Consider the following 72,089-nt stretch of genomic DNA (forward strand, 5'->3'; position numbering starts at 1 on the left):
GCTGATTGGTTGACAGCCTTGGTATAATAAAGCAATAAGGCCGAGGGGGTGTGGTATATATGCCAATATACCACCAAGTTTATAATTTTTCACAAATTTGAGGATAGAATTGTCAAAGCCCGTTCAAAAAAGATGGGGACAGGGACCCCGGGAGCATGAAGCAGGACGACGCCACCTGCATCTGGCATTACAAACTGATTACCGCTGTAGCGAATCGGAACGCAAGCTCACGAGACCTCTGGATGGTTGTTCCAGGCTAGATCCTCTCCACTAAAACCAGAAACCACATATGTTGAAGAGGTGTCGTAATAGTGGCATGCCGTAGTGTAAATGTCATCAACAACAACATGTCCCGACTCCAGACAATGAAAGGACTAGCACATTCACCATCTATACTTTTATTTCCATTGTTCACGTAACACGATTATGACATCACGTAACATGATTATGACATCACATCCATATCAATATTCCACAAACACCTCATTCTGAAATGATTGTCCACACACACACACACACACACACACACACACACACACACACACACACACACACACACGCTTCTTTCAGCAATATCCTACTTTCTAAAACAACTAACATCGTTTGCTAAGATTATGAACATTGATATTAAAAGACAAGTTATTGTAAAGTGTTAAGAACAGGGAAGAAGAGCTACTCTATGGACTACAAACCTAATATTTGGATTGTTGCATAATTAGCATATTAATCACATGAATTAAACCATAATAAAATAGAAAGAACAATGATCGCTTTATTAAAATGTTGATAGATACCACCGACTTGTTTGCCCATGTCATTTCTCACGTTGGATTGACTGATGTGTGATAGTAATGTTGTTTATCTGCTTTATACTGTTCCGTCTGCTGTCTTTATGCACCTTTTCATGCTTTTCTCTTTTTTATAGTTTAAATGTATTTGATACAAATTGGCTTAATCTTGAAACCATTAACCTTTCACAAAAACATTGCTCACTTAAAATAAAAATACAATCCTTGGAAACATGCATCAGTGTGCAGATATATATATTTTTACATTATGAGGTCATCATTGTTCATCATTCTCAGTCTAAACCGGCACCTCGTTAGGAGACCAACGGTCATCAAGTGGCACTCATTCAATCATCACGATTATCCACCCTACTAGCATCCACTAACTATAGAGGCTCCTCCTCTTCCTCTTCACCCTACTAGCATCCACTGACTGTAGAGGCTCTCTTCCTCTTCACCCTACTAGCATCCACTAACTGTAGAGGCTCCTCCTCTTCCTCTTCACCCTACTAGCATCCACTAACTGTAGAGGCTCCTCCTCTTCACCCTACTAGCATCCACTAACTGTAGAGGCTCCTCCTCTTCACCCTACTAGCATCCACTAACTGTAGAGGCTCCTCCTCTTCACCCTACTAGCATCCACTAACTGTAGAGGCTCCTCCTCTTCACCCTACTAGCATCCACTAACTGTAGAGGCTCCTCCTCTTCTTCATCATCATCAATACTCATGGAATACTCTTCACATCTTTCGTCAGAACCTCTTCAGTTTTTGTGTTCTGATGGATCTTCTTGTGTCGTCCCAGCTTCATAGAACTGGTGAATGTCTTACCACATTCAGCACAGCTGTACGGTCTCTCTCCTGTATGCGATCTGTTGTGTATCGTGAGTTCAGAAGCTTTTCTGAAGGTTTTCTCGCAGACAGAGCAGGAGAAAGGTCTCTCTCCCGAGTGCGTCTGTAGGTGTTCTTTCAGGCGCCCTGCTTGAGAGAAACTATTCCCACACACAAAGCAGCAGTGGGGTTTTTCTCCTGTGTGTAACTGCTGGTGTCTTTTCAAGGCGGAGGAGAAGCTGAACCGCTTGTCACAGTGGGGGCAGGGGTACGGTTTCTCTCCAGTGTGTACTTTCTGGTGGTCTTGCAGATGTCTTTTCTGAGTGAACTGCTTCTCGCACACAGAGCAACTGAAGGGCTTCTCTCCTGTGTGGATCCTCATGTGTAACTTGAATGCGGACAACTTCTGGCAATCTCTCCTACATATGTTACAGGTATAAGGACTCTCCCCCAGGTGGACTTTGCTGTGCGTTTTGAGGTACGACGCAGTAGTGAAGCGCTTCCCACACACAGAGCAGCAGTGCGGTTTCTCTCCAGAGTGCGTCGGGTAGTGTTCCTTCAAACGTGACAGTTGAACAAAACCTTTCCCACACACTGTGCAAATGTGAGGTTTCTCTTCTCTGTGTAACTTCTTGTGTCTATTCAGAGCTATGGTGGAACCGAACATCTTGTCGCAGTCTGAGCAACCATAAGGTTTTTCAACTGAATGTACACTCTCGTGTCTTCGCAGATGTCCTTTGTGGTTGAACTGCTTCCCACACACAGAGCAGCTGTACCTCAGAGCTGTATTGTGGTTCACCTGGTGTTGTTCAGTTTCTCCTGATGTTGACGGACTCTCCTCTTCCTCAGAACTCAGAGGAGGATTGAGACGAGGAGGATCCAAGTCCAATCCAACTTCTTCTCCATCAGAATTGATCAGAACACCAAATTCCTCCTCCTCCTCATCTTCCTCCTTCAGTCCTTCGTTTTCAGCATTCATCTCTGGTGTTTGGTTGTGGTCGTCAAACTCAACAGGTTGTGGTAGTCCAGGTGGTAGATGGCTCTTCTGATGTTTCCATAGGTTGTGGGAACTGGTAAAGCTCTGGCCACATTCAGTGCAGCTGTAAGGTTTCTCCCCTGTGTGATCTCTGTGGTGGACTTTAAGGTCTGCTGGTCTTGCAAAACTCTTCCTGCATACAGAGCAGGAGTAAGGTTTCTCTCCTGTGTGCGTCCGGAAATGCTGCTTCAAACGCGATGACTGGGTAAAACTCTTCCCACACACAGAACAGGGGTAAGGTTTCTCTCCAGTGTGTGTCAGCAGGTGTATTTTCATGGCTCCCAAATGGGCGAACTTCATCCCACAGGTGGGGCAGTGGTAAGGTTTCTCTCCAGTGTGAGTTTTCAGATGTGCTTTCAGGTGTCCCTTCTCACGGAATTGGTTTCCACACAAAGTACAGGGGTAAGGCTTCTCTCCTGTGTGAATTCTCATGTGTTTTTGTAGCGCCGATAATTTTTGGCAGTCTTTTCCACACACTGAACAGCAGTGAGAGCTCTTAGCGTTGTGATTCTCCTGGTGATGTTCAGGTTCTCCTGATGTAGAGGGACTCTCTTCAATGTCAGAACTCTGACTGGGATTATATCCTGTGTGAAAAAAATTGGAACAGGTTAAACAAAGCAGCAGGCAAGTCAAGAGAAAATCCCCAGGTTTTACTGAAATCCTGGCAGGAATATTGCGGATTTCCTGTTTATTCCCTCCTGATTCCGGGAATCTTCCAAACAGGATTTCTGAAAAACCTGGGCATTTTGGGAAAGTTTACCTGACTCACAAACTCATCTCAACATACCAAGAAGAGAAGGATCCCAGTCCATTTCTTCTCCATCAGAATTAATCAGCCCAACAACTTCCTCCTCCTCTTCCTCCTCCTCTTCTTCTTCCTCCTCCTCCTCCTCCAGTTCTTCAGTTTTAATCTTCAGTCCAAGTGTTTTCTCCTCCTCTTTCACGTCAACAGTCACCCCAGCAGTTTGAGTGGAGGCTTCACTCTGGCTCTGGTCAGAAGGCAGAGACTCTGTGGGTTTGTGCCCAGCCTGGTGAGAAAATAAACGTTTATTTAGGATGGAGAATAACAAGCAAAATGGTTCAAATGGCCGTAACATGTTATTTTTGGTCCACCAGCCACTAAAATGTCTTACCAGCTAAACTATTAATATCCTGCTTAAATGACACCAACAAAACACAAAAAAACAGATGCTTTGTAATGTTTCAAAAAACAATACATGTGTTACTAGTAAAAAGAAATCTCATAATTCAAATTCAGCAAACCAATCACCTCTCATTCGCCCCCCTTCACAGTAGAAGCATCAAACAAGGTTCTAAAGACTGTTGACATCGAGTGGAAGCCTTAGGAATTGCAAGAAGACCAATATCCCACTGTATCTTCAATAGGGGATGAGTTGAAATGCCCAGCCATAAGAAGTTTTAAGGGCGGTGGGTTACCGTGGGAACGGGACTCGGGAGTCATGTTTGTGCTTGTGAGATTGAGTCTGACGAGTAGAAGTGCTACGTTCTCTTCCCTAGCGTGTTGAAGCTCAAACATTGAAAAACCAACCTAGCTTGTGAACAAAACCACGTAGATCGAAAAGAAACACAAAGTGACACTTCAGTCGACTTTTCTTTAAGTAAATTAGACAAACTTTTATACCTGTGCCCTGCGCTTCTAAAAATGAATATTTTAACTCAGCTCTTGACGTGCGCACAACCCCCCATCCAGGCAGCGTTGCAACACGAGGTGGGATAGGCTATAGGAGTCGCAGTTCTTGGACTTTGTGCGATTCATTCTCCAGTTAAGAAACAAAACCGGCAGATGGCGGATGTTAATTTTAGGCCCTGGCCACCTGAATGAAGAGACGTTGGAGTCACTTTCCCAGGATACAGATTAAACTTCTGTGTTCTCGTGACAGCGCAGGTGGTTTCACACTGTCTAGGGGGCAGAGTCAACGAGACTCAAAGGTGACAGGAGACAGGAGACAGCGTGACTGGAGACAGCGTGACAAAGTCAGACAGGTGACAGGTGACAGGCTCATCTTGATGCAAACAGACGGTCTTCTATTAAGATAAAAGGCTCATCTTGGATCTTCCAGAGCTCTACAGGGTCGCTGCAGGACAGGACTAGCCAAACGGTGCAGGACAGGACTAGCCAAACGGTGCAGGACAGGACTAGCCAAACGGTGCAGGACAGGACTAGCCAAACGCTGCAGGACAGGACTAGCCAAACCTCAAGTGACATGTGCTCTTCAGAACGCTCTTTCCCCATAGTGAGAGCTGCAGACCTTGAAGTCTATAGGGAGTCCATTAGAGGGCTGCCTCACCCTTGTTAAGGGAACCACGCTCAGCTGGTATCGAGGCTTGGCCCTGCTGCACCACAGTCCTGACTAAAATGCATGCTCAATGGAGAGTCTCCCAATGGATAATTTTTGTACATTTTTTATTTTATCTTTATTTAACTAGGCAAGTCAGTTAAAAACCAGTTATGCATTAGGGGGCGCTATTCAAAATTTTGGATGAAAAACGTTCCCGTTTTAAACAAGATATTTTATCATGAAAAGATGCTTGACTATGCATATAATTGAAGCTTTGGAAAGAAAACACTGACGTTTCCAAAACTGCAAAGATATTGTCTGTGAGTGCCACAGAACTGATGTTACAGGCGAAACCCAGATAAAAATCCAAGTGCCGCATTTTTTAAAACCGCCTCATGCCAATGACTCCTTATATGGCTGTGAATGAGCTACGAATGAGCTTACGTTTTCCATTGTGACGTCTTTTACCGCATTTCCATTGAAGAATAGCCGTAAGGGACCATATATAGCAAGTGGTCACATGGTGTCTCCCCGCAGAAAATCTTGCGTAAAATACTGAGGTAGCCATTTTTCCACCAATCGCTTCTTATGAGAAACCAATTGCCTTGACGGATATATTATCGAATAGATATGTTAAAAACACCTTCAGGATGGATCCTAAACAACGTTTGCCGTGTTTCTGTCGATATTATGGAGTTAATTTTGAAAAAAGTTTGGCGTTGTAGTGGTAGCATTTTCCGGTCGATTTCTCAGCCAAGCATGATGAACAAACGGGAGCTATTTCGCCTACAAAAATAATATTTTTGGAAAAAAGGAACATTTGCTAACTGGGAGTCTCCTGAGTGAAAGCATCCGAAGTTCTTCAAAGGTAAATGATTTAATTTGGTTGCTTTTCTTATTTTCGTGAAAATGTTGCCTGCTGCCAGCAGAGCCTAGTATAGCATTATGCCATGATAAACTTACACAAATGCTTGTCTAGCGTTGGCTGTAACGCATATTTTGAAAATCTGAGATGACAGTGTTGTTAACAAAAGGCTAAGCTTGTGTTTGAATATATTTATTTCATTTAATTTGCGATTTTCATGAATAGGAAAAGTTACTAGGGGTATTTATGTCCGCTGCGTTATGCTAATTCGTTTGAGGCTATGATTACGATCCCGGATCCGGGATTGCTCGTCGCAAGAGGTTAAGAACATATTCTTACTTAAGATGACAGCCTATCGGGGAACAGTGGGTTAACTGCCTTGTTCAGGGGCAGAACAACAGATTTTTACCTTGTAAACTCTGGGATTTGATCCAGCAACCTTTTGGTTACTGGCCCATTGCTCTAACGACTAGGCTAATGCTTAGTCCATGGCTAGTCTTAATCTGTGTCTGGGATATGGGCCTTTAGAATTAAAGGTGAAAGATTGGCCCTATATGAAGGACAAAAGTTGAGCTTTATTGAGAGGACCACAGCAACTTGGACAAAAGTTGGGTTGATAGGATAATAATTTCCACCGACCTTGACCAGTATATTCGGGAAGACAGCAGCATCTTGTAGAAGTAGAATCCCACTCCCAGTAGCCTGGTTAAGGCTCACAGCACCACAGATCCCTGAAGAGTTACGCTGGTGTCTCAGTAGGTTCTCAGAGAGCGAGAACCTCATTCCACACCCGGAGCACTGGTACGGTTTCTCTCCAGTGTGAACTCTCTGGTGTTTCAGCAGTTTTGACTCGATAGTGAAACTCTTCCCACATTCGGTGCATTGGTAGAGGTTCTCCCAGTGTGGATTCTCTGATGTTCCTTCAGCTTGGTTGAAGTGGAGAAGCTCTGGTCACAATGGAAACATTTGTAGAAGTTGACTCCAGTGTGTGATTGGGCATGTATTTTCAAGGACACCAGTTGAGCAAATCCCTTACCGCATTCTCCACATTGGTACGGCGTTTCTCCGTGTGGAGTCGTTCATGCTTCACCAGTGTCCCAGATAGAGCAAAGCGCTTGGGGCAGTAGGAGCAGCAGTAAGGTCTCTCGCCAGTGTGCACTCTCTCGTGGTTCTTCAGCTTGGCAGCAGTGGAGAAAGTCTTTTCACAATGAGCACAGAGGAAAGGTTTCTCCCCTGTGTGTGTCTGTTGGTGAGATTTCAGGTGCGCCAACTGAGAAAACTCTTCCCGCACTCGGGGCAGCTATAAGGTTTCTCACCCGAGTGCAACAACTGGTGTCTCTTCAAGTCTCCCATGTGCGTAAACCTGCTCCCGCAGTCAGAGCAGGGGTATGGCTTCTCTCCACTGTGCACTTTCTGGTGCGTCTTGAGGTTTGCGGCTTGGGAGAAGCCCTTCCCACACACCATACACTCGTAAGGCTTCTCTCCTGTGTGTGTTCTCTGGTGTAGCATTAGTTTGTAGGAGCTGGATAGTTCTTTTCCACACGTTGAGCAGATGTGAGGGCCCAGAGCTTTGTTGTTCTCCTGGTGTTGGTCAGGTCCTCCTAATGTAGAGGGACTCTCCTCACTCTCAGAGCAATGGTCAGGTCTCTCTGCTGTGGTAAAGAGGTCGTATGGATAAGTAAGCACCTTAAATATGTTAAGATTTGAGACAGTCAATAATATAGATGTTTCTTAATTTGGGTAATTGGAAATACACAATTTATTTAAATTTCCTAAAATAAAGTAAACGTGAATGTGTAGGCTAACCCATACCTTAATAAATTAATCTTTGAACTCACCAAAAGCAGGATCTTCCTCCTCTTCTTTTACTTTGACATCTAGTACTAGAGTGAGACCAGACTCCTCTACAACTGTGGGTTCAACCTGGTTGTTTTGGTCAACATAAGCCTAGGGTTAATAATCAGACAACTCATCCAGTATATAATATGTCAACAGCAGCATTAATCTTAGTTATATTGTGTTAAGGGCCTTAATGACTGGTTTAAGGGTACAAAATTCCAGTAACTTTTTAAAAAAATTCCCAGGTTTTCCAGAAATACAGGTTGGAACATTCCTGGAATCAGAAAGAAATAAACAGGAAATCTGGAATCCACCAACACAGATTTAAAAAAAAATTAACTTAAGAAAGAAAATAGATAAGAAAATAAATAATAAAGAAAATGAATACAAAATAAATACAAAATTGCACTGGATACACCATATAAACCTACCTTACTGGTACCATCCACAGAGGTGGCCTCCTGCCGCTGTGACCCACCCGGTATACCTTCATGGATCCGACGACGGTGACTGGTTCTATTCGCTGACGAGGAGAAACTCTTCCCGCAGTCGGAGCACTGGAATGGTTTCTCTCCGGTGTGAACCCTCTGGTGTCTTTTAAGGAGTGACGACGACGAGAACCTCTTCTCGCATTGAGAGCAGTGGTACGGTTTCTCTCCGGTGTGCTGGCGCATGTGTATCTTTAAGGTCCATGGCTGAGTGAATTCCTTCCCACATTCTGAGCAGCTGTACGGCTTGGCGGTACTATTCGCTTCGCTTATATGGGATTGTTCATGTCTTGTTAGAGAGCTTGGGAAAACAAAGGTCTTTTTGCAGGTGGAACACTGGTAAGGTCTCTCCCCAGTGTGCATCCTCTGGTGCATCTTGAGCTCTGCTGCAGAGTTGCAGCCCCTCTCACACTCAGAGCATGGGAAAGGTTTTTTCATGCTGAGTCTCTGCTTCTCTCCGGCGTGCGTCATCATGTGGACCTTCAAGTGCCACATACGTGAGAAACTCTTCCCACACACAGAGCAGTGGCAAGGTTTCTCTCCGGTGTGTGTCCGATGGTGCAGTTTTAACTCTCCTTGGCTGACAAACCTCTTCCAACAGTTCTTTTCCGGGCAGATGTACGGTTTCTCTCCTGTGTGCAACCTCTCATGTGTTTTGAGGGTCCCTGTATCACTGAATCTCTTTCTGCACACAGAGCAAGGATATGGTTTCTCTCCTGTGTGCGTTCTAAGATGTCTCTGTAGTTTAGATGGGTGAGGAAACTCTTTCCCACACTCCGGGCAGCGGTAAAACGTCTTCTTAGCTGTGCGATTCTCCTGGCGTCGTTCTGCTGATGCCTCATCACTAGAGCTGTGGTTTGGACTCTCTCCTGTTACAACAGTAAGGATAAAACAAGTTATGGTGCGTCCCAGATGCTACCCTATTTCCTATATAGCACACTACTTTTGAACTGGCACTATACAGGAACTAGGTATCATAATCTACTGTAGCGCTCTAGGTTCATGTATTAAACTAATAAATAATCTCCTCGAGGGGCATTAAAGTATCGTCTGTGGGATTTAAAGTATTGTCCATCTGTGGGTAGGGGACTGTGGGTAGGGACAGTGGGTAGGGGACAGTGGGTAGGGGACTGTGGGTAGGGGACAGTGGGTAGGGGACTGTGGGTAGGGGACAGTGGGTAGGGGGACAGTGGGTAGGGGACTGTGGGTAGGGGACTGTGGGTAGGGGACTGTGGGTAGGGGACAGTGGGTAGGGGACTGTGGGTAGGGGACTGTGGGTAGGGGACTGTGGGTAGGGACTGTGGGTAGGGGACTGTGGGTAGGGGACTGTGGGTAGAGGACTGTGGGTAGGGGACTGTGGGTAGGGGACAGTGGGCAGGAGGCTGTGGGTAGGGGACAGTGGGTAGGGTACAGTGGGTAGGGGACAGTGGGTAGGGGACTGTGGGCAGGAGGCTGTGGGTAGGGGACAGTGGGTAGGGGACTGTGGGTAGGGGACAGTGGGTAGGGGACAGTGGGTAGGGGACTGTGCGTAGGGGACTGTGGGTAGGAGACAGTGGGTAGGGGACTGTGGGTAGGGGACTGTGGGTAGGGGACTGTGGGTAGGGGGACAGTGGGTAGGGGACAGTGGGCAGGAGGCTGTGGGTAGGGGACAGTGGGTAGGGTACAGTGGGTAGGGGACAGTGGGTAGGGGACTGTGGGCAGGAGGCTGTGGGTAGGAGACTGTGGGTAGGGGACTGTGGGTAGGGGACTGTGGGTAGGGGACTGTGGGTAGGGGACTGTGGGTAGGGGACTGTGGGTAGGGGACTGTGGGTAGGGGACTGTGGGCAGGAGGCTGTGGGTAGGGGACAGTGGGTAGGGGACAGTGGGTAGGGGACAGTGGGCAGGAGGCTGTGGGTAGGAGGCTGTGACAGAAATAAAATAACAATAAATCTGTCTTCTGTCTCAAGACAATAAATAACCATCAAAACCATTTAAAATAGGCAAACATTTATTTTAGGGACTTAAAAAAAAGAAAGTTGGATGTGTCTGACTTTATTCCCCCCCCCAGTGGTGAAGGAGACGTGTCAATGAAAGTTTGCATCACGTGGAATTAAAATCGCCCCGGCAACAAGGAAAGCAGGTCCGGGACCAGGCTAATTAATTGCATGGGACAATAAAGCTGGAATCTTTAATGGTGAAACTAAAGACGTTACTGTAAACAACCAACACTGTTCTTTCCCCCTCAGACATCATTATAACCAACACTGTTCTTTCCCCCTCAGACATCATTACAACCAACACTGTTGGGTAGGGACATGGGTACAACCAACAGGGACAGTTTACAAGACATCATTACAACCAACACTGTTCTTTCCCCCTCAGACATCATTACAACCAACACTGTTCTTTCCCCCCTCAGACAGACATCATTACAACCAACACTGTTCTTGGGTCAGACAGACATCATTACAACCAACACTGTTCTTTCCCCCTCAGACATCATTACAACCAACACTGTTCTTTAGGGGACATCATTACAACCAACACTGGACTTTGGGCAGGAGGACATCATTACAACCAACACTGTTCTTTCCCTCAGACAGACATCATTACAACCAACACTGTTCTTTCCCCTCAAGACATCATTACAACCAACACTGTTCTTTCCCCCTCAGACATCATTTACAACCAACACTGTTCTTTCCCCCAGTGGTCAGACATCATTACAACCAACACTGTTCTTTCCCCCCTCAGACATCATTACAACCAACACTGTTCTTTCCCCCTCAGACATCATTACAACCAACACTGTTCTTTCCCCCTCAGACATCATTACAACCAACACTGTTCTTTCCCTCCTCAGACATCATTACAACCAACACTGTTCTTTCCCCCTCAGACAGACATCATTACAACCAACACTGTTCTTTCCCCCCTCAGACAGACATCATTACAACCAACACTGTTCTTTCCCCCCTCAGACAGACATCATTACAACCAACACTGTTCTTTCCCTCCTCAGACAGACATCATTACAACCAACACTGTTCTTTCCCCCTCAGACATCATTACAACCAACACTGTTCTTTCCCCCTCAGACAGACATCATTACAACCAACACTGTTCTTTCCCCCTCAGACATCATTACAACCAACACTGTTCTTTCCCCCTCAGACAGACATCATTACATCATTACAACCAACACTGTTCTTTCTTTCCCCCTCAGACATCATTACAACCAACACTGTTCTTTCCCCCTCAGACATCATTACAACCAACACTGTTCTTTCCCCCTCAGACATCATTACAACCACCACTGTTCTTTCCCCCTCAGACATCATTACAGACATCCAACACTGTTCTTTACAACCAACACTGTTCCCCCTCAGACATCATTACAACCAACACTGTTCTTTCCCCCCCCCTCAGACAGACATCATTACAACCAACACTGTTCTTTCCCCCCTCAGACATCATTACAACCAACACTGTTCTTTTCCTCCTCAGACATCATTACAACCAACACTGTTCTTTCCCCCCTCAGACATCATTACAACCAACACTGTTCTTTCCCCCTCAGACATTGCATGGGTGACAGAACAGCAGATTCTGCAACAACAAAAAATACCCCGCTGCTGACATCCGTTTCATCTACAAAACATAAAACATAACAAAGAGTCTGTCTGGGGCAAAGAGTGGCTCTGTTTCCCCTATTGAGGATTCCATCTTTAAAGACTCATCAAATTGAACTGTCCACTTGAGAGAACCATTTTATTTCTAGTTAACATTCAGTCGGCTACTTACCTGTATAATTAAAACTCCACTCCTCTAAATCTTCCTCCTCCTCTTTGACTACGATGTTAAATCTAGGTATTTCACTGAAGCTGTCAAGGCCTCCAGGGTAACCAATCTCCTGCCCCTGTGGTGTGTAGTCCCGGTCACCGTGGTTACCGTCAGGACCTAGTGACAGCGTTGGTTGGGGTTCAGTTGAGCAGGATGGTGACGGCCCACCAAAGTCCTAGAATACAGAATCAAATCCAATTGTATTTAAAGCACTTTTTTTAAATGAACAAGAAGTCCATCTTTAAACCGATGTATAACACCGATGTATATAACTGTATGTTTCATGAATTTTTATAACGAGTATTTCTGTTTTTGAATTTGGCGCTCTGCAATTTCACTGGATGTTGGCCAGGTGGGACGGGAGCGTCCCACACCCCCTAGAGAGGTTTAACTGGTATACTTCATTTTCCACAATTGTCTTTAACCAATGGTTGTGTTCATTTAAATCTGCAAGAGGGAAACTAACTTTTCATGGCCACATGGTGCCATCTTTAGTGTTAATGGTATTGTTTTAAATGTTTATGCACACAAAAAGTGCATAGTGCTGCTAATTGTATATGTTGTTTGTTGGTTTTCAGTATAAAACTTGGTGAAATGATTTACTGACACTGATAATACTGACTATCCTGACAACACTGATAACACTGATAACCCTGACAACACTGATAATCCTGACAACACTGATAACCCTGACAACACTGATAATCCTGACAACACTGATAATCCTGACAACACTGATAATCCTGACAACACTGATAATCCTGACAACACTGATAATCCTGACAACACTGATAACACTGACAACACTGATAATCCTGACAACACTGACAACACTGACAACACTGACAACACTGATAACACTGATAATCCTGACAACACTGATAACACTGATAATCCTGACAACACTGATAACACTGATAATCCTGACAACACTGATAACACTGATAATCCTGACAACACTGATAACACTGACAACACTGATAATCCTGACAACACTGATAACACTGACAACACTGATAATCCTGACAACACTGATAATCCTGACAACACTGATAATCCTGACAACACTGATAACACTGATAATCCTGACAGCACTGATAACACTGATAATCCTGACAACACCGATAACACCGATAATCCTGACAACACTGATAACACTGATAATCCTGACAACACTGACAACACTGAAAACACTGATAATCCTGACAACACTGACAACACTGATAATCCTGACAACACTGATAACCCTGACAACACTGATAATCCTGACAACACTGACAACACTGATAATCCTGACAACACTGATAATCCTGACAACACTGATAACCCTGACAACACTGATAACCCTGACAACACTGATAACCCTGACAACACTGATAACCCTGACAACACTGATAACCCTGATAATCCTGGTAACCCTGATATGAAATCTTCATACCGTTTCATCTCTAACTGCATGTGTGACATAACTCCACCAGTCCCATGTACATCATTTACAAAGATTATACCTTTTCAAAAAAATATATATATTTTATTTAACGAATTAGTATATTTCAGTTGAACCATATTATTTGTTGTGTTATTTCTGGTGGATTAAATTGAAATTGCTACTAACTTTCTATGGCTTGTTTAAAAAATAAAAAAAAGGGAGATATTTCGGAGAAGATTTCATTTTAATATAACCGGAAGTACACCAAACATCTTAGTTTTGCACGACTAAGATCTCAGCAAAAAACGTCAATTTATGACGTTTATTCTTGAGTCATCGCTGAAGTTGATTTGGACTATTTTGCGTCCAACTGTATATTGGCTACGGCGTCTCAAAATGGACAAACAGTACTATTGCCGCTTTTTTCTCGTTTTCCAAGGTCAGGTCTTTTAAAGGGAGTATGCGAGTTGTTTGGTTAGCCGAGCCGAGCTAGGCGCCAGCCGAATCGAAGCATCCTGGCGCATTTATAAGCCGCCTCGTTTTTGCAGACAAGGCCTATAGGTGATCATACCTCTCTAGGAACTGATCTGTCGTCAGTATTGTGGAGTAATTCTAATTATAAATTAAGATTTGAATGTGGAAAAAGCTGATCCGAGAGCAGCGCTGCCTTTCTTTCCATCCTATCATTATCAACACACGCCTCACTTAGCGAGGATCCTCTCTGCATGGTGTTGAGGGGAAATGCAAGTTCGTTCCATGCATCATTAAAAACACTCGTAAGACAGGGGTGTGGCCAAGAAGCCACGCAAAACGAAAATCGTAACGATATGGGCAATGACTTGATTATTTTTTGTTGTTGTCATTAGCTTTCATGTCAATTAGTCAGGTACGAGATACTACGGGATCTAAATCAGTGGTTCCGAAACGGTTGATTTATTTAAGTTGTAACAGTAAAAACGCACAAGGTGAAATGTAGAATTTGGGTAGTTCATCATGAGTTTCTAGGCCGTCATTGTAAATAGGAATTTGTTCTTAACTGACTTGCCTAGTCAAATAAAAGGTTAAATTAAAGTATATTTTTTTATTCATCAGTTCCTGTTGTCATGTTAGTCATTACAGATCTTAGAGAGATATTTATAACTGGTCTGAAATGTCCAGATTAACTAACGTTTTTTTAGCTTGTTCTTCTTTTAGCACATAGATTTTGTTTAATGTTTGAGTCACTCAGATATCACATCAAGAAACATACATTGGCAAAATGTATAGAATTGCAAGAAAACGTGCTTCAAAAATTGCTACATTTTCTCTGCAGCCCATGACAAAATGTGTAGAATTGCAGGGAATAAGTTTCAAACCTGCCAAAACAGTTTGTGTCATGAACAGTGCTTGTGCCCATAGAAATAGACCTGGGAGAACAGAAGGGTGGGCTGTTGGTCCTGCTGCTCTGATTGGATAAAGAAATAGACCTGGGAGAAATGAAGGGCGGGCTGTTGGTCCTGCTGCTCTGATTGGATAAAGAAATAGACCTGGGAGAAATGAAGGGCGGGCTGTTGGTCCTGCTGCTCTGATTGGATAAAGAAATAGACCTGGGAGAACAGAAGGGCGGGCTGTTGGTCCTGCTGCTCTGATTGGATAAAGAAATAGACCTGGGAGAACAGAAGGGCGGCTCTGATTGGATAAAGAAATAGACCTGGGAGAACAGAAGGGTGGGCTGTTGGTCCTGCTGCTCTGATTGGATAAAGAAATAGACCTGGGAGAACAGAAGGGTGGGCTGTTGGTCCTGCTGCTCTGATTGGATAAAGAAATAGACCTGGGAGAACAGAAGGGCGGGGCTGTTGGTTCTGCTGCTCTGAATGGATAAAGAAATAGACCTGGGAGAACAGAAGGGCGGGCTGTTGGTCCTGCTGCTCTGATTGGATAAAGAAATAGACCTGGGAGAACAGAAGGGCGGCTCTGATTGGATAAAGAAATAGACCTGGAAGAACAGAAGGGTGGGCTGTTGGTCCTGCTGCTCTGATTGGATAAAGAAATAGACCTGGGAGAACAGAAGGGCGGACTGTTGGTCCTGCTGCTCTGAATGGATAAAGAAATAGACCTGGGAGAACAGAAGGGCGGGCTGTTGGTCCTGCTGCTCTGATTGGATAAAGAAATAGACCTGGGAGAACAGAAGGGCGGGCTGTTGGTCCTGCTGCTCTGATTGGATAAAGATATAGACCTGGGAGAACAGAAGAGCGGCTCTGATTGGATAAAGAAATAGACCTGGGAGAACAGAAGGGCCGGGCTGTTGGTCCTGCTGCTCTGATTGGATAAAGATATAGACCTGGGAGAACAGAAGGGCGGGGCTGTTGGTCCTGCTGCTCTGATTGGATAAAGATATAGACCTGGGAGAACAGAAGGGCGGGGCTGTTGGTCCTGCTGCTCTGATTGGATAAAGATATAGACCTGGGAGAACAGAAGGGCGGCTCTGATTGGATAAAGAAATAGACCTGGGAGAACAGAAGGGCAGGCTGTTGGTCCTGCTGCTCTGATTGGATAAAGAAATAGACCTGGGAGAACAGAAGGGCGGCTCTGATTGGATAAAGAAATAGACCTGGGAGAACAGAAGGGCGGGCTGTTGGTACTGCTGCTCTGATTGGATAAAGATATAGACCTGGGAGAACAGAAGGGCGGGCTGTTGGTCCTGCTGCTCTGATTGGATAAAGATATAGACCTGGGAGAACAGAAGAGCGGCTCTGATTGGATAAAGAAATAGACCTGGGAGAACAGAAGGGCGGGGCTGTTGGTCCTGCTGCTCTGATTGGATAAAGATATAGACCTGGGAGAACAGAAGGGCGGGGCTGTTGGTCCTGCTGCTCTGATTGGATAAAGATATAGACCTGGGAGAACAGAAGGGCAGCTCTGATTGGATAAAGAAATAGACCTGGGAGAACAGAAGGGCGGGGCTGTTGGTCCTGCTGCTCTGATTGGATAAAGATATAGACCTGGGAGAACAGAAGGGCGGGGCTGTTGGTCCTGCTGCTCTGATTGGATAAAGTGAAGCTGTATTTCTCATTCATAATTTCCCCCGGTCTTTTCCTGACATGTTTGGGTCTTGTCATTCAGATTGCTGCTGCCTCCTGTTAGTCTGCTACTATGACAAATCAATAGGTAAGAACACTTGCTATGACGCTATCAATGTGCATAATATCTAACAAGCAGAGCGAAGGAAGGGAAAATTGTTACGCTAACTTATTAACGCTAACTTATTAAGGACACACACACAACCAGTCCGCACGCTGCTCCTAATCTGCAACTTTTTTTGGTCGATAAATGTGCAGGGAGATTTTGCCAACATCTACTTAGCAATATTAAAACACTTCCGTTTCCCCCCCCCCCGATCACGCCTGTCATCTGATTATCAACTGTCAATCTACGGATACGACTCCAAAGCATTGCCATGTCGGCACACTCCTCTCATAAAATGAAGTTCCCAGAGTGTTACACTACGAAGCAAAGCTAGATCTACTCAGGCTGCTACAAAGCGAGATCTACTCAGGCTGCTACAAAGCGAGATCTACTCAGGCTGCTACAAAGCGAGATCTACTCAGGCTGCTACAAAGCTAGATCTACTCAGGCTGCTACAAAAGCGAGATCTACTCAGGCTGCTACAAAGCTAGATCTACTCAGGCTGCTACAAAGCGAGATCTACTCAGGCTGCTACAAAGCGAGATCTACTCAGGCTGCTACAAAAGCTAGATCTACTCAGGCTGCTACAAAAGCTAGATCTACTCAGGCTGCTACAAAAGCTAGATCTACTCAGGCTGCTACAAAAGCTAGATCTACTCAGGCTGCTACAAAAGCGAGATCTACTCAGGCTGCTACAAAAGCTAGATCTACTCAGGCTGCTACAAAAAAGCTAGATCTACTCAGGCTGCTACAAAAGCTAGATCTACTCAGGCTGCTACAAAAGCTAGATCTACTCAGGCTGCTACAAAAGCTAGATCTACTCAGGCTGCTACAAAAGCTAGATCTACTCAGGCTGCTACAAAGCTAGATCTACTCAGGCTGCTACAAAAGCTAGATCTACTCAGGCTGCTACAAAAGCTAGATTTACTCAGGCTGCTACAAAAGCTAGATCTACTCAGGCTGCTACAAAAGCTAGATCTACTCAGGCTGCTACAAAAGCTAGATCTACTCAGGCTGCTACAAAAGCTAGATCTACTCAGGCTGCTACAAAAGCTAGATCTACTCAGGCTGCTACAAAAGCTAGATCTACTCAGGCTGCTACAAAAGCTAGATCTACTCAGGCTGCTACAAAAGCTAGATCTACTCAGGCTGCTACAAAAGCTAGATCTACTCAGGCTGCTACAAAAGCTAGATCTACTCAGGCTGCTACAAAGCTAGATCTACTCAGGCTGCTACAAAGCTAGATCTACTCAGGCTGCTACAAAAGCTAGATCTACTCAGGCTGCTACAAAGCTAGATCTACTCAGGCTGCTACAAAGCTAGATCTACTCAGGCTGCTACAAAGCTAGATCTACTCAGGCTGCTACAAAGCTAGATCTACTCAGGCTGCTACAAAGCTAGATCTACTCAGGCTGCTACAAAAGCGAGATCTACTCAGGCTGCTACAAAAGCGAGATCTACTCAGGCTGCTACAAAGCTAGATCTACTCAGGCTGCTACAAAAGCGAGATCTACTCAGGCTACTACAAAGCTAGATCTACTCAGGCTGCTACAAAGCGAGCCAGCTTCATCCGTATTACGACGGTGGATATTGCTCGTCCGCCTGCCGCTAACTCCAGCAGGCTTGTAACTGCGTGCATGTTTCGCGTCTTAATATAGATAAAGCTACTACGGCAAAAGTATAACAGCCAGAATAAAGGAAACACCAATATAAGGTCTTAATATAGATACAGCTACTACGGCAAAAGTATAACTGCCAGAATAAAGGAAACACCAATATAAGGTCTTAATATAGATACAGCTACTATAAGGTGTCTAAGTATAGATACAGCTACTACAGAGAATGTATATATGAGAAAACACCAACATGAAGTGTTTTAATAGGGTGCTGGGCCACCATGAGCCATCAGAACAGCTTCAATGTGCTTTGACATAGATGGTACAAGTGTCTGGAACTCTATCGGAGGGATGCGACACCCTTCTTCCACAAGAAATTACATCATTCGTTATTTTGTTGATGGTGGTAGAAAATGCTGGCTCTGGCCCCGCTCCAGAATCTCCCATAGTTCAATTGGGTTGAGATCTGGTGACTGAGATGGCATGTGGTTTATTTACATCGTGGTGACTGAGACGGCCATGTGGTTTACATCGTGGTGACTGAGACGGCCATGGCATGTGGTTTACATCGTGGTGACTGAGACGGCCATGTGGTTTACATCGTGGTGACTGAGACGGCCATGTGGTTTACATCGTGGTGACTGAGACGGCCATGGCATGTGGTTTACATCGTGGTGACTGAGACGGCCATGGCATGTGGTTTACATCGTGGTGACTGAGACGGCCATGTCATGTGGTTTACATCGTGGTGACAGGCGGCATGTGGTTTACATCGTGGTGACTGAGACGGCCATGTGGTTTACATCGTGGTGACTGAGACGGCCATGTGGTTTACATCGTGGTGACAGGCGGCCATGTGGTTTACATCGTGGTGACAGGCGGCATGTGGTTTACATCGTGGTGACTGAGACGGCATGTGGTTTACATCGTGGTGACTGAGACGGCCATGTGGTTTACATCATGGTGACTGAGACGGCCATGTGGTTTACATTGTGGTGACTGAGACGGCCATGTGGTTTACATTGTGGTGACTGAGACGGCACGTGGTTTACATCATGGTGACTGAGACGGCATGAGGTTTACATCGTGGTGACTGAGACGGCCATGTGGTTTACATTGTGGTGACTGAGACGGCCATGTGGTTTACATCATGGTGACTGAGACGGCCATGTGGTTTACATCGTGGTGACAGGCGGCATGTGGTTTACATCATGGTGACTGAGACGGCATGTGGTTTACATGTGGTGACTGAGACGGCCATACATTGTGGTGACTGAGACGGCCATGTGGTTTACATTGTGGTGACTGAGACGGCACGTGGTTTACATCATGGTGACTGAGACGGCATGTGGTTTACATTGTGGTGACTGAGACGGCCATGTGGTTTACATCATGGTGACTGAGACGGCCATGTGGTTTACATCGTTACATTTAGTCCTCATCTAATATAATGTATAAAACAATCCCATGTCCACATATAGAACAGAGTCCCAACAGCAGAAATAATACACTGTCATATTGACTAGATAAATACTCTCTGAACAGACAGGCTCCTTCATCTATAACACACGGTCATATTGACCAGATGAATACTCTCTGAACAGACAGGCTCCTTCATCTATAATACACTCTCATATTGACCAGATGAATACTCTCTGAACAGACAGGCTCCTTCATCTATAATACGCTCTCATATTGACCAGATAAATACTCTCTGAACAGACAGGTTCCTTCATCTATAACACACTGTCATATTGACCAGATAAATACTCTCTGAACAGACAGGCTCCTTCATCTATAATAGTCCTGCACAACCTTCACATCTTATATTTAAGTGGTTCTAAAATATTGTATGAATGTATATATTTAAAAAGGCTTCTGGTTTGTTCAGATAAATTATTCAATTTCTGAAATGTAAATGTTGTCTTTCCCCCATTTCTCCTTTCTGCCGGGATAAGATAAGATGGTGGACAATCGATCCCAGGTATTGATTGAATGTCTGTCTGCCGGGATAAGATAAGATGGTGGACAATCGCTCCCAGGTATTGATTGAATGTCTGTCTGCCGGGATAAGATAAGATGGTGGACAATCGCTCCCAGGTATTGATTGAATGTCTGTCTGCCGGGATAAGATAAGATGGTGGACAATCGCTGCCAGGTATTGATTGAATGTCTGTCTGCCGGGATAAGATAAGATGGTGGACAATCGCTCCCAGGTATTGATTGAATGTCTGTCTCTTATCAACTCAATACTGTTGTGAATGGAGTTGGGTCGTTTTAAATGGTGTAACATTGTGAAATAAAATAAGCAATGTTTCCCCCCCCCTCGTCTCTCAATTATCTTGTTGATTGATGACCACCCGAGAGCATTATGAATGACAACCCGAAGAATCACATCTCCGCCTTAAAAACAATCCTCTCTGCTTTGTTCTGTCCGATCTGCAGCCTCCTCGTGGCACTTAATGACGCGTTTCATTCAGTAGCCACTCGCGCATCGTGGATGGATTGGGGGGTGACATTGTCAGAAGAAATTATTCCTAATTGATTCAAGTGTTTCCTTTATTTTGGCAGTTATGTGTTAAGGTCTATGTGGGTTAGTGGTTCAGTGTATTTTTGGTGTTTTACCTTGTCCCTATGGGGTTGATTGGACCTAACCCATTTAGTAGCACAACATCTTGTCTCATGCTGAAACTTTCCACGGGATACTTTGTATTCCTCACAGAACTTAAGAGTACCTTTATTTTGGTAGTTACAACCCAACCAAGCCGTCACCTTAACAAGGCGCGATCCAACCCGTGATTAAAGTGTTTCCTAATGTTGGAGGAATGTGTCAGGAGGAAACACTGTGCACCTGATTAACCTTGTTAGTGCTGACTTTATTTTGGTAGTTACCAGGAGTGATTGCTGATTGAGACAAGGACATTCTTACCGACCAAGCCCTCCCTAAACCGGGTGACAGTGATTAAAGGTGATTACAATTGTCAAAAGTGTCGCCCTTGATACAGTGATTAAGAGCCTGTGGCGCAAACTCAGAGTCTTGAAGTTTTAGCAGCTTTTTGATTAAAAAGTGCCAACATTTCAGCGTCCTGCTACTAACATGTGATTTATATGCATGATTAAAGTGTGTGTGTATTAAAACACTTGAAGTCTCTAAAACTGATTAAATCGTGATTGTGGTACATAACATTAAAGTACAGTGATTAAAATGATTAAAACAGTGATTAAAAAAAATACAGTGATTAAATATTACATCCGCCAGTCAACAGTGATTGTTAAAAGAAAAGTACATGTGATTAAAGTACAGTGATTAAAGTACAGTGATTAAATTACAATGCTGTACAGTGATTAAATACAGTGATTAAAGTACAGTGATTAAAGTACAGTGATTAAATTGAGTACATTACAGTGATTAAAGTACAGATTAAAGTACAGTGATTAAAGTACAGTGATTAAACTTACAGTGCTATCAAATACAGTACAGTGATTAATTTGATTAAATTAAAGTGATTAATACAGTGATTAAAGTTGATTTAGTAAGTGATTAAAGTGATTAATTTGATTAAAGTATATAGGATTAAAGTACAGTGATTAAAAAAGTGATTAAAGGGCAGTGATTAAAGTACAGTGATTAAAGTGATTAAATACAGTGATTAAAAGTGACAGTGATTAAAGTACAGTGAAAAAGTGATTAAAGTGATTAAAGTACAGTGATTAAAGTACAGTGATTAAAGATTAAGTGATTAAAGTGATTAAAGTACAGTGATTAAAGTGATTAAAGTACAGTGATTAAATCTGTGAGTTTAAAGTACAGGATTAAAGTATTAAAGTACAGTGATTAAAGTGATTAAAGCATTTTACAAAGTGATTAAAGTGATTAAAGTACAGTGATTTAGTACAGTGATTAAATAATTCAGTACCTTGATTATGTGTGTTTTAATGAAAGTTTGAGTTTTATCGTAAAGTGATTAAAGTGATTAAATTACAGTGATTTGATTAAAGTACAGGGACCTAAAGTGATTAAAGTTAGTGCTCACTGTGATTAAAGTACAGTGATTAAAGTGATTAAAGTACAGTGATTAAAGCCCTCCATAAACAGTGGTAACGCAGTGATTGAAGCCAGTGATTGTACAGTGATTAAAGGATTAAAGTACAGTGATTAAAGTACAGTGATTGGGCAGTGATTAAAGTACAGTGATTAAAGTGATTAACCAGTGATTAAAGTACAGTGATTAAAGTGATTAAACCACAGTGCCACCCGGGAGGCCCAGTTTAGTGGTTCTTAACCAGGGATTAGGGGTTGATTTTTACAGTGATTACAAAGTGATTCAATGATCAAAACGTGATGAATTGATCATTTGAATCAGTGATTGTCAGTGATGTGCCAAGGGTTCAGCATTAACTTTCAGATTAAAGTGATTAAAAACACAGATAAAAAATGTGATTACACCCCTGATTAAAGTGATTAAAGTATTAAAGGTAGTAGTGATTCTTTTGCTTCAATAGAGTGATCAGTGCAAATACAGCCATTAAAGTACAGTGATTAAAGTACAGTGATTAAAGTACAGTGATTAAAGTACAGTGATTAAAGTACAGTGATTAAAGTGATTAAAGTACAGTGATTAAAGTGATTAAAGTACAGTGATTAAAGTGATTAGTACAGTGATTAAAGTGATTAAAGTACAGTGATTAAAGTACAGTGATTAAAGTACAGTGATTAAAGTAAAGTGATTAAAGTACAGATTAAAGTACAGTGATTAAAGTGATTAAAGTACAGTGATTAAAGTACAGTGATTAAAGTGATTAAAGTACAGTGATTAAAGTACAGTGATTAAAGTGATTAAAGTACAGTGATTAAAGTACAGTGATTAAAGTACAGTGATTAAGTCTAGCAGCCACATTCAGTAAAATAGCTTACAATGAAAGAGCAAGGTATTTCTTGCAAAGAGGATGCATGGCTACCGGAGACACACATGACGTCACAGGCGAGAAGTACACATTAGTCAGAGTGAAGTCAACTGATCGAATGCACAATGCCCATGTTAGCCTTGACGGCCAGCTTAATGGAGTCTGCCACTAGCACAGTCAGTGTAGTCAGATCCCCATTGAGACCGTGTCTGTGCCTCGATCTAGGTTGGGCAAAACTAAACATGGCGGTGTTCGCCTTAGCAATCTCACTGGAATAAAGACCTCAATTCCTGTCATTATTGAAAGATATTCTGATATCTCACATCTCAAAATAGGACTACTTAATGTTAGATCCCTCACTTCCAAGGCAGTTATAGTCAATTAACTAATCACTGATCATAATCTTGATGTGATTGGCCTGACTGAAGCATGGCTTAAGCCTGATGAATTTACTGTGTTAAATGAGGCCTCTCCTCCTGGCTACACTAGTGACCATATCCCTCGCGCATCCTGCAAAGGCGGAGGTGTTGCTAACATTTACGATAGCAAATTTCAAATTAACAAAAAAAAAACTACTGCGTTTTCCTATTTTGAGCTTCTAGTCATGACATTGATGCAGCCTCCTCTCACTTTTTTATAGCTATTGTTTACAGACCTCCTGGGCCATACACAGCGTTCCTCACTGAGTTCCCTGAATTCCTATCGGACCTTGTAGTCATGGCAGATAATATTCTAATTTTTGGTGACTAACATTCACATGGAAAAGTCCACAGACCCACTCCAAACGGCTTTCGGAGCCATCATCAACTCAGTGGGTTTTGTCCAACATGTCTCCGGACCTACTCACAGCCACAGTCATACTCTGGACCTAGTTTTGTCCCGTGGAATAAATGTTGTGGATCTTAATGTTTTTCCTCACAATCCTGGACTATCGGACCACCACTTTGTTATGTTTGCAATCGCAACAAATAATCTGCTCAGACCCCAACCAAGGAACATCAAAAGCTGTGCTACAAATTCTCAGACCACCCGAAGACGTCAGAGTACAGAAATCAGTTAGCCAACTGAGGAACTAAATGTAACCTTGCGTAATACCCTAGATGCAGTCGCACCCCTAAAAACAAAAAAAACATTTGTCATAAGAAACTAGTTGCCTAGTTTGTTTTCACTATATATTTGACCTCTTGGTGATGTCATTCGGAAACATAATATTAACTTTCACTGCTCTGCGGAAGATACACAGCTGTACATTTTGATGAAACCCCAAAATTACCCTCCCTGGAAGCCTGTGTTTCAGACATAAGTGGAAGTGGATGGCGGCAAATGGTTTACTTTTAAACTTGGACAAAACAGAGACGCTTGTTCTATATCCCAAGAAACAAAGAGATCTTCTGTTGGATCTGTCAAATAAAACTGAAGGACCTCGGTGTTCCTCTGGACCCTGATCTCTCCTTTGACGAACATATCAAGACTGTTTCAAGGAGAGCTTTTTTCCATCTACGTAACATTGAAAAAATCAAACTCTCTGTCCAAAAATGATGCAGAAAAGTAATCCATAATTTTGTTATTTCTAGGTTAGACTACTGCAATGCTCTACTTTCCGGCTACCCGGATAAAGCACGAAATGAACTTCAGTTGGTGCTAAACACGGATGCTAGAATCTTGACTAGAACCCAAAGGTTTGATCATACTACTCTAGTTCTAGCCTCTCTACACTGGCTTCCTGTCAAGGCAAGGGCTGATTTCAAGGTTTTACTGCTAACCTACAAAGCATTACATGGGCTTGCTCCTACCTATCTCTCTGATTTGGTCCTGCCGTACATATCTACGCGTACGCTATGGTCACAAGACGCAGGCCTCATTATTGTCCCTAGAATTTATATTTCTTATTGTCCCTAAAACAGCTGGAGGAAGGGTTTTCTCCAATAGAGCTCCATTTTTATGGAATGGTCTGCCTACCCATGTAGAGACGCAGACTCAGTCTCGACCTTTAAGTCTTTACTGAAGACTCATCTCTTCAGTGGGTCATATGATTGAGTGTAGTCTGGCCCAGGAGTGTGAAGGTGAACGGAAAGGCTCTGGAGCAACGAACCGCGGTCACTGCCTGGCCGGTTCCCCTCTCTCCTCTGGGATTGTCTGCCTCTAACCCTATTAAGGGGGCTGAGTCACTGGCGCTCTTCCATGCCATCCCTAGGGGGTGCGTCACTGACGTGATCTTCCTGTCCGGGTTGGCCCACCCTCGAGTTTGTTTCCCATGGGGAGATCTTCGTGGGCTATACTCTGCCTTGTCTCAGGGTAGTAAGTTGGTGGTTTGAAGATATCCCTCTAGTGGTGTGGGGGCAAAGTGGGTGGGGTTATATCCTGCCTGGTTGGCCCTGTCCGGGGTATCGTCGGACCACAATGTCTCCTGACCCCTCCTGTCTCAGCCTCCAGTATTTGTGCTGTATTAGTCTACGTGTTGGGGGGCTAGGGTCAGTCTGGTGTATTTCTCCTGTCTTATCCAGTGTCCTGTGTGAATTTAAGCACGCTCCCTCTAATTCTCTCGAAGGACCTGAGCCCTTGGACCATGCCTCAGGACTACCTGGCCTGATGACTCCTCTCCACGCTTCTTCCGTGGTTCCTGCTGTTCTATGGAGTTTTTTTCCTAGCCACTGTGCTTCTACATCTGCATTGCTTGCTGTTTGGGGTTTTAGGCTGGGTTTCTGTACAGCACTTTGTGACATTATCGGTTAATGTAAAAGGGACTTTATAAATACATTTGATTGATTTTACCATTTGAAAGTAGTCAACTGGGTGGGACTTCAAAGGATAACATCATTTCATCCAGGTAGGCAGGAGGGACCTGCTAATGAATTATACTCATGAGCAGAAGGATCACATAATTCCATCCTGGTAGGGAGGAGGGACCTGCCAATGAATTATACTCATGAGCAAACATACCATAACTGCAGGCCAACCTTGGCTTTATAACTGTTTAAATAACATCCTCCGGGTGGCGGTATGCACCCTTTCAGGTTGTTTACCAACTCATAGAAGTAGTAGTAAATTGACTAATTCAAAATGGAGATGGCCTCAATGGCGCTGCCCGTGCGCTCAGAGACGCCTTAATGAGAGATACAACGCTGCGATCTTAATAAGACATCTCTATTCTCCCAACCGACACAATCAGAGACCGGTTAGATCTGGTTCAGGGCTTCGGAACGGAATTCCACGACGTCCGGTCTCTGCTCTGTTCTTCAGAAACTTCCTTCACCATGGAGTTGAGTTGAGTAACCTAGCTAGGTCTGGGAGAGATCTGGAGACCCAACCAACAGAAATAACAAGGCATTCCACTAGTGCTGAGCAATTCACCAAAATATATGCTATTCTTCATTTTTTTTAAACAACTAATTGACCAACGTTTAATTTCTTTCTGTGAGCTCAATGCGCACACTGCAGTTTCTCTAGAGATACACCAGATCCAGCCTGAACTGTGAGATGTAGTAGGGAGTTGTAGTTTCCAACAAGCTAATATTCCACATAATTACCACGTTTGATGCGCTAAACTAACTACAATGACCATAATCTAATGTGCATCTATTTGTCTGGTCTGTGTTTCTTTTATGCCTGCTACAACAGCACGATTTGAGAGGTATCTCTACCTGAAAATACATGATCTAAGTGATTGATGGTTGCATGGAGAGGCAGGTAGCCTAGTGGTTAGAGCTTTGGGCCAGTAACCGAAAGGCTGCTGAATCGAATCCCTGAGTTGACAAGGTAAAAATCTGTCGTTCTGCCCCTGACAAGGTGGATGTTGAGTAAGGCAGCCCTCCGCACCTCTCTGGTTCAGGGGTTGGGTTAAATGTAGAAGACACATTTCAGTTAAGGTATTCAGTTATACAACTGACTAGGTCTCCCAATTTCCCCAAATCAGCAGTCATAAACATATGCCTTCTTTACTTTAAAGAACTACAAAATAGTGATTGTCAGGCAGCAGCTCTGAGATGACTTGACATGAAAGTCATAAAATAAATTAAATAAATTAATGGTTAATATGTGAAACGCAGTAACTGTCATCACTACCATCATGGGAGTTTTATTAATAGTTGTATCCTGTGAATTCAACCCCAATAATCGAAACAGAAGAGAGTTTATTTTTCTGAATCGAACCGATCTCAAAAATACCTCATCGCTCAGCGCAGCGGGGAATGGTCGTGTTCGTGTGTAAACCGAGTATATGTCGGGAGAAGAGTGGAGAATGTTAAAGGCTAGCTACTATTCTGCCGACGTGTACTTGGTTTACACAAGTTCAATCCCCGCTACTGATAGCTAACGCTAGTTATCTCCATCCAGCCACTACCCATTGTGCTAACACCAATCCGATACTTGTTTTAAATCTGGGAGTGCACACTTTGGGAAAAGGGTGGAGAAACGGGTCGCAACTAGCTGGCTAGCAACCAAAGTCGTGGTTCTCACCTCCTCCATCTTGAATCCTTCAGGAATTGTTGAAGCAGCTAGCTAGATGCTGTAGCGGGAAATTAATTTCTGAAATCGTCCACGTCCTTTCTCTGAAATGAAATGTTCACCACGAGGTCACGTTAGCTAGCGAATGAAATAGCCTCGCTACTAGTAGCACTTGCCATTACAATTTGACAAAGGTTAGCGAGCTAGGCTAACGGCAGCCAGGAAGCTAGCTAACTGCTTTGCTAAACCCGATTACAAAACTATTAAAATAGTAGTTGCAAATATTGCCTGCTCCGTGTTTACAGTTCAAGTTTGGCAACGTCACAGCATATTTTTCAACCGTATCATTGTGATATTTGACGAATTTCCAACAAAATTACGTGGACAGCTAATCCAGACGGCTGCCTAGCTACATCAGCGTCTTTCTGCTTCCGGTCTAACTTCCGGTCCGGATTAGCTTCCACTGTGGACTCCGCTATACCGCCACCACCAGTTCAGGAGCACATTGCAGTGGTGTTTTACCATATGTATATTTTAATTTCTTAATCCAAATAATGTTATTTTAATAATACTGAGTTGACTGTTATTGATATTTCATATGCAGAGCTCCTGAGGCATCATCTAAATATGTAATACACAGAGTGGAAGAGGAGAAGTCCAGGGGCTACATGACTCATGACTTGACAACCTCTACAAGATTGTCAGCAGATTCCATCACCGTCATCTACCATCCTCTGACCACTCCCTCCGCTCAAACCATGAACTGACCCGCTCCTCTTCTGAGGGTGCAGCGTTCAAAGACTCGGCCTCTATTCGTCGACCTGTCATGATATGTTGCTTGTCATTTTTGTTGTTGCAGGGTAGTCTAGTGGTTAGAGCGTTGGACTAGGAACTGGAAGGTTGCAAGTTCAAACCCCTGAGCTGACAAGGTACAAATCTGTTATTCTGCCCCTGAACAAGGCAGTTAACCCACTGTTCCTAGACCAGTTAACCCACTGTTCCTAGCCCAGTTAACCCACTGTTCCTAGCCCAGTTAACCCACTGTTCCTAGGCCAGTTAACCCACTGTTCCTAGACCAGTTAACCCACTGTTCCTAGGCCGTCATTGAAAATAAGAATTTGTTATTAACTGACTTGCCTAGTTAAATATAGGTAAAACACATTTTAAAATGTGATGTTTTTGAAGCGTTTTGGGATTCCATGAAAAACCCTATAGAAGTGTAATAAATTATTATTAGTTGTGTATTGTAAATCCCAGTAATATACTTCTGACGAGGGGTAGCCAACCCTTCTCACGCATCGCTAGTGGACAAAAGCAACGAGTAGTAACAACTTTTACAAGTTGTAGATCACAAATTCTTACTCTTAATACAATTAATTATCAATTAATGGTCTTCATTTTTCGGTTCCGCTTCCTGAACCATGAAACACATTATTTGAAGCCTGTTTGTTGGGTGGGCCTTAGAATTTACTTCCATGAAAATTTGACAATTGGAATTTACTTCCTGGATTGAAATAGCTGTGAAAGCGACGGCAAAGATGACGGATATACTGACCGGATACAGTACGTCTCTCGGTTGGGAGTCGTTGTCCACAAAAGCGGCACCGCGGGCTGTCAAGCTTCGGTCTATCCTTTCTTTGGATTGGTGAATACATCTCATATCATTATTGTAATCCAGTTTTGAATATTCAATGAGGGTTGTTGACGTCAACCGCCGTTATTCAATGGGGAGAGATGCTATGCCCCATTTCATGAATATGTATAACCATCTTGAGACGCCGCGGATTTAAAGTGGTTTTTTTCTTAAACTTGCGGGGATGTCACGTGTCCTACTTATATAAGTACACTCGTTACAATTTAAGCTTTACGCCTATTAGAGCAAATAACTCAGGTAGCAAATAATTATTTGTTGTTGAACAAATCCGACACTCTTTGGCCTCCATACAAAACTCCTTGCTTGGTGGGCGAAACAACGCCACCTGCTGGAGAGAGAAAGATTTCCGCCGAGTTGGACACTGTTTCTTTCCTCTGGTGAGGGCCACTTCCACGTTAATTCTGGGTTGTGTCCCATAATCTCTTGAATGGGCTTCAAGATTACATGATCAAAGTCATGAAAACGCGGACATTTATGATATATACATTTGCTCATAACCGTTGCCTTTTACCAAAATATTTGACGCTCAGAAACGAATACCCATCTCCTAAAGTTAGAAATTTGAACTACCACTCTTGCAGCCTTGTTACCATACTGGAGCGAGGTAAAAATATTATGCTGGGTTTTGTGACTGAACCTTTCCAGTCAGTCGTTTATTTGTAGACCTGCAAACCAGACTGTATAAAATAAGGACGAAGCCATCAATGGCGTCACCCCATTGTTTCCTATGTGAAGTCTCAGTGGCGCGTTTGAAGATCAGGAAGTGTCATTTCAGCATGTCGCCATCTTGCTTTATGGAGGAGTTTTTGGAAAGATCACATGCAGTTTGAGCTACTCCAGGAGTTGAAACATCTCATGCAGTTTGAGCTATTCCAGGAAGTGACGTTGAAGGCTAGCTCAGTACTGCTCCCTTTCATTGGGATGTGTGTGATTTTTAAATAATCGGTTCAAGGACATACCTTGTTTGGGGGCGGCAGGTAGCTTAGTGGTTAGAGCGTTGGACTAGCAACCAGTTACTAGATCAAATCCCCGAGCTGACAAGGTAAAATCTATCGTTCTGCCCCTGAACAGGCAGTTAACCCACTGCTCCTAGGCTGTCATTGAAAACAATAATTTGTTCTTAACTGACTTGGTCAAAAGTATTGGTCATATTGTATAATGATGTCAACGAATATTGACCATGAAGTTTGCCATATTCCCATTGATTATAATGGGGGCTCCAACTTCCTGAAAACACTGCCTCAGTACCCCGGTCGGCCTTGATATCCTAAATGAGAGAAGGCAGCTTGTTCTCCCCTGCTGCAAACTCTCAAAAGCTAGACATATACAGCTGTCGGGAGTTGTAGTTTATGGTGAATGAAATGTAACCTTTCGGCTTCGTACTCCTTTTTGGGCATCAAATAAGTTGAAAACCGATATGGTAATTCATTCAAATGAAAACACATGCATTTTACGATGCAGTTCCAGTCAAAAGTTTGGACACACCTACTCATTCAAGGGTTTTTCTACATTGTAGAATAATAGTGAAAACATCACAACTATGAAATAACACATATGGAGTCATGTAGTAACCAAAAAAAGTGTTAAACAAATCCAAATATATTTAAAACATTTCAAAGTAGCCCCCTTTGCCTTGATGGTAGCCCCCCTTTGCCTTGATGACAGCTTTGAACACTCTTGGCATTCTCTCAACCAGCTTCCTGAGGTAGTCACCTGCAGTGGTGTAAAGTACTGAAGTTAAAGTACTAGTTACATTTGGAATGCTTAGCAGGACAGGAAAATGGTCTAATTCACACACTTATCAAGAGAACATCCCTGGTCATCCTAAACGATCCCTGGTCTGTCTCTGATCTGGCGGAATAACTAAACAGAGAACATCCCTGGTCATCCCGACTGTCTCTGATCTGGCGGAATAACTAAACACACATGCTTCGTTTGTAAATGATGTCCGAGTGTTGGAGCCCCTGGCTCTCTGTAAATAAAACCCCCCAAAAAACAAGAAAATTGTCCCATCTGGTTTTCTTAATACAAGGAAGTTGTAATTAGTAATACTTCTACTTTTGATAGTTAAGTATATTTCAAATCAAATACTTTTAGACTTTTACTCAAGTAGTATTTTACTGGGTGACTTTCACGGTTACTTAAGTAATTTTCTATTAAGGTATCTATACTTTTACTCATATGACATTTTGGTACTTTTTCTACCACTGGTGACCTGGAATGCATTTCAATTAACAGGTGTGCCTTGTTCAAAGTTAATTTGTGGAGTTTCTTTCCTTCTTAATGTGTTTGAGACAATCAGTTGTGTTGTGACAAGGTAGGGTTGGTTTACAGAAGATAGTCCTATTTGGTAAAAGACCAAGTACACATTATATCAAGAACAGCTCAAAATAACAAAGAGAAACAACAGTCCATCATTACTTTAAGACACGAAGATCAGTCAATCCGTAAAATGTAAATAACTAAATAACTTTCTTCGAATGCAGTCGCAAAAACCATCGAGCGCTATGATGAAACTGGCTCTCATTTGTTTTTCAACAGGACAATGACCCAAAACCCATCCCCAGGCTGTGTAAGGAGAGTGATAGAGGGCTGCATCAGATGACCTGGTCTCCACAATCACCCGACCTCATCCCAATTGAGATGGTTTGGGATAAGTTGGACCGCAGAGTGAAGGAAAAGCAGCCAACATGTGCACAGCATATGTGAGAACTCCTTCAAGACTGTTGGAAAAAAAGCATTACTCATGAAGCTGGTTGAGAGAATGCCAAGAGCGTGCAAAGCTGTCATCAAGGCAAAGGGTGGCTACTTTGAAGAATCGCAAATATATATATGTTTAAATATTGATATGTTTAACACTTGGTTACTACATGATTCCATGTATTATTTCATAGTGTTGATGTTGTCACTATTGTTCTACAATGGACTACAATGGACTGCGCAAAAATGCAAATACTTTCCGTTTGAGTTATATTAGGTTTTAGGTAAAGTGAAAACACACATGGTAGAATACTAAAATAAGGTTTTTCATTTCGATGTTCATTTGAAATTGCTATGATTGTATTGTTCTTATTTAATGTCTCATTGAGAAGATAATTATTTACATGCATGTTTGTTTCTTAAACTCCCAAATTGTCCACATCATTGTAGAACAATAGTACAAAATAATGAAAAACCCTTGAATGAGTAGGTCCAAACCTTTGCCTGGTACTATACATCTCAAATTAATTTGAAGATGCCCATTTTTAGCCTACAAAACCAGAACCCAGAAGTTAAAATGACACGTCACTTTCATAGGGTATTGAAATTCACTCCAACCCTGCAGTGCCATATCGATGATCCTCTCCTCCATACCAGGTAACTAAGGTGTATCTTCGAACACTCCTGAGGTAACTGTCAATGACATTTGCTTACTGTGTATCACAAATGAAAGAACCAATCAAAGTCATTATTTACTTGGCTCTTTATTTTTTTCGACAACACTACAGATAACATATTTTCATAATATTTAGCCGTCTTTGTTGAGTATAAACAACGAAATAAAAGAGAGCTTCTTGTAAACATACACCAGTGTTCTTCCAAGAAACATAGTGCCTTCAGAAACTATTCAGACCCCTTGACTTTTTACACATTCTGTTACGTTACAGCCTTATTCTAAAATCCTCATCTATCTCCACACGACACAATACGACAATACCCCATAAAAAAACAATACGCCGCCATGCCACAACACCCCAATGCCCCATTACCCCACAATGACTCAATACCCCACAACGCCACAATACCCCAATGACACAACAATAACCCACAATGCCACAATACCCCACAATGCCACAATACCCCATAAAACCCAATACACCACCGTGACTCAATACCCCATAGTGCCACAATGCCCCATAAAACCCAATACCCCACAACGACTCAATACCCCATAAAAACCCAATACGACTCAATACCCCACAGCGATACTATACGCAACAACGACACAATACCCCACAATGCCACAGCGCCACTATACCCCACAACGACACTATACCCCACAGCGCCACTGTACCCCACAGCGCCACTGTACCCCACAACGACACTGTACCCCACAACGACACTATACCCCACAATGACACTATACCCCACAAACACAATACCCCCACAACGACACAATACCCCACAACGACACTATGCCCCACTATACCCCACAACGACACACCCCACAACGCCACTGTACCCCACAACGACACTGTACCCCACAACGACACTATACCCCACACAACGACACTATACCCCACTATACCCCACAACGACACAATACCCCACAACGACACTATACCCCACAACGACACTATACCCCACTATACCCCACAACGACACAATACCCCACAACGACACTGTACCCCACAACGACACTGTACCTCACAACGACACTGTACCCCACAATGACACTATACCACACAACGACACTATACCCCACACTATACCCCACAATGACACAATACCCCACAACGACACAATACCCCACAACGACACTGTACCTCACAACGGCACTGTACCCCACAACGACACTATACAACGACACTGTACCCCACAACGACACTATATCCCACAATGACACTATACCCCACAACGACACTATTCCCCACTATACCCCACAACGACACAGTACCCCACAACGACACCACACAACGACACTGTACCCCACTATACCCCACAACGACACTATACCCCACAACGACACAATACCCACAACGACACAATACCCCACAACGACACTGTACCCCACAACGACACTGTACCCCACAACGACACTGTACCCTCAACGACACAATACCCCACAACGACACAATACCCCACAACGACACAATACCCCACAACGACACTGTACCTCAACGACACTGTACCCCACAACGACACTGTACCCCACTATACCCCACAACGACACTATACCCCACAACGACACTATACCCCACCGCACCCCACAACGACACAATACCCCACAACGACACTATACCCCACAACGACACTACCCCCACCCCACCGTACCCCACAACGACACCGTACCCCACAACGACACTGTACCCCACAACGCCACTATACCCCACAACGCCACTATACCCCACTATACCCCACAACGCCACTATACCCCACAACGCCACCATACCCCACAACGACACTATACCACACAACGACACTGTACCCCACAACGACACCACACAACGACACTATACCCCACAACCCCACTACGACACAATACCCCACAACGACACAATACCCCACAACGACACTGTACCCCACTACGACACTACACAACGCCACTGTACCCCACAATGCCACTGTACCCCACAATGCCACTGTACCCCACAATACCCCACAACGACACTGTACCCCACAACGACACTGTACCCCACAACGACACTGTACCCCACAACGACACTGTACCCCACAACGACACTGTACCCCACAACGACACTGTACCCCACAACGACACAGTACCCCACAACGACACTGTACCCCACAACGACACAGTACCCCACAACGACACAGTACCCCACAACGACACAAAGCTGAAACAGGTTTTTAGAAACGCTGGCAATTTTTTGTTGGCAAAAAAATACAAAAATATCTTAATTAAATAAGTATTCAGACCCTTTGCTGAGACTCTAAATTGAGCTTGGGTGCATCCTGTTTCCATTGATCAACCTTGAGATGGATCTACAACTTGATAGGAGTCCACCCGGTGTAAATTCAATTGACTGGACATGATTTGTAAAGGCACACACCTGTTTTTCAGCAGAAGGGACTGAAAGTCTAGTCAGGATTGAGGGAAAGAAGAACCGAGCAAAGGACAGAGAGATCATTGATGAAAACTTGCTCCAGAGATCTCAGACCGGGCGAAGGTTCACCTTCCAACAGGACAACAGGACAACGACCCTAAAGCACACAGCCAAGACAACGCAGGAGTGACTTCGGGATAAGTCTCAATGTCCTTGAGCGGCCCAGCCAGAGCCCGGAATTGAACCCTATCAATCATCTCTGGAGAGACCTGAAAAAAGCTGTGCAGAAACGCTCCCCTTCCAACCTGACAGCGTTTGAGAGGATTTGCAGAGAAGAATGGGAGAAACTCCCCAAATACAGGTGTGCCTAGCTTGTTGCGTCATACCCAAGAAGACTATGCTGTAATCGCTGCCAAAGGCGCTTCAACAAAGAACTGAGTAAAGGGTCTGAATACTTACAGCTGAAGACAGAAGTTTACATACACTTAGGTTGGAGTCATTAAAACTCGTTGTTCAACCACTCCACAAATTTCTTGTGAACAAACTATAGTTTTGGCAAGTCTGTTAGGACCTCTACTTTGTGCATGACACAAGTCATTTTTCCAACAATTGTTAACAGATTATTTCACTTATAATTCACTGTATCACAATTCAAGTGGGTCAGAAGTTTACATACACCAAGTTGACTGTGCCTTTAAACAACTTTGAAAATTCCAGACAATATGTCATGGCTTTAGAAGCTTCTGCTAGGCTATTTGACATTATTTTAGTCAATTGGAGGTGTATCTGTGGATGTATTTCAAGGCCTACCTTCAAACTCAGTGCCTCTTTGCTTGACATCATGGGAAAATCAAAAGAAATCAGCCAAGAATTTCCCAACGCCTGAAGGTACCACGTTCATCTGTACAAACAATAGTACGCAAGTATAAACACCATGGGACCACGCAGCTATCATACCGCTCAGGAAGGAGACGCATTCTGTCTCCTAGAGATGAACGTACTTTGGTGCGAAAAGAACAAATCAATCCCAGAACAACAGCAAAGGACCTTGTGAAGATGCTGGAGGAAACAGGTACAAAAGTATCTATAACCACAGTAAAACAAGTCCTATATCGACATAACCTGAAAGGCCACTCAGCAAGGAAGAAGCCACTGCTCCAAAACCGCCATAAAAAAAGACAGACTACAGTTTGCAACTGCACATGGGAACCAAGATCGTACTTTTTGGAGAAATGTCCTCTGGTCTGATGAAACAAAAATAGTACTGTTTGGTCATAATGACTATCGTTATGTTTGGAGGAAAAAGGGGGAGGCTTTCAAGCCAAAGAAAACCATCCCAACCGTGAACCACGGGGGTGGCAGCATCATGTTGTGGGGGTGCTTTGCTGCAGGAGGGACTGGGGCACTTCACAAAATAGATGGCATCATGAGGCAGGAAAATTATGTGGATATATTGAAGCAACATCTCAAGACATCAGTCAGAAAATTAAAGCTTGGTTGCAAATGGGTCTTCCAAATGGACAATGACCCCAAGCATACTTCCAAAGTTGTGGCAAAATGGCTTCAGGTCAACAAAGTCAAGGTATTGGAGTGGCCATCACAAAGCCCTGACCTCCATCCTATAGAAAATGTGTGGGCAGAACTGAAAAAGCGTGTGTGAGCAAGGAGGCCTACAAACCTGACTCAGTTACATCAGCTCTGTCAGGAGGAAATGGGCCACAATTCAACCAACTTATCGTGGGAAGATTGTGGAAAGCTACCCAAAACGTTTGACCTAAGTTAAACAATTTAAAGGCAATGCTACCAAATACTAATTGAGTGTATGTACACTTCTGACCAACTTGGAATGTGATGAAGGAATAAAAGCTCAAATAAATAAATTCTCTCTACTATTACTCTAATATTTTACATTCTTAAAATAAAGTGGTGATCCTAACTGACCTAAGTCAAGGAATTCTTACTGGGATTAAATGTCAGGAATTGTGAAACTGAGTTTAAATGTATTTGGCTAAGGAGTATGTAAACTTCTGACTTCAACTGTCTGTAAATGTGAAATTTCTGAGGACAAAATACCTTTTTGCTTTGTCATTGGTATTGTGTGAATGTTGATGAGGGGCTATATAAAAAATTTGATTTGATTTTTTTTTTAATCAATTTTAAAATAAGGATAATAATAATAATAAGTAAAGAAAATGTGTAAAAAGTCAAGGGGTCAGAATACTTTGAATGCACTGTATATATTTTACGTCAAGATGTTCAGGGCTAGTTCTTGTTTCCCCCTTTCCACCATGCTACTGTTGACATAAGAGGTTGCTTCCTCCTCTTCATCTCTGATACTATTGGAGTGCTCTTCAGTCTTGACCCCGCCAGCCTGGTCCTCCTCAGGAAGTGAGATGTGGCGTCTCTTCTTGTGTCTCCCAAGACTCTGAGGAGTGTTGAGTCTCTGGCCACATTCGTCACAGCTGTAAGGTTTCTCTCCTGTATGAACTCTACTGTGTATGTTAAGGTCTGATGATCTTGTTAAAGCCTTCCCACAGACAGAACAAAGGTTTCTCCCCATGCGTCTCCTTTGTGTGTCCAAAAGTGATACTTCATCAGGTCTGCTCGTCTAAAACTCTTCCCACAAACAAAACATCTGTACGGTTTCACGTGTCATTTTGTCTTTTTCAGATCAAATAACCGTTGCCAGTCTGTCCCACACACAGAGCAACTGTATCTCTGAGCTTTGAGATTCCCCTAAGTTTCTTCAGGTTCTCCTGATGTAGAGTTCTCCCCTCCGAACTCTTGTCTGTGTGATTGAGAAAACATAGGTTAGAAGGTCCAGTAACGTCAAACATGTGATTTCCTGTCTTTTATACACACTAGGAGGTGGGAAAAAACAACTGTGAAAATTATCATAGAGCAAATTCTCAAGCAAAAATTGTATTATGTTTATTTTAATTTTAAAATGTAATTTTTTGGGAATTTTACCCCTTTTTCTCCCCAATTTCGTGGTGTCCAATTGTTTTTAGTAGCTACTATCCTGTCTCATCGCTACAACTCCCGTACGGGCTCGGGAGAGACGAAGGTTGAAAGTCATGCGTCCTCCTCCGATACACAACCCAACCAAGCCAAGCCGCACTGCTTCTTAACACAGCGTGCATCCAACCCGGAAGCCAGCCGCACCAATGTGTCGGAGGAAACACCGTGCACCTGGCAACCTTGGCTAGCGCGCACTGTGCCCGGCCCGCCACAGGAGTCACTGGTGCGCTGATGAGACAAGGATTTCCCTACCAACCAAGCCCTCCCTAACCCGGGCGACGCTAGGCCAGTTGTGTGTTGCCACACGGACCTCCCAGGCGCGGCCGGTTATTTTAGTTGAAAACAATCACAGCAGGGTAATAAATTAATAAAATAAAGATTCATATGGAGTTAAAACAGTGGCATTGGATTTTTAAATAAAAGAGCGATGTTCATTCAAAGTCAATTTTGTATTCATGTACTTCATGGCTGTTCTGCTTCCACTTACCGAGACGATGAAGATCCCAACCAACCTCTTCTCCAGCTGAATGAATCAGACCACCAACTTTCTCATCTTCTCTCTCCCGCTCTCCTTCAATTGTAACAGGGTTTTGAAACTCAACAGGTGGTAAACCAGCATGAGTTTTCTGATGTCTCTGAAGTTTTTGAGAACTAATGAAGCTCTGGCCACATTTAGGACAGCTGTAAGGTTTCTCTCCTGTATGATACCTGTGGTGGACTTTAAGGCCTGCTGATCTTGCAAAACTCTTATCGCAGACAGAGCAGGAGAAAGGTTTCTCTCCAGTGTGTGTCCGGACATGCTCCTTCAAGTAACGTGCTTCAGAAAAATTCTTCCCACACACAGAGCAGGAGTGGGATTTCCCTTCTATGTGCAACAGTCTGTGTTTACGCAGGGACGAAGCACATCCAAACCTCTTGTCACAATCAGGGCAAGGGTGTCGTTTCTCTCCAGTGTGCACTGACCGGTGGTCTTCAAGATACGCCTTCTCGCTGAAACTCTTCCCACACACAGAGCAACTATAAGGTCTCTTTCCTGTGTGAGTCTTCTCGTGCTTCAGGAGTTGTTTAGACAAGGCAAAGCTTTGCTCACACACAGAACAGTGGTGGGGTTTCCTGTGTGTTGCAGAGAGTGGTCCTTTAACTGATCTGGACGGCTGAAACTCTTTCCACAGACAGAGCAGGAGTGGGGTTTCTCTCCTGAGTGCATCAGGGAGTGTTCCTTCATGCGTGATTGTAAGCTAAAACCCTTCCCACACACAGAGCAGGAGTAAGGTTTCTCTTCTGTGTGTAACCACTGGTGCCTTTTCAAGGCTGAGGCAAAACCAAACCTCTTGTCACATTTGGAGCAGATGTAAGGTTTCTCTCCAGTGTGCACTATCTGGTGGTCTTGAAGATGTCTTTTTACACGGAACTGCTTTCCACACACAGAGCAAGGGAATGGCTTTTCTCCTGTGTGTATTCTCATATGTATTAGCAGTTTTGATAACTTTTTGCAGTCTTGTCCGCACACTGAACAGCAGTGAATTTTCTTAGCTGTGTGATTCCCTGGTGTTGTTCAGGTAGTCCTGATGTAGAGGGACTCCCTTCACTCTCAGAGCAGTGGTCATGTCTCTCTGCTGTGGGATAAGATGGGATGGATGAACTATGCGAAAATTTGGAACTGTAACAAAAAATATATTTTTGTCCTTTGAATAACTGAAAGTTATACAAAGATGTATAAAAAAATGTTTTGCAATTCAAGCCCTTACAGAATAAGTACCTTAAACTTACCAAAAGCAGGATCCTCGTCCTCCTCTTTCACTATGATAACCAATGGTGGTGTAAAACCACACTCTTCTACAGACACTTGACTCTCTCCTGTGTGTGTTATCTGGTGTTTGGTAAGATTTGACAATGAAGAGAAACTCCCCCACACACGGAACAACTGTACTGCTTCTCTCCTGTGTGCACCGTCTGGTGTTTTTTCAGGTTTCCTTTGTCACTGAATTGCTTCCCACAGACAGAGCAGGAGTAAGGTTTTCTCCTGTGTGAGTTCTCATGTGTATTTGTAGTTTTGATAACTTGTGACAGTTTTTTCCACACACTGAACAGCAGTGAATCTTCTTAGCTGTGTGATTCCCCTGGTGTTGTTCAGGTAGTCCTGTTGTAGAGGGACTCGCTTCACTCTCAGAGCAGTGGTCAGGTCTCTCTGCTGTGGTAACGACATAAATATGGATTAACTCAAATTAGTCAACTCCCTGACTAAGTCAAAATGTTTGTTCCTGACGAAACAGAAAATAAATATTGTAAATTTATAGGGTCCATACTTTTCTCGAAAATGCTACATGTTAGCTTTTCCCATGAGATAACCTGGCACAGTTAGCCCTAAGCTAACCACCAGAAGCATATTTTAAACCTCCAAATCAAGGCTGTTCCACTTAAAATCAAATAAAATGTTATTGGTCGTGTACACACAGTATTCTGCCATTATTATAGCAGGTGCAGCGAAATGCTCATGTTTCTAGCTCCAACAGTGCAGTGTTACCTAGCAAAATAAAACAAATACACACAAATCCCAACAAAATGTATCAGAACAGTCCGGAATATATATACACAATGTATAGACAGTATATGAATAGGAACGGTGTGTACAACAGTAGTTATATAGGACAAACATAGACTAGAATACAGTATATACATATGAGGTGGGTAAACCAGGATGTAAACATAATTAAAGTGACCAGTGTTCAATGTCTATGTCCATAGGGCAGCAGTCTAAGATGGTAGCCAGCTAGTAACAGTGACTATGTACATAGATAGGGCAGCAGGCTAAGGAGGTGGCCAGCTAGTAACAGTGACTATGTCCATAGGGCAGCAGTCTAAGGAGGTGGCCAGCTAGTAACAGTGACTATGTCCATAGGGCAGCAGTCTAAGGTGGTAGCCAGCTAGTAACAGTGACTATGTCCATAGGGCAGCAGTCTAAGGTGGTAGCCAGCTAGTAACAGTGACTATGTCCATAGGGCAGCAGTCTAAGGTGGTAGCCAGCTAGTAACAGTGACTATGTCCATAGGGCAGCAGTCTAAGGAGGTGTAGCCAGCTAGTAACAGTGACTATGTCCATAGGGCAGCAGTCTAAGGTGGTAGCCAGCTTGTAACAGTGACTATGTCCATAGGGCAGCAGTCTAAGGTGGTAGCCAGCTAGTAACAGTGACTATGTCCATAGGGCAGCAGTCTAAGGAGGTGGTAGCCGGCTAGTAACAGTGACTATGTCCATAGATAGGGCAGCAGTCTAAGGTGGTGTCAGCTTGTAACAGTGACTATGTCCATAGGGCAGCAGTCTAGGTGGTAGCCGGCTAGTAACAGTGACTATGTCCATAGGGCAGCAGTCTAAGGTGGTAGCCAGCTAGTAACAGTGACTATGTCCATAGGGCAGCAGTCTAAGGTGGTAGCCGGCTAGTAACAGTGACTATGTCCATAGGGCAGCAGTCTAAGGAGGTAGCCAGCTAGTAACAGTGACCATGTCCATAGGGCAGCAGTCTAAGGAGGTAGCCAGCTAGTAACAGTGACTGTGTCCATAGGGCAGCAGTCTAAGGAGGTTAGCCGGCTAGTAACAGTGACTATGTCCATAGGGCAGCAGTCTAAGGAGGTGTTCAGCTAGTAACAGTGACTATGTCCATAGGGCAGCAGTCTAAATCCAGCCCAGTCACGGACCAGGATGTCTTGCTCCCAGGCAGACTAAATCACTTTTTGCCCGCTTTGAGGACAATACAGTGCCACTGACTCGGCCTGCAACGAAAACATGCGGACTCTCCTTCACTGCAGCCGAGGTGAGTAAGACATTTAAACGTGTTAAACCTCGCAAGGCTGCAGGCCCAGACGGCATCCCCAGCCGCGCCCTCAGAGCATGGCAGACCAGCTGGCCGGTGTGTTTACGGACATATTCAATCAATCCCTATACCAGTCTGCTGTTCCCATGCTTCAAGAGGGCCACCATTGTTCCTGTTCCCAAGAAAGCTAAGGTAACTGAGCTAAACGATACCGCCCGTAGCACTCACATCCGTCATCATGAAGTGCTTTGAGAGACTAGTCAAGGACCATATCACCTCCACCCTACCAGACATGACCCCTCCAATTTGCTTACCGCCCAAATAGGTCCACCATGCAATCTCAACCACACTGCACACTGCCCTTAACCCATCTGGACAAGAGGAATACCTATGTGAGAATGCTGTTCATCGACTACAGCTCGGCATTCAACACCATAGTACCCTCCAAGCTCGTCATCAAGCTCGAGACCCTGGGTCTCGACCCCGCCCTGTGCAACTGGGTACTGGACTTCCTGACGGGCCGCCCCCAGGTGGTGAGGGTAGGCAACAACATCTCCACCCCGCTGATCCTCAACACTGGGGCCCCACAAGGGTGCGTTCTGAGCCCTCTCCTGTACTCCCTGTTCACCCCACGACTGCGTGGCCACGCACGCCTCCGACTCAATCATCAAGTTTGCGGTTGACACAACAGTGGTAGGCTTGATTACCAACAACGACGAGACGGCCTACAGGGAGGAGGTGAGGGCCCTCGGAGTGTGGTGTGAAAATAACCTCACACTCAACGTCAACAAAACTAAGGAGATGATTGTGGACTTCAGGAAACAGCAGAGGGAACACCCCCTATGCCACATCGATGGAACAGTAGTGGAGAGGGTAGCCAGTTAAGTTTCGGCATACACATCACAGACAAACTGATTGGTCCACTCACACAGACAGCATCGTGAAGAGGCGCAGCAGCGCCTCTTCAACCTCAGGAGGCTGAAGAAATTCTCTTGTCACCAAAAGCACTCACAAACTTCTACAGATGCACAATCGAGAGCATCCTGGCGGGCTGTATCACCGCCTGGTACGGCAACTGCTCCGCCCACAACAGTAAGGCTCTCCAGAGGGTAGTGAGGTCTGCACAACGCATCACCGGGGCAAACTACCTGCCCTCCAGGACACCTACACCACCCGATGTTACAGGAAGGCCAAAGATCATCAGGACATCAACCACCCGAGCCACTGCCTGTTCACCGCTATCATCCAGAAGGTGAGGTCAGTACAGGTGCATCAAAGCTGGGACCAGAGACTGAAAAAAGCTTCTATCTCAAGGCCATCAGACTGTTAAACAGCCACCACTAACATTGAGTGGCTGCTGCCAACACACTGACACTGACACTGACTCAACTCCAGCCACTTTAATAATGGGAATTGATGGGAAATTATGTAAATATATCACTTGCCACTTTAAACAATGCTACCTTATATAATGTTACATACCCTACATTGATTCATCTCATATGCATACAAATGATACTGTACTCTATATCATCATTGCGTCCTTATGAAATACATGTATCACTAGCCACTTTAACTATGCCACTTTGTTTACATACTCATCTCATATGTATATACTGTACTGATACCATCTACTGTATCTTGCCTATGCTGCTCTGTACCATCACTCATTCATATATCCTTATGTACATATTCTTTTCCCCTTACACTGTGTATAAGACAGTAGTTTTGGAATTGTTAGTTAGATTACTTGTTGGTTATTACTGCATTGTCGGAACTAGAAGCACAAGCATTTGCTACACTCGCATTAACATCTGCTAACCATGTGTATGTGACAAATAAAATTTGATTTGATTTGATTTCAGGTGGTAGCCGGCTAGTAACAGTGACTATGTCCATAGGGCAGCAGTCTAAGGAGGTAGCCGGCTAGTAACAGTGACTATGTCCATAGGGCAGCAGTCTAAGATGGTAGCCGGCTAGTAACAGTGACTATGTCCATAGATAGGGCAGCAGGCTAAGGTGGTAGCCAGCTAGTAACAGTGACTATGTCCATAGGGCAGCAGTCTAAGATGGTAGCCGGCTAGTAACAGTGACTATGTCCATAGATAGGGCAGCAGGCTAAGGTGGTAGCCGGCTAGTAACAGTGACTATGTCGATAGGGCAGCAGTCTATAGCAACGGCAGATTATGATAGATAGGGCAGCAGTCTAGATGGTAGCGGGTGTAACAGTGATGTGGCTATAACAACGGCAGATCCATTATGATCTTCTAGATGGTAGCAGGGGGAACAGGATGTGGCTCGGGTGGCTGAAGTCCATTCTGATCTTCTAGATGGTAGCGGGGTGAACAGGCTGTGGCTCGGGTGGCTGAAGTCCATTATGATCTTCTAGATGGTAGCAGGGTGAACAGGCTGTGGCTCGGGTGGCTAAAGTACATTATGATCTTTCTTGGCCTTCCTGTGACACCGGGGGCTGTAGATGTCCTGGAGGGCAGGCAGCGTGCTCCCAGTGATGCATTGGGCTGAAGGCACCACCCTCTGTGGTTGCGGACGGTGCATCTACCGTACCAGGCGGTGATACAGCCCGACGGGATGCTCTCAATGGTGCATCTGTAGAAGTTTGAGGGTCTCCGGGGGCCAAGTCAAATTTCCTGAGCCTCCTGGGGAGGTTGAAGAGGCGCTGTTATGCCTTCACCACACGGCCTGTGTGAATGGATCATTTCAGGTTGTCAGTGATGGGCCTTAAGCTTTTCACCACCTTCGTCTCTCTCTCTGCCATCTCCAGGATCAGCTCCTTCATTTTGCTGACGTTGACGGAGAGGTTATTATCCTGGCTCCACTCCACCCGGGCCCTCACCTCCGACCTGTAGGCCGTCTCGTTGTTTTTGGTAATCAAACAATCCCAACACAACAGGCGGCAGTTTCAAACAGCTCTTACACAAAAAGGGTATTATCATCATTTTTACATTTTCACAGTATGATTCCATCCTCAGCGTGGACATACAGGACCAGTCAAAAGTTTGGAAAACTACTCATTCAAGGGTTTTTCTTTATTTTTTACTCATTTCTATATTGTAGAAAAACAGTGAAATAACACACATGGAATCATGTAGTAACCAAAAAAAGTGTTAAACAAATCCAAATATATTTTCTATTTGAGATTCTTCAAAGTAGCCACCCTTTGCCTTGATGACAGCTTTGCACACTCTTGGCATTCTCTCAACCAGCTTCATGCATTTCAACAGGTGCGCCTTGTTAAAAGTGACTTTGTGGAATTTCTTTCCTTCTTAATGCGTTTGAGCCAATCAGTTGTGTTGTGACAAGGTTGGTTATTCAGAAGATAGCCCTATTTGGTAAAAACAAGTCCATATTATGGAAAGAAAAGCTCAAATAAGCAAAGAGAAATGACAATCCATCATTATTTTAAGACATGAAGGTTAGGCAATTCAGAAAATTTCAAGAAGTTTGAAAGTTTCTTCAAGTGCAGTAGCACAAACCATCAAGCGCTATGATGAAACTGGTTTTCATGAGGACCGTCAAAGGAAAGGAAGACCCAGAGTCACCTCTGTGGAAGAGGATACGTTGATTAGAGTCACCTCTGTGGAAGAGGATACGTTGATTAGAGTCACCTCTGTGGAAGAGGATACGTTGATTAGAGTCACCTCTGTGGAAGAGGATACGTTGATTAGAGTCACCTCTGTGGAAGAGGATACGTTGATTAGAGTCACCTCTGTGGAAAGAGGAGTCACCTCTGTGGAAGAGGATACGTTGATTAGAGTCACCTCTGTGGAAAGAGGACCTCTGTGGAAGAGGATACGTTGATTAGAGTCACCTCTGTGGAAGAGGATACGTTGATTAGAGTCACCTCTGTGGAAGAGGATACGTTCATTAGAGTCACCAGCCTCGGAATGCAGTCCAGATAAATGCCTCAGAGTTCAAGTAACAGACACAACTCAACATCAACTGTTCAGAGGAGACTGCATGAATCAGACCTTCATGGTCGAATTGCTGCAAAGAAACCACTACTATAGGACACCTATAAGAAGAAAAGGCTTGCTTTGGCCAAGAAACACGAGCAATGGACATTAGACAGGTGGAAATCAGTCCTTGATGAGTCTAAATTTGAGATTTTTGGTTCCAACCGCCGTGTCTTTGTGAGACGCAGAGTAGGTGAACGGATGATCTCCGCATGTGTGGTTCCCACTGTGAAGCATGGAGGAGGAGGTGTGGTGGTGCTTTGCTGGTGACACTGTCAGGGATTTATTTATAATATTCAAGGCACACCTAACCAGCATGGCTACCACAGCATTCTGCAGTGATATGCCATCCCATCTGGTTTGTGCTTAGAGGGACTATCATTTGTTTTTCAACAGGACAATGACCTAACACACCTCCAGGCTGTGTAAGGGCTATTTTACCAATTTTATAGAGGATTAGGGCTCAACATATGTGGGAACTCCTTCAAGACTGTTGGAAAAGCATTCCAGGTGAAGTTGGTTGAGAGCATGCCAAGAGTGTTCAAAGCTGTCATCAAGGCAAAGGGTGGCTACTTTGAAGAATCTCAAATATAAAATAATTGTTTTGTATCCTACATGATTCCATGTGTTATTTCATAGTTTTGATGTCTTCACTATTATTCTATAATGTAGAAAATAGTAAAAATAAAGAAAACCCCTTGAATGAGTAGGTGTGTCCAAACTTTAAATTGGTACTGTATATATAAAACACAATATGTAAAAAAATATATATATATATTGGCTGATGTGGAATTTGTTACAGGAAATAATCATGTTGTCAACTGGTCGTGTTAGCACAGGGCTACGTTTTCTCATGGTTAAAGCTAAAGCAAGAGGTCGCAAGTATGGACCCATTAAATATCAAAGCTGTAGTACAACAAACACTTTTACTCACCGAAAGCAGGATCCTCCTCCTCCTCTTTCACTTTGACATCCAGTACAACAGACTCCTCTACCGCTGCAGACACCTGCTGCTGTGATCCCTGTCCAGGAGCTTGGCTCAGGCTAGCCACAGATCCTTCTCCAGCATGGAGACAGGACTGATTTGCCGACGAGGATAATTTATTTCTGCAGAGAGCAGGGGTAAGGTTTCACTTTAGTGTGAACTCGCTGGTGTCTTTTGTGGAGTGGTGAAGCTGAGACACTCTTATCACACCGACAGCAGTGGTGTGGTTTCTCTCCGGTGTGCTGTTGCATGTGTATCTTGAAAGTCCACGATTGGCTGAATTCCTTCCCACATTCTGAGCAGCTGTATTGTGCGACACTAGTGTGGGATTGTTTGTGTCTTGCTAGAGAGCTACGGTGAACAAAGGTATTTTTACAGGAGGTACACCGGTAAGGTTTCTCTCTATCAGCATTGACAAAAACAACAATTTCCTCCTCCTCCTCTTTGACATTAATTGCCAGCTCCTGTTCCTCGTCTTCGATCTTGATATTCATAGTTTGACTGCCTGATGATGCCGTATCTGCAATTCCCAGTGTACACTGGTTGCTATGGTTACTGGCATGGCTGCATTGACGTTTGCGAAGATCTTCGGTCGAAGCGAAACCCCTCCCGCAATCAGAGCACTCGTAAGGTTTCTCTCCAGTGTGCACAGTCTGATGCTGCCTGAGCCTCGATGGTGACTCGTATCTCTTCCCACACTGTGAGCATTGGTAAGGTTTCGGTGTGGGTGCTCCTGTATGGCGTCGTACGTGTCTCGATAGAGTTCCCTTACAGCCAAAGCTCATCTCGCAGTAGGAGCACTGGTGAGGTCTCTCCCCTGTGTGCTTTCTCATGTGCATCTTCAGTTCATATGCAGAGAAACATTCCTTTCCACAATCGGAGCACGGGTGCTTCTTTGTCGCGTCTGGCTGTTTCTCTCCAGGGTGGGTCATCTGATGTCTTTCCAGGTGGGGCTTTAGTGTGAATTGCTTCCCGCACACAGAGCACTGGTAAGGCTTCTCTCCTGTATGTGTTCGGAAATGTCTCTTCAGTTTGGAGGGGTGAACAAAATCTTTCCCACATATTGGACAGACGGAAGACTCCTTAGCAAGGTTTGTGTGTGTTCTCAGGTGTCTGTTGAAATTAGATGGGTGAGCGATCTCTATTCCACATTCTGGGCAGCGCCAAAACTTCTTAGCTCTAGGATTCTCCTGGTGCTGTTCAGGTTCTGCTGGTGCCCCATCACTAGAGCTGGAGTTAGAACTCGCTCCTCGTTCGACTGGAAAATAAAGGGGGAGGGGGGTCATTCAACCTCAGAAAACACAAGAGGCTTTTAACACCCGCGTTCTGAAATCATTTCTATAGTTAGATAACAAGCGTTCCAGAAACATTTGTGTTCAAATGATGTGATTTGATCTCTGAGGAATACAGCTAATTGATTGCACCCAAATTGGCCATTCTAATTTAAGGGATTCATATGATCTTCATATATGTAATCAGTAATACATAAGTAATACATAATAAGTACCAGACGGATTTGGGGCAGAACGACAGATTTGTACCTTGTCAGCTCGGGATTTGAACTTACAACCTTCCGGTTACTAGTCCAACGCTCTAACCACTAGGCTACCCTGCCGAACCCTTTACGAAATAGTGACGATAAAAAAGCCATTGCTTAAAGAAAAAAATAAGCAAACACGTTTGGTGTTTGCCAAAAGACATGTGGAAGACGGTGCTCTGGTCAGATAAGACTAAAATTTAGATTTTTGGCCATCAAGGAAAACGCTGTTTGGCAAAAACCCAACACTTCTCATTACACCGAGAACACCATCCACAGTGAAGCATGGTGGTGACAGCATCATGCTGTGGGGATGTTTTTCTCATCGGCAGGGAAACTGGTCAGAATGGAAGGAATGATGGATGACGTTAAATACAAGGAAATTCGAGGGAAACCTGTTTCAGTCTTCCAGAGAGTCGAGACTGGGACGGAGGTTCACCTTCCAGCAGGACAATGACCCTAAGCATTCTGCTAAAGCAACACTCAAGTGGTTTAAGGGGAAACATGTAAATGTCTTGTAAGGGCCTAGTCAAAGCCCAGAACTCAATCCAATTGAGAATCTGTGGTATGACTTAAAAGATTGCTGTACACCAGCTGAACCCATCCAACTTGAAGGCGCTGGAGCAGTTTTGCCTTGAAGATTGGGCAAAACCCCAATGGCTAGATGTGCCAAGCTTATAGAGACATACCCCAAGAGACATGCAGCTGTAATTTCTGCAAAAGGTGGCTCGACAAAGTAATGACTTTTGGGGGGTTAATAGTAATGAACGCTCAAGTTCAGTTTTTTTGGTCTTATTTCTTGTTTGTTTCACAATATAACATATTTTGCATCTTCAAAGTTGTAGGCATGTTGTGTCAATCAAATGATACAACCCCCACAAAAAAATCTATTTTAATTCCAGGTTGTAAAAGCAACAAAATAGTAAAAATGCCAAGGGGGGTGAACACTTTCACAAGTCACTGAATGTCTGACGAGAACTGCGGCTTGGAGTATTGCTTCTTTGTAATGCACTCCTTGTGAATCTGGTGATTTTATTTTATTCCCTGTTCAGACAAAATTCGCCATTGAAGATGCTTGCTTTATTTGCCATTAATTATTGTGGAGGAACCAGGTTTTGCCCACTAGAGTCTGGTTAAAGCATCAGGCTGCTAAGAGATGAACAAACAATTGCTTTCATGGGAGGACTGGCTTGACTTGTGAGGATGACCACACAATTTATTTTCATTATGATAAAAAGTTATTGGTTTTCTACCCAAAGTTGCATGGAAAATGTTTTGATCCATTTAATAAACACAGGAGACCAGTAAAATTGATAAAATGATGTGGCACTAGCAGGAATAGTGGAATCTAGCGGGGGAAAAAACTGGTACTTGCACACAAATTTATGGTAAATAATGCAAGTTATTTAAAAGGCTAATTTCTCTGAACAGATTTTAAAAAACATCACCAGATTCACAGGGAATGCATTACATAGTATGGAGAAGCAATACTCCAAGCCGCAGCTTCGTACTACTTCTCAAACATAGAGAACTGATACTATACACTGGTTGTTAGGGTGAGATTGGCATTGGGGTGTGGGGTCGGTTGGTGCCTTTTGAGAATTGTATTGGATTTCTCATACACTACATGGCCAAAAGTATGTGGTCACTGCTCGGCAAACATCTCATTACATAATCATAGGCATTAATATGGCCTCACTTTGATATGGACTCACTTACACCAAACTTTATAGCTGGCACTATGCATTCGGACAGGTAGCGTTCTTCTGGCCTTTGCCAAACCCAGATTAGTCCGTCGGACTGCCAGATGGTGAAGCCTGATTCATCATTCCAGAAAACATGTTTCCGATGCTCCAGATTCCAATGGCGGGGAGCTTTCCACCACTCCAGCCGAAGCTTGACATTGCGCATGGTGATCTTAGGCTTGTGTGTGACTGCTCAGCCATGGAAACCCATTTCATGAAGCTCTCGGCGAAGAGTTCTTGTGCTGACGTTGCTTCCAGAAGCAGTTTGGAACTCGGTAGTGAGTGTTGCAACTGAGGACATATGATTTGTACACGCTACAGCACTCTGCGGTCCTGTTCTGTGAGCTTGTGTGGCCTACCACCATGCGGCTGAGCCGTTGTTGCTCCTGGACGTCTCCACTTCACAATAACAGCACTTACAATTGACCGGGGCAGTTGAGCTCTTCAGTCCAATGATGATGCCACGTTGAAAGTCAGCAAGCTCTTCAGTAAGGCCATTCTACTACCAATGTTTGTTTATGGAGATTGCATGGCTGTGATTGATTTTATTTTATAAATGTTTTCAATTGAATTTGACATGTTTTATTTATTTTTTTACCCCCTTTTCGTGATATCTAATTGGTTGTTCCATTCTTGTCCCAACGCTGCAACTCTCGTACGGACTCGGAGAGGCGAAGTTCGAGAGCTTTTGTCCACGTAGTGTATCTTACTCAATGGAAGGACTAAGTTTGATCCAGATCAGATGTGGGTATTTATTGACTATTATGTCAATCCTACAAATAAAAAGGGCCCATTTGGATTCAGTCAATGAGCTTCATTTCTCAGAGATTAAATGTAATTTCAACAAAATAATAATGTTGCAGGAAAGCGAATCTTATCTGTTACCAACTACAGACACAATTTCATAAGAATCATTGTGATAGTGGTTGTCATGGCTACCTGAAATGACATGGAATGATTCAAGGGGTAAACAAAACGTATGACTATTTTATAGCTATTATCGGTCATTGTCCTGTGTTTTTATTACATTAACAATTAACCTTTTATTGAATTAAACGGATAGTTAATCTACAGATAGTGTGACTATCTGTTGATAAGCAACTGCTTGCCAATGTTACGTTGGGGTCATGTCTAGAATAAGGGCAAGGGCAAGGTTATGTTTAGAATAAGGGCAATGTTTAGAATAAAGCAAGGTTATGTTTAGAATAAAGAGGTTATGTTTAAGGGCAAGGTTATGTTTAGAATAAAGGGCAAGGTTATGTTTAGAATAAAGGGGCAAGGTTATGTTTAGAATAAGGGCAAGGTTATGTTTAGAATAAAGGGCAAGGTTATGTTTAGAATAAGGGCAAGGTTATGTTTAGAATAAGGGCAAGGTTATGTTTAGAATAAGGGCAAGGTTATGTTTAGAATAAGGGCAAGGTTATGTTTAGAATAAGGGCAAGGTTATGTTTAGAATAAGGGCAAGGTTATGTTTAGAATAAGGGCAAGGTTATGTTTAGAATAAGGTTATGTTTAGAATAAGGTTATGTTTAGGTTATGTTTAGAATAAGGGCAAGGTTATGTTTAGAATTAGGTTATGTTTAGAATATGTTTAGAGTAAGGGTAGGGTTATGTTTAGAGTTAAGGTTATGTTTAGAAGGGTTAAGGGTAAGGTTAGGGTTATGTTTAGAATAAGGGTAAGGTTATGTTTAGAATAAAGGTAAGGTTAGGGTTATGTTCAGAGTAAGGGTAAGGTTAGGGTTATGTTCAGAGTAAGGGTAAGATTAGGGCTAGTAGATAGCTAGTTGACATGCTACTCATGTCTTTACAGGATCTACAGGTGGACTATCCAAATAAAGTGTTACCAATTAAACTGCTATACATAGAATGGAACTGTATAATCTCTGAGATGTAATTAATGAAGCATGTTTATTTACCAGTATCATCCACATCCCAGTCTTCCTCCTCCTTGACTACAATGTTAAATCTGGGTATTTCACTGCAGGTGTCAATGTCTCTATGGTTAGAGTCAGGAACCAGTGACTCTGGAGGGTTGGGTTCAGTGGAGCAGGAGAGAGGGGGGTTGGATGGATCGGCAGAATCCTAAAATAAAGAATAAGATTGAATTAGTTTATATATACCCATCAGAACCCAAAATATAAACTTGTTTTACTCCGATGGCTGTAAACAAAGTAAATATAAACAAACACTATATAACCTCAAAACATGGTTAAAACTATTATTGTCACATCATGAATGGTCAGTCCTTGCATCAATAGCCCTGTTTATGAATTTGAGAGTGGTTACATTTCTTCAGGCCACCTCTCAGCTTTTTATTAGCTTCTAAGAGGGGAGGCAAGACCCTTTGTGATCGTTTCAACTACTAATTGAAGCTTTAATACAGAGCTAAATGAATGATCTAACTAGCTAATACTTTAGGCATATAGCCATCCCGACTGGTTTAGCATTAGTTATAGTCATTCTCACCTCATCCATCGTGATTTCTTCAGAAATAGTTTCCTATGAAAGAGTTGGGTCACTGAATTAAACTAAAGCAGATTCTTCTCAAATCCCCGACAGTTCACCACGAGGTCACATTATCTAGCGGATTACTTCCCATACAACTCAGATAGCTAACTAGCTAGGCCAACAGTAGCTAGATAATTTACTTTCCTAGACCAGATAGCAAAACTATATGAAATGGTCGTTGAAAATATCGCTAGCTCCACGTATATAGTCCGAGTTGGGCAAAATCCAAGTCTAATTTAAACGACATCAAATGATATCAGACACATTTCAGACACTACTAAACTAAGCTAACTAGCTATCAACATAAGCATCTTCTTTCTTCCAGGCCAGCTTCCGGGTTAGATTCTTCTGTCAATCCGCATTACCGCAAAACAGCAGAAGGCTCTACGGGACACAAGATTGTTACTAACGTTACAGTTTGAAAATATTGAAATGTTTTACCGGTACAATTAATAATATATGCATGGTTAGCTACCAGCTAGCTACATTAGTGTCTTCCTGCTTCCGGCCTAACTTCCGGTCCGTCCTCGACTCTGCTGCCGACCCATTCTGCGGTACCGCCACCACCAGTTTACCGTCTTCTATGTGTCACGGCGGTCTGCAAACAAACGTTTATTTGCATGCCGCCATCTACTGTGCTGGAATTTACGATCAATCATGATCTTCCAAATTCTGTGCTACCATGAAAATAATATAACAACCAAATACCAACTTCTACCACCCAGTGGCGGTTCTAGACCATTTCAACTGGGGGGGCCAAGCTGGGGCCAGTTGTACTGTTAGAGGGGCCAGTTACATTAGACGTTATTGTTGTCATTTCGTTTTCTTCACTGCATTGCAGGCATTAGCAGGCAAAATACCATGTTCGACGTTGCCACTGTCTAATAATGGATGTATAAAAAAAAAACGATAGCCAAAATTTGTTATGTCAAAATGATTTCATACTCCACACTTAGGGGGCCACAAGCGGGTCCAAAATTGTTGTCACAGGTGCACTGTCCCCCTGTCCCCCGCCCCCAGCACCGCTAATGCTAACACCCCCAAAAAAAAAAAACACTCCCCAACCCACCTACCCTATTAAACTGTATCTACAGTGCACTGGGAAAGTATTCAGACCCCTTGACTTTTTCACATTTTGTTACGTTACAGCCTTATTCTAAAATGCATTCAATCATTTTTTTTACTCATCAATCTACACACACACACACACACACACACACAATACCCCATAATGTTGAAGCACAAAAAAACAGATTTTTGGGAAATGTATAAAAAAAAAACTGAAATATTACATTTACTAAAGTATTCAGAGCCTCAGTACTTTGTTGAAGCACTTTTGGCAGCGATTACAGCCTCAAGTCTTCTTGGGTATGACGCAACAAGCTTGGCACACCTGTATTTGGGAGCTTCTCCCATTCCTCTCTGGAAATCCTCTCAAGTTCTGTCAGGTTGGATGGAGAGCATCGCTGCACAGCTATTTTCAGGTCTCTCCAGAGCCACTCAAGGACATTGACTTGTCCCGAAGCCATTCCTATGTTGTCTTGGCTGTGTGCTTAGGGTCGTTGTCCTGTTGGAAGGTGAACCTTCACCCCAGTCTGAGGTCCTGAGCGTTCTGGAGCAGGTTTTCATCAAGGATCTCTCTGTATTATGCTCCGTTCAATCTTGGTTTCATCAGACCAGAGAATCTTGTTTTTAGTTTTTAGTAGCCTTATGGAAAACTCCAAGCGGGCTGTCATGTGTATTTTACTGAGGAGTGGCTTCCGTCTGGCCACTCTACTATAAAGGCCTGTTAGGTTCTCCCATCTCCACAGAGGAACTCTAGTACTCTATCAGAGTGACCATCGGGTTCTTGGTCAACTCCTGATTGCTCAGTTTTGCCAGGCAACCAGCACTAGAAAGAGTCTTGGTGGTTCCAAACTTCTGTTTAAGAATGATGGAAGTAACTGGTCTTGGGGACCTTCAATGCTGTAGAATTTATTTGGTACCCTTCCCCAGATCTGTGCCTCGACACAATCCTGTCTCTGAGCTCTACAGACAATTTCTTCAACCTCATGGCTTGGTTTTTGCTCCGACATGCACTGTCAACTGTGGGACCTTATATAGACAGGAGTGTGCCTTTCCAAATCATGTCCAATCAATTGACTTTACAACAGGTGGACTCCAATCATGTTGTAGAACCATCTCAAGGATGAGCAATGGAAACAGGATGCATCTGAGCTCAATTGCGAGTCTCTTAGCAAGGATTCTGAATACTTGTATAAACAAGATATTTCTGTTTTATTTTTATTTGCAAAAATGTCTAAAAACATGTTTTTGCTTCGTCATTGTGGGGTATTGTGTGTAGATTGATGAGGAAGATTTTTTATTTAATCCATGTAAACGCTCCGGGTGTCGTGGGTGTGGAATCAGACGCAGGAATCAGAGAGTTCAATACTGTGCTATTTAATGCACTCACGAAACACTGGGTGGTCAAAAACAAATGCCCTAAACACTGTGGACGAAAACAGTACAGCAGAATACACGACCAGGAACAAACACGTTCGTCTACTTCATACACGAAGGTTACAATAATTAATCCCGCACAAAGAAACAGGCGGGCCGGCTGTCTAATAAAGCCCAAATAATTATTAACTAACAGGTGCTAACAATAAACATACTACAAGGAGGGGGCAGAAAGAAAATCAGTGGCCGGCGACGACGACCGCCGAGCGTCACTCGAACGGGAAGGGGAGCCACCCTCCGTCGGACTCGTGACAATCCATTTTAGATAAGACTGTAATTTAACAAAATGTGGAAAAGGTCAAGGGGTCTGAATGCTTTCCGAAGGCACTGTATATCATACTGAAACACTCCTTAGTATTGTTCAGCAGATCAACAACCATTTCAAATGTAACATCTGTTACCCCCAATATCTCTTTTGCCGTCTCCACAGTAACCTTCAATCTGGCATTTCTTCTTTCCACAACCTCGAATATAATATGTAAATATAAATACCATGTGAACTTTCATGTGCCTTAATAACAAACTCGTATATAATATGTAAATATAAATAAAATGTGAAATCACAAAACTGTTTAGACGCAGAGAAAATACAGCACCTTGCCAAGCCGTGATTGGTGGTGATATTCGTCGTAGCACTTCATCCCAACAATCTGTCAAAAAGGGAAACGCTAGCAGGTGGATTAAATTGGGGGAAGTGGATGCTGAGTTCGAAGTTCGAAATTGGTGAAGATTAATGTCCTGAATGGACAACAGTAGTGTCGGAAAAAAAACTGGAACAACAATGAAATTGTTTAAAATTGAAGTGGAGGTAAATGTCTATGAATGATGACGTTTCGCTTCTTGGGTGCATTTGTTGAGTGAGGATGCATATGTAGGAAACCTGTTTGAGGAGTTGAAAATAGTGAAGTACGCACTGGGAAAAGTGGAGTCTGTCAGAGTGACCAGGAGTGGTCTTTTTTGATCGTTGTATTTGTGAAGAACAGAGGAAGTTTGCAGTGGGCTTCAAGAGAATCCGGACAACAGAAGTATCGTGCTTTGAACTTGGGAGTAGAACTCCTCCCGTCAGAGGAGTCATCTGAAGAGGGACAACAGGAGTAGAACCCCCCGTCAGAGGAGTCATCTGTGAAGACGGATGTTCAGGTTGAATACACAAAGACAAATCCTGGTGTGGTTGGTTCCCGGCGTCTGACCCGCTGGGTGAATGGAGAAACAGAAGTCTGTCGGTCCTGTTGTTTTACGATGAAGAGCATCTACCTACACATGTGAAGCACTGAGTTATGTCAGATTCACTGGAAGCTTTCATTCCCAAACCACTGCTGCATTCATTCCCAAACCACTGCAGAGGAAGTGCTTTCATTCCCAAACCACTGCAGAGGAAGTGCTTTCATTCCCAAACCACTGCAGAGGAAGTGCTTTCATTCCCAAACCACTGCAGAGGAAGTGCTTTCATTCCCAAACCCTGCAAACCAAACTGCAGAGGAAGTGCTTTCATTCCCAAACCACTGCAGAGGAAGTGCTTTCATTCCCAAACCACTGCAGACTGGAAGTGCTTTCATTCTGCAGGGGTCATTCCCAAACCACTGCAGAGGAAGTGCTTTCATTCCCAAACCACTGCAGGGAAGAGCTTTCATTCCCAAACCACTCATTCCCAAACCACTGCAGAGGAAGTGCTTTCATTCCCAAACCACTGCTGTCATTCCCAAACCACTGCAGTCATTCCCAAACCACTGGGAAGTGCTTTCATTCCCAAACCACTGCAGAGGAAGTGCTTTCATTCCCAAACCACTGCAGAGGAAGTGCTTTCATTCCCAAACCACTGCAGAGGAAGTGCTTTCATTCCCAAACCACTGCAGAGGAAGCTTTCATTCCCAAACCACTTTCATTCCCAAACCACTGCAGAGGAAGTGCTTTCATTCCCAAACCACTGCAGAGGAAGTGCTTTCATTCCCAAACCACTGCAGCTTTCATTCCCAAACCAGCAGAAGTGCTTTCATTCCCAAACCACTGCAGAGGAAGTGCTTTCATTCCCAAACCACTGCAGAGGAAGTGCTGTAAAGGATCACGGTTCAAGTGTGTGCAGACTGACGGAGTATAATGAAGAACGGTGTGTAGAAGGACGACAGTGTGGTAATTGTGGTGGGGAATCACGATGCTGAGTTCCTGGAGTGTCCTGTAAGGGTGAAGGAGATTAAGGTGTCAAAATATAGAGCGGCCAATCGAATCTCCTATGCTGAGGCAAATTAAAATAATTGATTAAACAAGTGATGCTTGTGAAGGTGTGGTGGTGGACTCACCACAGCCTGTAGTAAATGTTTACTACCAGTCAAAAGATACCGGTGTGTTAAAAAGGTGGATTTTGTGGCGTTCATTTCCACAGTTATAAACTGTACGGCTCAAATCTCAAAAGAAACTGGACATTAATTGTGGTGTTCATTGCCACAGTTATAAACTGTACGGCTCAAATCTCTAAGAAACTGGACATTATTGTGGTGTTCATTTCCACAGTTATAAACTGTTGACGGCTCAAATCTCAAAAGAAACTGACATTTTGTGGTGTTCATTTCCACAGTTATAAACTGTACGGCTCAAATCTAAAAACTTGACATTATTGTGGTGTTCATTTCCACAGTTATAAACTGTACGGCTCAAATCTATAAGAAACTGGACATTATTGTGGTGTTCATTTCCACAGTTATAAACTGTACGGCTCAAATCTATAAGAAACTGGACATTATTGTGGTGTTCATTTCCACAGTTATAAACTGTACGGCTCAAATCTCAAAGAAACTGTTGATTTTGTGGCGTTCATTTCCACAGTTATAAACTGCACGGCTCAAATCTATAAGAAACTGGACATTATTGTGGTGTTCATTTCCACAGTTATAAACTGTACGGCTCAAATCTCAAAGAAACTGGACATTAAAAAACTTGTGGTGTTCATTTCCATCAGTTATAAACTGACTTATGACACGGGCCCTCCCAAATCCCTTGGGCCTGGACATTACCTGCTGTTTGACACGGCCCGCCCTCCCAGGATTTGGGCCTGATCAGTTATGACACGGCCCGCCCTCCCAGGATCCCTTGGGCCTGATCTTACCTGCTGTTTGACACGGCCCGCCCTGGACTGATTACCTGCTGTTTGACACGGCCCGCCTCCCAGGATCCCTTGGGCCTGATCTTATGCTGTTTGACACGGCCCGCCCTCCCAGGATCCCTGGGCCTGATCTTACCTGCTGTTTGACACTGGACATCCCAGGATCCCTTGGGCCTGATCTTACCTGCTGTTTGACACGGCCCGCCCTCCCAGGATCCCTTGGGCCTGATCTTACCTGCTTTTGACACGGCCCGCCCTCCCAAGATCCCTTGGGCCCGATCTTACCTGCTGTTTGACACGGCCCGCCCTCCCAGGATCCCTTGGGCCTGATCTTACCTGCTGTTTGACACGGCCCGCCCTCCCAGGATCCCTTGGGCCCGATCTTACCTGCTGTTTGACACGGCCCGCCCTCCCAGGATCCCTTGGGCCCGATCTTATCTGCTGTTTGACACGGCCCGCCCTCCCAGGATCCCTTGGGCCCGATCTTACCTGCTGTTTGACACGGCCCGCCCTCCCAGGATCCCTTGGGCCCGATCTTACCTGCTGTTTGACACGGCCCGCCCTCCCAGGATCCCTTGGGCCCGATCTTACCTGCTGTTTGACACGGCCCGCCCTCCCAGGATCCCTTGGGCCCGATCTTACCTGCTGTTTACACGGCCCGCCCTCCCAGGATCCCTTGGGCCCGATCTTACCTGCTGTTTGACACGGCCCGCCCTCCCAGGATCCCTTGGGCCCGATCTTACCTGCTGTTTGACACGGCCCGCCCTCCCAGGATCCCTTGGGCCCGATCTTACCTGCTGTTTGACACGGCCCGCCCTCCCAGGTCCCTTGATCTTACCTGCTGTTTGACACGGCCCGCCCCCTTGGGCCCGATCTTACCTGCTGTTTGACACGGCCCGCCCTCCCAGGATCCCTTGGGCCCGATCTTACCTGCTGTTTGACACGGCCCGCCCTCCCAGGATCCCTTGGGCCTGATCTTACCTGCTGTTTGACACGGCCCGCCCCTCCCAGGATCCCTTGGGCCTGATCTTACCTGCTGTTTGACACGGCCCGCCCTCCCAGGATCCCTTGGGCCTGATCTTACCTGCTGTTTGACACGGCCCGCCCTCCCAGGATCCCTTGGGCCTGATCTTACCTGCTGTTTGACACGGCCCGCCCTCCCAGGATCCCTTGGGCCTGATCTTACCTGCTGTTTGATTCAGTTGTTCTGGGGGGAATCCTGTTTCCATCCCGCACAGTAGGCGGAGGGATGCACATTATAATGTGAAATTAAGCAATTAGGCCCGAGGTGTGATATATGGCCAATATACCACGGTTAAGGGCTGTTCTTAAGCACGACGCAACGCGGAGTGCCTGGACACAGCCCTTAGCTGTGGCATATTGGCCATATATCACAAACCCCCGAGGTGCCTTATTTCGATTATAAACTGGTTACCAACGTAATTAGAGCAGTAAAACTAAATGGTTTGTCATACCAGTGGTATACGGTCTGATATACCATGGCTTTGAGCCAATCAGAATTCGGTGCTCAGTAGTGGATGTTTCCTTTTTTATTTTACTGAGTGTTAGATGGGATAGGGTATTTGTATATTTTTTTCCAAGCAAAGTATAAGGGAGTTATACTCCAGTCCAGTAGGTGGCGGTAATGCAGCATTTACTGGATGCCAACCGCCGTCAAACCTCATCGAAGAAGAAGCAGCCATGATTGGTTGAGATATTAATGGGGTTTGGACATTCACGAGAAAGACTCCATTCTTTCGCTCAAGGCTCCTCTGTCAAATGGCACCTCCTGCTCTCTGTTACCGTGGAGATTTGAAAGATCCATTGGATATATAAACATGTTCATCATGGACAACATGCCACGTGTAGCTACAGGTCTCAATGATAATGAGCTAAACAGGTCTCAGGTCTCAATGATAATGATTGGATATATAAACATGCCACGTGTAGCTACAGGTCTCAATGATAATGATTGGATATATAAACATGCCACGTGTAGCTACAGGTCTCAATGATAATGATTGGATATATAAACATGTCTCAATGACAATGATTGGATATATAAACATGCCACGTGTAGCTACAGGTCTCAATGATAATGATTGGATATATAAACATGCCACGTGTAGCTACAGGTCTCAATGATAATGATTGGATATATAAACATGCCACGTGTAGCTACAGGTCTCAATGATAATGATTGGATATATAAACATGCCACGTGTAGCTACAGGTCTCAATGATAATGATTGGATATATAAACATGCCACGTGTAGCTACAGGTCTCAATGATAATGATTGGATATATAAACATGCCACGTGTAGCTACAGGTCTCAATGATAATGATTGATATATAAACATGCCACGTGTAGCTACAGGTCTCAATGATAATGATTGGATATATAAACATGCCACGTGTAGCTACAGGTCTCAATGATAATGATTGGATATATAAACATGCCATGTAGCTACAGGTCTCAATGATTGAATGTCTCAATGATAATGATTGGATATATAAACATGCCACGTGTAGCTACAGGTCTCAATGATAATGATTGGATATATAAACAACGTGTAGCTACAGGTCTCAATGATAATGATGGTGAACATATCAACCTCGTTAAGGGGAAACACCATCGTTTAGATGAATGCCAGACACTATAACTGTAAAAAAAACATTAAATATGAACTATAAACGGTGACAAACTTTTAGGGTCTGAATGAACCTGTCACAGAGAGTGGAGCTGATGGCCGACGAGCTTCAATAAGGTTTCTACTGACTCCTTGTGGATTTGTGTAACTGGATAAGAACCGCATTCTCCTTCAATAAAAATAATGAATGTCGACATGAGTTTTAACTTTTGAAGCCAAAACACACACACACATTATTACATTCACAAATGATTGTTCTTTTATAATTAACACTTAGCTCTTAAGTATAGGTAACTACAAGAAAACGAGCTGCGATGAGGCAGGCCTATTCGTTCAGCAATTCCGAAATGGACAGCGACGGAAATTCAGATGATGTTTAGGCCTCACAGAGAAAGACAGAAACCCAGACTCAACGGTTAGCCTACTATTTTAAGTATTTTATTAGGCTAAAAAGGAATGAATCATCTTCACTGTGGGTTATGAAAAGAGAACAGAATGAATCATCTTCACTCTGGGTTATGAAAAGAGAACAGAATGAATCATCTTCACTCTGGGCTATGAAAAGAGAACAGAATGAATCATCTTCACTCTGGGCTATGAAAAGAGAACAGAATGAATCATCTTCACTCTGGGTTATGAAAAGAGAACAGAATGAATCATCTTCACTCTGGGCTATGAAAAGAGAACAGAATGAATCATCTTCACTGTGGGTTACGAAAAGAGAACAGAATGAATCATCTTCACTATAGGTTACGAAAAGAGAACAGAATGAATCTCTTCACTCTGGGCTATGAAAAGAGAACAGAATGAATCATCTTCACTCTGGGTTATGAAAAGAGAACAGAATTAATCATCTTCACTATAGGTTACGAAAAGAGTACAGGACGATACAATCACGAAGATTCACTTTTATAGACAGACAGACGCACTGAAAAAGCATTGGGAAAACAACCCCAATTGGGTCTATTAACAGAACTTTTTGATGAACAAAAATATTTGAATGGGAAGAGACTGTCACTGGCAAACATGGTTATGAGGAAGGGATACTATAATATAATGTGTTGTTGGGTCTCTATCTCACCACCCTCATGGAGAAAATCACCAGAGATATAATTATAACACACAAAGTAAAGAAATAAACAATTAAATGCATCATTCTTACTTTACCTAAAATGATTAATAAGCTACTAATGAGATAGACCTATATAAGCAATATAACAACGCAGATGTACAAACTATGGTAAAAAGCTCTGGCCACATTCAGCACAGCTGTAAGGTTTCTCTCCTGTATGAACTCTCATTGTGCATTTTAAAGGTCTGATGATCTTGCTTAAAGTCTTCCCACAGACAGAACATGGGTAAGGTTTCTCCCCATGTGTCTCCTTTGTGTGTCCACAGGTGTTGTTTCACGAGGTCTGCTCGTCTAAAACTCTTTCCACATACAGGACAGCTGTACGATTTCTCTCCTGTGTGCACTGTCATTTTGTCTTTTTCAGATCAAATAACCGTTGCCAGTCTGTCCCACACACAGAGCAACTGTATCTCTGAGCTTTGAGATTCCCCTAGGTTTCTTTAGGTTCTCCTGATGTAGAGGTTCTCCCCTCCGAACTCTCGTCTGTGTAAATGAGACAAACATAGATTAGAAGGTTCACTGCAATGATGTGATTTCCTGTCTTTCATACACATTTACACACAAAATACAGTTTATTTTAAATTATGATAATACCCTTTTAGCGTAAGTGCTGTTTGAATTTTGAAATTTCAATCTGTTTTGGTGGGATGGAGTTTTGGCCTGCCTGGTGACATCACCAGGCGGTAAAGTAATTAACAGACCAATAAGAAAGAGAGTTCCAAACCTCTCTGCTAATAACAGCTCATTTTCATTTTTTCCCCTCCCTACTCAGACAACTCCCAGACAGTCCTAGCAAAATTCTTGCTTGAGATGTTGCTTGTTTATCATTGACCATTTTAATTGAAAACAATCACAGCAAGGTACTTCATTTTTACCCAGAAATTATTTCACAAAAAATGGCTGCATTGGATTTTTAAATAAAAGAGCGATGTTCATTCAAAGTCAATATTGTATTCATGTAATTCATGGCTGTTCTGCTTCCACTTACCGAGACGATGAAGATCCCAACCAACCTCTTCTCCATCTGAATTAATCAGACCACCAACTTCCTCATCTTCTCCCTCCCGCTCTCCTTCAATTGTAACAGGGTTTTGAAACTCAACAGGTGGTAAACCAGCATGAGTTTTCTGATGTCTCTGAAGTTTTTGAGAACTAATGAAGCTCTGGCCACATTTAGGACAGCTGTAAGGTTTCTCTCCTGTATGATATCTGTGGTGGACTTTAAGGCCTGCTAATCTTACAAAACTCTTATTGCAGACAGGGCAAGGGTGTCGTTTCTCTCCAGTGTGCACTGACTGGTGGTCTTCAAGATACCCCTTCTCACTGAAACACTTCCCACACACAGAACAGTAGTGAGGTTTCCCTGCGTGTTGCAGAGAGTGGTCCTTTAGCTGATCTGGACGGCTGAAACCCTTCCCACACACAGAACAGCAGTGGGGTTTCCCTGCGTGTTGCAGAGAGTGGTCCTTTAACTGATCTGGACGGCCAAAACCCTTCCCACACACAGAGCAGGAGTAAGGTTTCTCTTCCGCGTGTAACCACTGGTGCCTTTTCAAGGCTGAGGCGAAACCAAACCTCTTGTCACATTTGGAGCAGACGTAAGGTTTCTCTCCAGTGTGCACTTTCTGGTGGTCTTGAAGATGTCTTTTTACACGGAACTGCTTTCCACACACAGAGCAAGGGTATGGCTTTTCTCCTGTGTGTATTCTCATATGTATTAGCAGTGATGATAGCTTTTGGCAATCTCTTCCGCACACTGAACAGCAGTGAGAGCTCTTTGCTGTGTGATTCTCCTGTTTTTTTAGGTTCTCCTGATGTAGAGTGACTCACTTCACTGTCAGTGCAGTGGTTATGTCTCTCTGCTGTGGGATAAGATGGGATGCATAAACTACGTGAAAATGTGGAATTGTCACCATAGTTTTTTTCCCGTTGAATAACTGAAAGTAATATAAATAATTATTAATAAAACATTTTTGCAATTCAAGCCCTTACAGAATGAGTACCTTTAACTTACCAAAAGCAGGATCCTCATCCTCCTCTTTCACTTTGATAACCAGTGCTGGTGTAAAACCACACTCTTCTACAGACACTTGACTCTCTCCTGTGTGTGTTCTCTGGTGATTGGTAAGAATTGACGATGAAGAGAAACTCTCACCGCACACGGAGCAACTGTACAGCTTCTCTCCTGTGTGCAACGTCTGGTGTTTTTTCAGGTTTCCTTTCTCACTGAATTGCTTCCCGCAGACAGAGCAGGAGTAAGGTTTTTCTCCTGTGTGAGTTCTCATATGTATTTGTAGTTTTGATAACTTGTGACAGTTTTTCCACACACTGAACAGCAGTGAATCTTCTTAACTGTGTGATTCCCTGGTGTTGTTCAGGTAGTCCTGATGTAGAGGGACTCCTTCACTCTCAGAACAGTGGTCAGGTCTCTCTTCTGTGGTAACAACATAAATATGGATTAACTCAAATTAGTCAACTCCCTGACTAAGTCAAAATGTTTGTTCCTGACGAAACAGAAAATAAATATTGTAAAATTATAGGGTCCATACTTTTCTCGAAAATGCTACATGTTAGCTTTTTCCTTGAGATAACCTGGCACAGTTAGCACTAAGCTAACCACCAGAGGGATATTTTGAACCTCCAAATCAAGGTTGCTCCACTTAAAATCAAATGTTACTGGTCGTGTACACACAGTATTCTGCCGTTGTTATAGCAGGCGAAGCTAAATGCTTATGTTTCTAGCTCCAACAGTGCAGTGTTACTGAACAATATAAAAGAATATAAAACAATACATACAAATGTATCAGTGTTACCGAACAATACATTTTGGTGGGATTTTATGTATGTATCAGAACAGTCCGGAATATATTTTTATTTTAATTGATTTTTTTACCTTTATTTAACCAGGAACAAATTCTTATTTTCAATGACGGCCTAGGAACAGTGGGTTAACTGCCTGCTCAGGGTCAGAACGACAGATTTGTACCTTGTCAGCTCGGGGGTTTGAACTTGCAACCTTCCGGTTACTAGTCCAACGCTCTAACCACTAGGCTACCCTGCCTCTAACCACTAGGCTACCCTGCCGCCCCATGTATATATATATATATAATGGTGTGTATAGACAGTAAGGTCAGTATATGAATAGAAAAGGTGTGTACAGCAGCAGTTAAATAGGTATATACATATGAACTCGGTAAAACAGTATATAAACATAATTGCACATCATCTGCACATCACTCCAGTATTAATGCTAAGTTGTAATTATTTCGCCTCTATGGCCTACCTCACTTTTTAAATTATTATTATTTGTTATTATTTTATTTCACCTTTATTTAACCAGGTAGACCAGTTGAGAACAAGTTTACAACTGCGACCTGGCCAAGATAAAGCAAAGCAGTTCGACAGATACAACGTCACAGAGTTACACATGGAGTAAAACAAACATACAGTCAATAATACAGTATAAACAAGTCTATATACGATGTGAGCAAATGAGCTAAGATTAGGGAGGTAAAGGCAATAAATAGACGGTAGTTTCAAAGTAATTGCAATATAGCAATTAAAACACTGGAATGAGATGTGCAGAAGATGAATGTGCAAGTAGAGATACTGGGGTGCAAAGGAGCAAAATAAATAAATAAATACCAGTATGGGGATGAGGTAGGTAGATAGATGGGCTGTTTACAGATGGGCTATGTACAGGTGCAGCTCTGACAGCTGATGCTTAAAGTTAGTGAGGGAGATATGAGTCTCCAGCTTCAGTGATTTTTGCAATTCGTTCCAGTCATTGGCAGCAGAGAACTGGAAGGATAGGAGGCCAAAGGAGGAATTGGCATTGGGGGTGAGGAACAGTGAACGGAGGAAATGTCATGTTGAAACAGGAAAGGGCCTTCACCAAACTGTTGCCACAAAGTTAGATGCACAGAATCGTCTAGAATGTTATTGTATGCTGTAGCTCTAAGATTTCCCTTCACTGGAACTAAAGGAGCCCGAACCATGAAAAACAGCCCCAGACCGTTATTCCTCCTCCACCAAACTTTACAGTTGGCACTATGCATTCGGGCCTGATTCATCAATCCAGAAAACGTGTTGGCACTGCCCCAGAGTCCAATGGCAGCGAGCCTTACACCACTCCAACCGACCCTTGACATTGTGATCTTAGGCTCATGGAAACCCGTTTCATGAAGCTCCCGACAAACCGTTCTTGTGCTGAAGTTACTTCCAGAGGCAGTTTTGGAACTCGGTCGTGAGTGTTGCAACTGAGGACATGAAGATTTTTACGTGCTACAGCACTCGGCTGTCCCGTTCCCGTGAGCTTGTGTGGCCTACCACTAGGCGGCTGAGCCGTTGTTGCTCCTAGATGTTTGCACTTCACAATAACAGCACTTAGAGTTGATCGGGGCAGTTGAGCTCTTCAGTACGGGCCATTATATTACCAATGTTTGTTTATGGTGATTGCATGGCTGTGTGCTTGATTTTACACACCTGTCAGCAACGGGTGTGGCTGAAATAGCCAAATCCACTAATATGACGCATGTCCACATACTTTTGTCCACGTAGTGTATCTTACTCAATGGAAGGACTAAGTTTGATCCAGATCAGATGTGGGTATTTATTGACTATTATGTGAATCCTACAAATCAAAAGGGCCCATTTGGATTCAATCAATGAGCTTCATTTCTCAGAGATTAAATGTAATTTCAACAAAATAATAATTTTGCAGGAAAGCGAATCTTATCTGTTACCAACTACAGACACAATTTCATAAGAATCATTGTGATGGTGGTTGTCATGGCTACCTGAAATGACATGGAATGATTCAAGGGGTAAACAAAACGTATTACTATTTTATAGCTATTATCGGTCACTGTCCTGTGTTTTTATTCCATAAACAATTAACCTTTTATTGAATTAAACAGATGGTCACACTAACTGTAGATGGACTATCTAAACGAATAGTGTGTCCATCTGTACAGCAGCTACAGATGGACTATATGTTGCTTAGCAACTGCCTCCCACAGTTACAGTTATGTTTAGAATAAGGGTAAGGTTGGGGTTATGTTTAGAATAAGGGTAAGGTTGGGGTTAATGTTTAGAATAAGGGTAAGGTTGGGGTTAATGTTTAGAATAAGGGTAAGGTTGGGGTTAATGTTTAGAATAAGGGTAAGGTTGGGGTTAATGTTTAGAATAAGGGTAAGGTTGGGGTTAATGTTTAGAATAAGGGTAAGGTTGGGGTTAATGTTTAGAATAAGGGTAATGTTTAGAATAAGGGTAAGGTTGGGGTTAATGTTTAGAATAAGGGTAAGGTTGGGGTTAATGTTTAGAATAAGGGTAAGGTTGGGGTTAATGTTTAGAATAAGGGTAAGGTTGGGGTTATGTTTAGAATAAGGGTAAGGTTGGGGTTATGTTTAGAATAAGGGTAAGGTTGGGGTTATGTTTAGAATAAGGGTAAGGTTGGGGTTATGTTTAGAATAAGGGTAAGGTTGGGGTTATGTTTAGAATAAGGGTAAGGTTGGGGTTATGTTTAGAATAAGGGTAAGGTTGGGGTTATGTTTAGAATTAAGGTTGGGGTTATGTTTAGAATAAGGGTAAGGTTGGGGTTATGTTTAGAATAAGGGTAAGGTTATGTTTAGAATAAGGGTAAGGTTGGGGTTATGTTTAGAATAAGGGTAAGGTTATGTTTAGAATAAGGGTAAGGTTGGGGTTATGTTTAGAATAAGGGTAAGGTTAGGGTTATGTTTAGAATAGGGTAAGGTTAGGGTTAGAATAAGGGTAAGGTTAGGGTTATGTTTAGAATAAGGGTAAGGTTAGGGTTATGTTTAGAATAAGGGTAAGGTTAGGGTTAGAATAAGGGTAAGGTTACGACTAGTAGATAGTTTGCTCAGGTGGTAGGTCATGGCACTTCTAACGCCAGGGTTGTGGGTTCTATTCCCACGGAGGACCCGTACAACAACAACAACAAAAAGGTTTGAAAATGTTTGCACTCACTACTGTATTAACTCTGGATCAGAGAGTCTATTAAATGACTCACTACTGTATTAACTCTGGATCAGAGAGTCTATTAAATGACTCACTACTGTATTAACTCTGGATCAGAGAGTCTATTAAATGACTCACTACTGTATTAACTCTGGATCAGAGAGTCTGTTAAATGACTCACTACTGTATTAACTCTGGATCAGAGAGTCTATTAAATGACTCACTACTGTATTAACTCTGGATCAGAGTCTGCTAAATGACTCACTACTGTATTAACTCTGGATCAGAGAGTCTATTAAATGACTCACTACTGTATTAACTCTGGATCAGAGAGTCTATTAAATGACTCACTACTGTAGTAACTGTGGATTAGAGAGTCTGCTAAATGAGTCACTACTGTATTAACTCTGGATCAGAGAGTCTATTAAATGACTCACTACTGTATTAACTCTGAATCAGAGAGTCTATTAAATGACTCACTACTGTATTAACTCTGGATCAGAGAGTCTGCTAAATGACTCACTACTGTAGTGGCTCTGGATCAGAGAGTCTGCTAAATGACTCACTACTGTAACTCTTAAGTCTCTAAATGACTCAGAGAGTCTGTTAAATGACTCACTACTGTATTAACTCTGGATCAGTCTCTGCTAAATGACTCACTACTGTAGTGGCTCTGGATCAGAGAGTCTGCTAAATGACTACAATGTAAATGTATTAGTTGACATGCTACTGATGTCTGTAGAAAATCTACAGGTGGATTATCCAAATAAAGTGTTACCAATTAAACTGCTATACATAGAATGGAACTGTATAATCTCTGAGACTTAATGAAGCATGTTAATTTACCAGTATCATCCACGTCCCAGTCTTCCTCCTCCTTGACTACAATGTTAAATCTGGGTATTTCACTGCAGGTGTCGATGTCTCTATGGTTAGAGTCAGGAACCAGTGACTCTGGAGGGTTGGGTTCAGTGGAGCAGGAGAGAGGGGGGTTGGATGGATCGGCAGAATCCTAAAATAAAGAATAAGATTGAATTAGTTATATATATACCCATCAGAACCCAAAATATAAACTTGTTTTACTCCGATGGCTGTAAACAAAGTAAATATAAACAAACACTATATAACCTCAAAACATGGTTAAAACTATTATTGTCACATCATGGATGGTCAGTCCTTGCATCAATAGCCCTGTTTATGAATTTGAGAGTGGTTACATTTCTTCAGGCCACCTCTCAGCTTTTTATTAGCTTCTAAGAGGGGAGGCAAGACCCTTTGTGATCGTTTCAACTACTAATTGAAGCTTTAATACAGAGCTAAATGAATGATCTAACTAGCTAATACTTTAGGCATATAGCCATCCCGACTGGTTTAGCATTAGTTATAGTCATTCTCACCTCATCCATCGTGATTTCTTCAGAAATAGTTTCCTATGAAAGAGTTGGGTCACTGAATTAAACTAAAGCAGATTCTTCTGAAATCCCCGACAGTTCACCACGAGGTCACATTATCTAGCGGATTACTTCCCATACAACTCAGATAGCTAACTAGCTAGGCCAACAGTAGCTAGATAATTTACTTTCCTAGACCAGATAGCAAAACTATATGAAATGGTCGTTGAAAATATCGCTAGCTCCACGTATATAGTCCGAGTTGGGCAAAATCCAAGTCTAATTTAAACGACATCAAATGATATCAGACACATTTCAGACACTACTAAACTAAGCTAACTAGCTATTAACATAAGCATCTTCTTTCTTCCAGGCCAGCTTCCGGGTTAGATTCTTCTGTCAATCCGCATTACCGCAAAACAGCAGAAGGCTCTACGGGACACAAGATTGTTACTAACGTTACAGTTTGATAGAAACCTGAGGAATTATTAACAATATTTACCTGTACACGAAATAATATATGCATGGTTAGCTACCAGCTAGCTACATTAGTGTTTTCCTCCTTCCGGCCTAACTTCCGGTCCATACGAAGACTGCTCGACTCATTCTGCGGTACCGCCACCACCAGTTCATCTTTTTCTATGGTATCATGGCGGTCTGCAAACAAACGTTTATTTGCATGCCGCCATCTACTGTGCTGGAATGTACGATCAATCATGATCTTCCCAATTCTGTGCTACCATGAAAATAATATAACAACCAAATACCAACTTCTACCACCACTCCCCAACCCTCCTACCCCATTAAACCCTGCCCCCCCCCCAAAAACACTCCCCAACCCTCCTACCCCATTAAACTGTATCTATATTATGCTGAACCCCCCCCTTAGTATTGTTCAGCAGGTTAAGAACCATTTCAAATGTAACATCTGTTACCCCCAATATCTCTTTTGCCGTCTCCACAGTAACCTTCAATCTGGCATTTCTTCTTTCCACAACCCGAGTCGTATTGATAGTCTTACCAATAAAAGCTACGAAGTCAACTTTATTCATTATTCAAAGTGTCCTTTGACACCAGACATTCATGAGAGCAAGATTTCTGAACAGGCTTCCAAACCAGCAGAAATACAACCAACCTTAGGTACAGTTGTTCTATTAGTCTTCACTGTAGTTCCACCAATCTGTTTTGACAGCCTCTGCATACTATACATCATGACTCATTCTACAATCTCTGAGCCTCTCTAGCCTCTCTCTACCTGGCATCTACCAAATGCTGCACTATATTTGTCACATCCTCCCGAATACAACAGGTGTAGTTGACCTTACCGTGAAATGCTTACTTACAAGCCCCTAACCTAACAATGTAGTTCAAGAAAAATATTTACTAAATAAACTAAAGTTAAAAAAAATATTCAAAAAGTAAGAAAATTACATAACAATAATGAGGGTATTTACAGGGGATACCGGTACAGAGTCAATGTGGGGGTTACAGGTTAGTCAAGGTCATTTGTACATGCAGGTAGGGGCAAAGTGACTATGCATAGATAATAAGCAGCGAGTAGCAGCACTGTAATGGAGGGGGTCAATGGTCGGGAGAACAATGTAAATAGTTCGGGAGAACAATGTAAATAGTTCGGGAGGTCATTTGATTCATTGTTCAGCAGTCTTATGGCTTGGTGGTAGAAGCTGATCAGGAGCCTTATGGACATAGACTTGGCGCACCGGTACCACTTTCCGTGCGGTAGCAGAGAGAACAGTCGATGACTCGGGTGACCGGAGTCTTTGACAATTTTCTGGGCCTTCCTCTGACACAGCCTAGTATAAACAGTACCAGTCAAAAGTTTGGACACGCCAACTTATTCAACCTGTCAAATATCAGTGACGACACAGTGAGGACCTGTTTATAGGTCTTGCTCACATCGGCTACAGAAAGTGTGATCACACAGTAGTCAGGAACAGCTGGTGCTCTCATGCATGCTTCAGTGTTGCCCCGCTCCTTGAAAGCGGCAGCTCTAGCCTTTAGCTCGGTGCGGATGTTACCTGTAATCCATGGCTTCTGGTTGGGACATGTATGTACAGTCACTGTGTACAGTCTGTGCTAGCAAAACAGTCCTGTAGTGTAGCATCTGCGTCCTCTGACCACTTACGTATTGAGCGAGTCACGGGTACTTCCTGCTTTAGTTTTAGCTTGTAAGCAGGAATCAGGAGGATATAATTATGGTTAGATTTGCCAAATGTTGTATTTGTATTTATTAGGGATCCCCATTAGCTGCTGCCAAGGTAGCTACTCTTCCTGGGGTTTATTAGGGATCCCCATTAGCTGCTGCTAAGGTAGCTACTCTTCCTGGGGTTTATTAGGTATCCCCATTAGCTGCTGCCAACGTAGCTACTCTTCCTGGGGTCCAAACACACCAAAGCATCCAGATTACATGTAAAACAAAAGATAAAACAGTGAACTATGTTTATACTGAATTAACTATTTTATTTTATTTCACCTTTATTTAACCAGGTAGGCAAATTGAGAACAAGTTCTCATTTACAATTGCGACCTGGCCAAGATAAAGCAAAGCAGTTTGACACATACAACAACACAGTTACACATGGAGTAAAACAAACATACAGTCAATAATACAGTATAAACAAGTCTATATACGATGTGAGCAAATGAGGTGAGATAAGGGAGGTAAAGGCAAAAAAAGGTCATGGTGGCAAAGTAAATACAATATAGAAAGTAAAACCCTGGAATGGTTGATTTGCAGTGGAAGAATGTGCAAAGTAGAGATGGAAATAATGGGGTGCAAAGGAGCTAAATAAATAAAG

At 43.2% G+C, this 72,089-nt stretch overlaps 1 protein-coding gene and 2 long non-coding RNA genes across 3 annotated transcripts; all 3 read right to left on the reverse strand.

The window, feature by feature from the left end:
• Positions 1-523: 523 nt before the first annotated feature.
• On the reverse strand, positions 524-27,967 carry LOC112263292 (zinc finger protein 721). Its single transcript, XM_042316474.1, is given in 10 exon segments — positions 524-3,237; positions 3,441-3,681; positions 6,458-6,708; positions 6,711-6,884; positions 6,887-7,099; positions 7,102-7,470; positions 7,657-7,765; positions 8,089-9,014; positions 11,929-12,142; positions 27,538-27,967. Coding segments are annotated over 10 exon segments (4,230 nt in total). The 5' UTR covers positions 27,547-27,967; the 3' UTR covers positions 524-1,513.
• Positions 27,968-39,508: 11,541 nt separating this feature from the next.
• On the reverse strand, positions 39,509-46,855 carry LOC121845330. Its single transcript, XR_006082519.1, has 3 exons — positions 46,679-46,855; positions 39,736-40,156; positions 39,509-39,581 (listed from the first exon to the last, which is right to left on the reverse strand). It is a non-coding gene; the product is annotated as an uncharacterized LOC121845330 (long non-coding RNA).
• Positions 46,856-61,661: 14,806 nt separating this feature from the next.
• On the reverse strand, positions 61,662-63,699 carry LOC121845329. The gene is made up of 2 exons (XR_006082518.1): positions 62,889-63,699; positions 61,662-62,383 (listed from the first exon to the last, which is right to left on the reverse strand). It is a non-coding gene; the product is annotated as an uncharacterized LOC121845329 (long non-coding RNA).
• Positions 63,700-72,089: the final 8,390 nt, after the last annotated feature.

This window comes from Oncorhynchus tshawytscha, unplaced genomic scaffold (assembly GCF_018296145.1).
Source record: "Oncorhynchus tshawytscha isolate Ot180627B unplaced genomic scaffold, Otsh_v2.0 Un_contig_3519_pilon_pilon, whole genome shotgun sequence".
Classification (NCBI taxonomy): domain Eukaryota; kingdom Metazoa; phylum Chordata; class Actinopteri; order Salmoniformes; family Salmonidae; genus Oncorhynchus; species Oncorhynchus tshawytscha.